At 42.5% G+C, this 68,820-nt stretch overlaps 12 protein-coding genes across 12 annotated transcripts in view; all 12 read right to left on the reverse strand.

Annotated features, from left to right (window-relative positions):
- LOC143329663 (delayed-rectifier potassium channel regulatory subunit KCNS2) overlaps positions 1–4,934 on the reverse strand; it is a 36,870-nt gene extending 31,936 nt beyond the window's left edge. Inside the window, exons 1-3 of the mRNA XM_076745669.1 lie at positions 4,710–4,934; positions 427–603; positions 83–216 (exon numbers count right to left, since the gene is read on the reverse strand). Of these exons, the coding sequence (XP_076601784.1) occupies positions 83–216; positions 427–597 (305 nt within the window). The 5' untranslated portion in view covers positions 598–603; positions 4,710–4,934. The remainder of the gene's footprint in view (positions 1–82; positions 217–426; positions 604–4,709) is intronic.
- Positions 4,935–6,725: 1,791 nt separating this feature from the next.
- On the reverse strand, positions 6,726–11,634 carry LOC143329511 (odorant receptor 131-2-like). The gene is made up of 5 exons (XM_076745435.1): positions 11,565–11,634; positions 10,191–10,464; positions 9,611–9,751; positions 7,289–7,553; positions 6,726–7,127 (listed from the first exon to the last, which is right to left on the reverse strand). The coding sequence occupies exons 2-5, from the start codon at positions 10,334–10,336 to the stop codon at positions 6,726–6,728; spliced, it is 954 nt and encodes a 317-aa protein (XP_076601550.1). The 5' UTR covers positions 10,337–10,464; positions 11,565–11,634.
- Positions 11,635–18,146: 6,512 nt separating this feature from the next.
- LOC143329521 (odorant receptor 131-2-like) lies at positions 18,147–20,497 on the reverse strand. Its single transcript, XM_076745446.1, has 4 exons — positions 20,397–20,497; positions 19,821–19,959; positions 18,710–19,135; positions 18,147–18,395 (listed from the first exon to the last, which is right to left on the reverse strand). Exons 1-4 carry the CDS (start codon positions 20,459–20,461, stop codon positions 18,147–18,149), a joined length of 879 nt encoding a protein of 292 aa, XP_076601561.1. The 5' UTR covers positions 20,462–20,497.
- Positions 20,498–23,203: 2,706 nt separating this feature from the next.
- Positions 23,204–24,934, reverse strand: LOC143329532 (odorant receptor 131-2-like). The gene is made up of 2 exons (XM_076745496.1): positions 24,812–24,934; positions 23,204–24,019 (listed from the first exon to the last, which is right to left on the reverse strand). The coding sequence occupies exon 2, from the start codon at positions 23,978–23,980 to the stop codon at positions 23,204–23,206; it is 777 nt and encodes a 258-aa protein (XP_076601611.1). The 5' UTR covers positions 23,981–24,019; positions 24,812–24,934.
- A 2,314-nt stretch (positions 24,935–27,248) lies between these two features.
- Positions 27,249–28,873, reverse strand: LOC143329575 (odorant receptor 131-2-like). The gene is made up of 2 exons (XM_076745555.1): positions 28,718–28,873; positions 27,249–28,046 (listed from the first exon to the last, which is right to left on the reverse strand). Exons 1-2 carry the CDS (start codon positions 28,871–28,873, stop codon positions 27,249–27,251), a joined length of 954 nt encoding a protein of 317 aa, XP_076601670.1.
- Positions 28,874–34,975: 6,102 nt separating this feature from the next.
- LOC143329646 (odorant receptor 131-2-like) lies at positions 34,976–36,600 on the reverse strand. Its single transcript, XM_076745645.1, has 2 exons — positions 36,445–36,600; positions 34,976–35,773 (listed from the first exon to the last, which is right to left on the reverse strand). Exons 1-2 carry the CDS (start codon positions 36,598–36,600, stop codon positions 34,976–34,978), a joined length of 954 nt encoding a protein of 317 aa, XP_076601760.1.
- Positions 36,601–42,493: 5,893 nt separating this feature from the next.
- LOC143329691 (odorant receptor 131-2-like) lies at positions 42,494–44,118 on the reverse strand. Its single transcript, XM_076745705.1, has 2 exons — positions 43,963–44,118; positions 42,494–43,291 (listed from the first exon to the last, which is right to left on the reverse strand). The coding sequence occupies exons 1-2, from the start codon at positions 44,116–44,118 to the stop codon at positions 42,494–42,496; spliced, it is 954 nt and encodes a 317-aa protein (XP_076601820.1).
- A 3,847-nt stretch (positions 44,119–47,965) lies between these two features.
- Positions 47,966–49,023, reverse strand: LOC143329729 (odorant receptor 131-2-like). Its single transcript, XM_076745757.1, has 2 exons — positions 48,898–49,023; positions 47,966–48,766 (listed from the first exon to the last, which is right to left on the reverse strand). The coding sequence occupies exons 1-2, from the start codon at positions 48,970–48,972 to the stop codon at positions 47,966–47,968; spliced, it is 876 nt and encodes a 291-aa protein (XP_076601872.1). The 5' UTR covers positions 48,973–49,023.
- Positions 49,024–53,093: 4,070 nt separating this feature from the next.
- LOC143332372 (odorant receptor 131-2-like) lies at positions 53,094–54,674 on the reverse strand. Its single transcript, XM_076749742.1, has 2 exons — positions 54,519–54,674; positions 53,094–53,858 (listed from the first exon to the last, which is right to left on the reverse strand). The coding sequence occupies exons 1-2, from the start codon at positions 54,672–54,674 to the stop codon at positions 53,094–53,096; spliced, it is 921 nt and encodes a 306-aa protein (XP_076605857.1).
- Positions 54,675–60,571: 5,897 nt separating this feature from the next.
- Positions 60,572–61,774, reverse strand: LOC143329749 (odorant receptor 131-2-like). The gene is made up of 2 exons (XM_076745780.1): positions 61,619–61,774; positions 60,572–61,387 (listed from the first exon to the last, which is right to left on the reverse strand). The coding sequence occupies exons 1-2, from the start codon at positions 61,772–61,774 to the stop codon at positions 60,572–60,574; spliced, it is 972 nt and encodes a 323-aa protein (XP_076601895.1).
- A 2,435-nt stretch (positions 61,775–64,209) lies between these two features.
- Positions 64,210–66,043, reverse strand: LOC143329804 (odorant receptor 131-2-like). Its single transcript, XM_076745888.1, has 2 exons — positions 65,894–66,043; positions 64,210–64,998 (listed from the first exon to the last, which is right to left on the reverse strand). The coding sequence occupies exons 1-2, from the start codon at positions 66,041–66,043 to the stop codon at positions 64,210–64,212; spliced, it is 939 nt and encodes a 312-aa protein (XP_076602003.1).
- A 2,646-nt stretch (positions 66,044–68,689) lies between these two features.
- The window catches only part of LOC143329811 (odorant receptor 131-2-like), a 1,339-nt gene continuing 1,208 nt past the window's right edge, over positions 68,690–68,820 (reverse strand). Inside the window, exon 2 of the mRNA XM_076745903.1 lies at positions 68,690–68,820. This exon is cut by the window's right edge and continues 631 nt beyond it. Coding sequence (XP_076602018.1) covers positions 68,690–68,820 — 131 coding nt within the window.

Here is a 68,820-nt window from a genome sequence, read left to right on the forward strand (position 1 = left end):
TGAGGGTCTTTTTTTAAAAATTAGAAATGACAAACAGATAAAAGTGAGCGAGCGTTTACAAACATCAGAGAGACAGACACACCTGAAGGAGAAGACACACAGCTCCTCCATGATGTGGAGTTTGCCGGTCTGGTAAAAGTGGAGGACATAAGGGAACAAGCCGGGATTCCTATCAAAATAAAACTCCTTCTGCTGCACGTCATAGTCATCACACACCTGCAGGAGGGAGGAAGAGGAGAGGGGAGGAAGGGCGAAGGTGGAGACTTCAAAAAGAAGTTCCCGCGTTTACATTTTTCATTTCTTAATATCGCAGAAGGTCCCGCCTCTAACCAGGCAGAGAGCCAACCATACTTTAGGACAATGGCATGGCACTTGCGGGGGCCAATCAGATTTCAGGCACCCCTCTGGACACGCCCCTGGACCCACCTGCAGTATGTCCTCCTCTGAATCACATGCCAGCAGTTTTCCCAGTCTGGTGTCCGGGAATTTCTTCAGGGTGCTGGAACAGAGGCTCCTCTTCAGACCGCCGACGTTCACGTGGACGAAACCCTCGTCAGAGTCCTGGTGGACCCAGCTGGGCAGACTCTCCTTCACCATGGTTACCTGGCAGAGACACAAGAGAGATGAGGACAGAGGTAACACACACAAAACAAAGAGTCTCACATCTTAAAGAGGGAGCGTTTTTTTTGGATGTCGAATGAAAACAGTTTTCTGAAGTGTTCCTGAGTCCATGTGGTCATCTCCTTCATCCAATCATGATCCTCTCACCTGTTACCACTGAGCCTGTTTACCTGTGGAACATTCCAAACAGGTGTTTTTGGAGCATTCCACATCTTTCCCAGTCTGTGAAACGTGTTGCTGCATCAGATTCACAATAAACATAGAAAACGGATCAGCAAGTTCTCACATTCTGGTTTATTTTTGTTTTACACTCATTAGTCTGCGTTTGACAAATCAAGTGTCTCTCTTTTAGCAGGAAACTACTGCAGCTACTGAAATGACAAATACTCCTTTCCCTTTGTCAAAGAGCTCATTCAAACTTTGTGTGGGATCATGCATTTATTTGATCATTTTGACAAAAACAATGTCAAAATATAAATATTTTTCATCTTTACAGATGGAGCTGGTGATTCTAAATTTGTTCTTATTGTCTGTTATTGTCCCATGAAAAGACTAAAACTAACAATGACTTCCTCCTGATCCTCCTCTTCCTCTGTGCCACAGAGCTGCATTTTATCCAAAAATGAACCACACCAGTCCCCTGCATTAACTACAGCAGTACATAGTGACTCAATCCCACATCAGCCGTCCAAACCGCCCCAAACACACTACAGCACCAAATATGGATTAATCCGCCACTGAAAATAGTCCCACACAAATGCACAATTTCCTCCTGATTGAGTAACGTTTCTTAAACTACAGCGAACGTCCTCTTTAGGAAATGAGCGAGACTTCAAAGAAATGAAGTATCTGTCAGCTGTTTTTAAAGATTTATGTCTCCAGTAGCAACATAAGGGCTTGGAGCTCAGAGCCTCAGACGGGGACAAGTACAGGAAAGTCTTCAGAGACAGACTAACACTGGTTTGGTTTTGGTCTTTCCAGTAACAAAAATACAGAATGGCAGCAGGCTCATCCTTTGACTGCAGACTTGGAGCACAGCCCGACTGATAAGTCATTAGGGATCATTGCAAAATAATGCGTGTGTGTGTGTGTGTGTGTGTGTGTACACACGTGTGTGCGCGTGTCCTTCATCTCAAGGTGAGTCAACAATCACCAGAACCCCCATGGAGACGTGTTTTCTGAAGACAGTTTAATATTCTGAGCGTCGTCTTTGTGACGTCGTCCTTCTCGTTTCATCTTCTCTGCTAAATGCACTTCTACGAGGAGTCGGCCAGAAACTAATTTGATGTTCCAGACATTTTCATTTTTTTGGTTGAGAGCCAAAAAGCTTTTACTGACCAGATCTTTGTAGATTAATTCCACATTTGAATGTTTTCTGTGTGTAACAAGCCAGGAGACAAATTCCTCTGAAAAACACTTAAATCATCATTTAACTCCCATCAACGTTAATAATGGATGCAAGCGACTTGTTTTCATGTGATCAAGTTAAAAAAAAAAAAGACACACGTGCAGCCAAACCAGAAACCGACTCCCACGCATGCTCATCTACTGTACTCTGTGTACAAACACCCACAGAGTGTACACACTGTACACACTGTACACACTGTCACAATAAAAGTACAGATGAATAAATAACAAAGTTCACATGGAACTCTGAAGCCGTGGAAAGACGAACGCACACTGAGAGCATCATGTGGAGTTCTCTCTGTCCAAAGGCCTCAAATGTTGCTCAAATATTTTACAGTAAAATCTTAATTTTACTGCCAGGAAACAGAACTGAGTCCAGTTCAGTTGGCAAATGTTGGTTTAATATCGCTTAGCAACAAGTGAAGTTTCAGCGAATGACGTCTGCATCAGAATTCTCAAGTTTGGTTTTTGTTTTTTATTTCTGATCAGAGTGATGCCTCCTGGCACAAAACATCACCAGCACTCGCTCCGTCGCTCCGTCGCTCCGTCCGTCGCTCCGTCCGTCCGTCCGTCCGTCCGTCCAGCAGTAAGTGGCTTTCTCCAGGTTAAGTGGAGCAGTAATGTAATGTAATAACGTCACATGGTGTGTAGTTGCAGAGAGTAGGAAATGGCCCGAGGAATCACAGACAGGTGTTAAGATAATGTGGACTTAATGGTGTTTTAAGCAGAGCAGTCTGACTCTCTTCCTGCTGCTGTTTAATCAGATTCTTCTCCCCTCAGCTGGCTGATTTACGGACACACGAGGCGTTTACAGAAAACGGAGGCGCTGAACTCTGTCTTCATGGAGGTGGGCGGCGGGTGTGCACATGGCGGATAGTAACTAAGTAATTTTACTCAAGTACACACGAGCGTCTTCGTTCACATTGACACACTGTTTTTACTTTGTCGTTGATCCGTTTCTATTATAGAAATATTCATTAGAGCCGCTTTAAGTAAAATCTTAATATCCTTCCACGAGTCTGAAGATGGCTTCATCACAAACGTGCAGCGTTTCACTGGCGTCCTGTTTGTGGAATTCAATATTTCCCCATTTGAAACGGGATATTCAGAATGGACACGTCCTGAGGACAGACTGCAGTGAGCAGGTTGGCAGATGACAGCTGGTCTCGACAACATCCCTGTTTTTAAGAAGTGATCTGACTGAATGTGATGTCAGCGTCACGCTTCGTGCTCGTTCTGTGTCTGTCATCGTTTTGTGCCTCTTTGATGTGATTTTGCGTCTCATCCTGCTGGTTTCCTGGTCCTCTGTCATTGCTTTACATTTCTTTGTCGTCATTTTGCGTTCTTTCTGGTTGTTTTGTAGCCCTTTGTGGTTTTGAGTTTCTTTGTAGTCATTTCATGTCTCTTTGTGGTTGTTTTGCATCTCTTCCTGATCGTTGTGCGTCTGTCGTCGTTTTGTGTCTCTTGTTGTCATTTTGTGTCTCTTTGTGGTCCTTTTGTGTCTCTTAGAACTTTTTTGCATCTCTTTTCCTACAAGCAGTTTTACTTTCACCCCTTCGTACGGAGGCTCTGATCCGGGGGTCCTGGGCCTGCAGCCCGTGGGTCCATTCATTAATCCATCACTCTGTTCGTAACACGACTCCTTGAGTCTGACAACGTGTCTCTGTTTAAATTCTCATTTGTCTCACATCTTTAGATGTCCACTGATTACTTATTTAGATGATGCAGGTGTTTGGTCTTTATTGGCACCATGAATGCACCAATAAATGAGGAGGAGAAGAGTTCAAGCTGATGAAAACATTAAACTTAAAAAAAACTTTCATAAAAAAGACCTTTTCAACTATTTAATGAGCCATATTCCTAATGTTTGTTGGCAATAAAGGTCCTCTGGTGAGGTCATGAAAACAAAATCAACTCAAAGGTGTAATTCCTGCCTTTCCGAGCTTCCAGCCACATCCCACAGTTTTCATTCAGTCTAAAAGCTTCTTTTTGCACTTTAAATGATGTCGTTCCAAAGCTAACTTCAGCTGAAAATCATTTGTCTCGACTGAAAACTCGACAGTCAACTTTTCATGAACTTTTTCTTTGTTATTTTAATATTTGGAAACACATTCAGACTGTTTGCAGGTTATTTTTGTCCTGGGTCTTTTCTGGACTGATTTCTTACATACAGTCTGAAAACGTCTTCTAAGCGCGTCCCTTTCATTCCCAGAGAAATGATTTCAAATGTCTAGAATAAAACACTTCTTTTCTTCCCACAGTGTGATCTGTGGTGGCTGTTATTCTTGTTCGAGAACAAACAAAAGGAAAAGGGAGTGAGTAACCGCGGGACGCTGTGACTCTGTCTATAATTACATGTAGGGGCCCATGCTGGGCTCTCAGGGGAGCTGCCATGCTGCACATACAGAAATAAAGTTGATCTATAATTCAGCACGAGGAAGCGCTGCAGCCTGAAATCACAGCGGTGGAAAAAAAAAAGCACCTTCAATAACAAACTGGAACACGTTAAACACTGAAGTGAACCAGAGACAAACTTCATATGATGTAAATCCACAGTGAGCTGCGTTCAGACGAGGAGCTGAACAATGAATCAAGTCATCGCAGTTTGAGTCTCCTCAGAAACACTTTCTGGTGAGACCGTAAGAGTGAGAATGACATCTCCATCTTTTCTTGACACTGACCTGTCAGTTTGGTCACGACACTCTTCATTCACACTCTTCATCGCCGGATCAGCATCCTCTTCGTGTCAGATTCACCCCATGACGCGCCGAGAAGTTTCACACTTTCACAGCTGAAAAGGACAAAACTGTCAAACACGAACCGTCGAGTGATGAGAAGAGACCGCGAGCTTCTCCTGCTGAAAACCTCCAGGAAAACCCCCCGTCAGCCCCAAACCACCATCTGCAGAGAGGAGACAGGGCAGAGTCAGCTGTGGGCGCGCAGCTTTCCTCCATCTGAGCCGCCGTGCGTCCGTCTCCTCTCAGGGGCAGTCTTCGGCTTTTTCCGTCACTTCCCGGAAGAGGATCGCGTCTCCGAACGGGAAATACCTTTAATATGCTCCGCCCTCCCACTCAGCAGTTAATTTAGAGTAAATTTTATTTTTATTTTAACGTCTTTTTTATGTCTCCATCGAGGTTTATCTGCTGTGGTCAATAAAACGTCTTGAGTGGCCTTTGTTTCATTTTTCCTGTGGCATCACTGTAATATTCCTGCTATCACACAGCTGGGAATGAGTGTGTGTGTGTGTGTGTGTGTGTGTGTGTGTGTGTGTGTGTGTCTGTGTGTGTCTGTGTGTGTCTGTGTGTCTGTGTGTGTGTGTCTGTGTGTGTGTCTGTGTCTGTGTGTCTGTGTCTGTGTGTGTCTGTGTGTGTCTGTGTGTCTGTGTGTCTGTGAACCCGTTTCCCACTAACGAGTGCTGCTGACTTTTCACTTTTTCTCATTAAGATAAACTCAGCAGAGCATTAACACTAAACTAAACTTCTCCAATGGAGATTTTAAAAAAGCAAAACAAGCTGATAAACATTATTTTCAGTTGTACCACAAAGCGCCGAATGGTTTTATGTGAAGAGGATTTAAAAGGAAACTTTTCTGACCAGCTCAGATCTAAAATTCTCACAACTCCACATTCACTAAATACTTAATATTTCCTCGAGAAGCAGCTTTTCAGGCCCCTGCATGTTTGTGTTGATGGCGCCATCTAGCGGTCAAAATCTGGTGTTGCATCTGAATACGGGCTCCTGCCCTGGAGGCCTCTCCACTCTTTACTTTCCAAATTCACTTCACTCGGCAGAGCCTCAAGTGAAAATCTGTTATGTTTTGGAGGATGGAGAGATGCCGACTGTTGTCACTGTGGACGTTTCTGATTGTTGTGACCTCTTCAGAGGCAGGAAGCTGAAACAAAGGAGGTCATTTGCAAATATTTAATTCGTGAAAACTTCAGAAGTCATCATGAGGTCTGCAGTGCCTCCTGACTGCCACAGCAGAAAATCAACAAACCATAACTAACATCAGTCAACTGATTATTTTTTTAAATGTAAGCGTCAGGCTTCCTCAGACATGTCCTTTTATGATCAAAAACCATAATGTTTGTCACAAATTTGGCCATTGGGTCCTTTTATAAGATGAATCAACCTTTAGGAAGAAACAGCTCAGTTGCTGTAATCATGTTCATGAACATACAGGATTAATTATTTAATGAAGTAACATCCCCACTCGCTCACTTCTCACAGGAGTTGTAGTTTTGTTGGGGTCATCGGATTATGGACTGTACATATGTGCAGTAAATTAGTGTGAGAAAGTCATGTTTTATCAGTGAAATCCTCTCAGCATCAGTTTGACCAGCGCAGACACACAGACAGGTGAGCTGCAGACTCTCAGGTGAACTCTGATGTCACAGCGAAATGTCCAGCTGGAGGTGTCTCAGCAGACTGAGAGAGGACACAGTTACAGAATCTCAGGCGAGACGAGCACATTACCTGAGGAACATGCTGCATTACCTTCATGTCATGATCCAATAAATTTCCTGTAACATCTATTGTATGTAAGTTCTTAATTATCAATCATGAATATTTTACATAATTACTGATCATTCCCTCAAAAACAATCCTTTTAGCTCACATCAAAATCAGCGTGTCTCGTCCATATTTGGAGATAGTGGACAAAAATGTACAAATATAGTCTCTGAAGGTCATTCAGTGTCACCCCTGTTTGGCCCTCCTCTGGGGTCCGATCAGGTTCACCCTCTTTTTTTCAGAGCTGCAGCATTTACAGCGGATGTGCCGCCTCATGTGGCTGCTGAACTTCTTGTCTCTGACGCCGTAGATGAGCGGACTGAGCAGACGTGGAAGCACATTGATAAACAGGAAGGTGGTGAAGAGGATCTTGGTTCTGTCACGTGGCCAAGTGGTGATTAAACTGAGGTTGATGAAGGGAGAGATGAAGGTCAGCATGTAGATGAGGAGCTGGACTCCGTGCAGCAGGATGGTGTTGCGGGCGTTTCTGGCTGAGGCCTGGTTTGAACCGGACACTGCCTGGGCGGCGCAGAGGACCTTCAGGTAGGTGATGATCAAAGTCAGGAAGACGAAGGAAAACAGAAGCACCTGAGGGGAAGTGACCACACAAGAGCCACTTCAGTCTAAGAATGAGAGGATAACAAAACTAAGCCATGAAATGAAAACCTAAACTGCTCCATGGAAAACACAGTAAACAGAGACGACTGATATCAGCAAGAAAATCAATGACACGACCATCAATACTTCACCTGGACGACCATGTTTTGGGTCTTGTGGTACTGTGTGTTGTACACATAGCCAGGGTGACAGATGATGCTCCTGGAGAAGGCTGAGAGGGGCTGGGTGGCGAGGATGATGATGACATCTGTGAGGGAGGGGATGAAGGAGATGCCCCAGATCAGCGCGATGAGAGCGTAGGCTCGCTGTGCAGTACAGATCTGGACGTGATGAAGAGGTCGACAAACAGCGATGTAACGCTCGACTGCCATGCCAGCCAGGTTCAGAGGGCTGTTCCTCAACGCAGACAATAAGAACACAGACTTACTGTACAAATACGTTAAGGACCTTTTACCCAACTGCTCACCACAACATGAAGGTGCTGGCAGAGTGAACCTTTCTGCCAGGACGGCGCTCAGATCAGGTTAGATCAGTTGAGTTAAACAGTGCATTTACAGTTACACAGCACACCTCCACCTGCATTCACACCGCTCAGCCACAGCCTCCAAATGATCAATGTTAGCAGTACTTTGTTCAAAGTTTTTGAGTTTTTAATGCACATTATTATAACAACAAACGTATTACAGCTGAGCCTGAGAGGGTGGCTGTTCCAGAGCCTGAGGGGTCCTAAAAGCACAGGGGACATTTTACTGCACTGAGTATTTTTACTTTGAATACGTTAAGTACATTTTCCTGCTTATACTTACATATTTTCTCTTGAGTAACTTTTGCTTATGGTGGCGTATTTTCTGCGTGTATTAATACTTTCACATAGCTCTTCCTCCACCTCTGAAACGCCACTCACTGGTGATTAAATCTAACGCACCTCCTGCAGTAAAGGCGGGCTTTTTAAACGGTGAGCGCCCCGCCCACCGCTGCGGGCCAAACGGCTGAAGCTCAACAGGAAACACCTGACGCTAACGCCAATGCTACTCAGGTGTTATTTCATTAACGAGTCAGCCCGTCGAAACTGTCGTCATGTCGCCTCAGTCAGGAAGCTGTTTTGGGGGAAATAATCGTGTTCCTCGCCGGCCGCTAATCGTTGTATCGTGAGGACTGTGTTCGCCAACCGTTCGTCATGCTAACGACTCTGTTAGCAGCGGTAGGTACGTCGGCCATGTTGATCGCCGTCTGTCAATAATTTCTGTTTTTTTATTTAGTTGAACTTGACTTTTCTTGTCCTGTTGTAGATGATTTAAAGCCTTGAAGTCCCGGAGATTTACCTGAGGATCTGTTTCACCTGACCAGGCTACGGTAAGTTTCCTGCGTGTGCTAACGTTAGCTAACAGCTGTAGCTGTGCTCAGTCTGTGTTTCTGAGGCTACAACAGTGACTCAGGTGAGCTCTTGTTCCAGCAGACTGCTGTCAGACCAGCATAACATCAGTTCAAAGGTCACTTTAACTCAGCCCGGTTCACAGAGGAAAAACTAGGTCACAGAAACAGACTTCACCTGCTTGTGGTTTGGGAGTTTCAGGTGAACTGATGGAAGCTAATGCTACATGGTAGGTGTGTATGTTCAGAGTGGACCTGGAGTCCAGAGAGCAGTGACTGTTTCTCATTAGTGTTTCCTTGTTAAGATGACAGAAAGGTGATGGTGAAAACCAGTGATGCTGAAAAGAAACTTGACAGCACAAAATAACGCTCACTGAAAATCAAAACATATTAAAGTTAAATATTTTGTTGATGGCAACATTTCCAGTCACTGTTCTGGTTCTGTACTGAGGCTGATGATCAGGGTGAGGACTCTGAGTCTGCTGGCTGTTTTACTCTTTACGCTCTGCTGGTTTCTGCTCATACGCTCCTGTCCTGTCTTTACCTCAAGTGCTCTGTTTGTTTGCATCAATGTCACATGATTGGACAGACTGAGTACATTTCTCTGTTGGTTGTTTGGTCGGCATATTAATGATGTTTTCATGCTGCTGATTGAAGTTGTGGTGAGACACTAAATTAGATCAGAGTTAGAGTTTAGAGAATTATTGAACCTGAAAGAAGTGGATTGATGCGACAGCTTCATCTTTCATTCTTCATATCAAATTTACATCTCATGTTCTGTGGTTTGCTCTGTTTCTCATATACTGATGGTCTTGACAGAGTTTGTGCCTCATGTACCATGATGTTCGAATCACAGAGCATCAATATTTCTAAACACAAAAATAACCCAGAAGGTTGTCTAACAGCACTTACTGTTGGTCTGAAGGTATATTCAGAACGGATGAAACGACAACAACATTTTAAACCTGTTTCTCATGTTGGGACACTCTAGGTAGCCAATGGCAGCCAAAAATGACATTTTTTACAGCACTTTGTGTTGAACACACACACACACACACACACACATACACACACCTATCTACCTGTTGGTGGTAACTAAGATGATCAGTATGATGCAGCAGGAAGCCAAGTTGACAGGAAGGGTGTAGGTGACGATCTGCAGTGTCACAGAAACTGTCAGCATAATCATGTCGTTGATCACCAAATGGATGTACAGCACATACCTGCAGGAGAGACGAGTCCAGTGATCAGGGAGGAGAGTCGAGGAGACGAGAGAGGAGGAGAAAAATAAGAAGGATGAGAACACGTTTATACAACCCTGATTCCAAAAACAAGATTTACAAAAATCTACCAAGTCAACGAGGTAAAACATTAAATATATTTGTGCCCTTTTCAGATGAGTTTATGTCAAAAAGGATGAACAAATGATCACTTTTTAATTTATGTTTAACACAGCCTCTGAACTTTTTTAGTGTCGAGAGAAAGTGAAGAGATGAAATCATGTTGAACTTGTCCTCAGCTCAGTTAGGTTAAAATCACCAAATCAGTCTCAATCACAGCTTGTTTCAGAATAGACAGCATCAAGTTCTCAGAGCAGAAATCCCCTCAGTTTGACATCTTCTCACATTGTCTGAATGAAAACACACATGTACCGTGTCTCACCTGGGGTCCTGCTGGAAGACCTGGTTCTTGAAGTAGGTGTAGACAAACGCTCCGTTGATGCAGTTGATGATGAAGCCGACAGCAAAGCTGATGAAGTTCTTTGAGAGGGCATCAGTCAAGCTGTCCAGATGTCTGGTTGAGTTCATGTCACACCTCGTCCTGCTTGATGCTGCCAAACCAAAGCTCGCTTCAGTCGGTCAGTCGGAGACACAGTCCTCCAGGTGTCTTACTGTTTGGTCAAACCCAGTCTCAGTCCACACTGAGTCAAGGACAACTGAATCAAGAAGTAGAGTTAAGATTAAAAAAATTCTATTTCGTCATTTAAAATGTTTTACAAACACCAGATTTCTCATTTAACAATCAAACATTTCCAATTAAGAGGAAATATATGAACTAAGAGAATATTCAGAACACATCAAAGACATCATCAAAGAGTGAATGAAGTCAGAGCTCAATTAGAAAAGAGCCCACCATTTAATTAAAGCTAAAGTTGTTAAAAAAAAAGAGAAAAACCTCAACCCTATCTGTGATCGGTGAGATTCATTACAGTTTTTCTCAGTGGCTTTGGTCCATTTCTCAGATCAGAATTGAAATTCTCAAAACTACTTGTTCAGTCTTCACACTCATTGTGTCACTTGTACACATCAAAAAAGCAGTTTCTCATTTCTCTGAACAAGTTCTAAATACTTTGGTTCATCCATGCAAATGATTCTGGACAATTCTCTGCTGTTTGCTACATTATCAATTGCTTCTGTCATGTTGATCAAAATGTATTATAATAGGTCTCTGTTGAATAGTCTCACATGACGTTTTCATTGACACAGATATTTACTTTTGAGAGATGAACTAAGGATTTTGAGAAAGTAACTGCCTTTTGCAGGTAATCCATGGTGTTTTGCTATTTGTACAAATTGTTGTGAGAAATGCACTTACTGTTTTGCAAATGTTGAGGATGATTCCAGAAATGTACCAAAGCGACTTAGAAACACTGTAATATATTCCCCTGATTGTCTCTGATTTGTCAAAAACCAAAATAAAATGTCTTCAAGTGTGAAAGTTACACTTGTAATTCAGAGTTTTTTTGAGTTATGTTTTGCAGTTACTGACTCCATTAAGGTGAAATAAAGAAAAAAAGGACTATTTTTGAAGAAGCAGCTCTGAGATAAATTTCGATGAACTGACTAATCTTTAAATGCATGTTTGCAAACTACGTTAGTGTCTGTCAGGAAGAGCAGCTTCACTCTGAAAAACATCCTTTAAAAGACAGCAAACAGTAAATCTTCACAGTGAATATTTCAGTTGAAAATGTGAGATTTTAACGAGGATGATAAAACATTATTCTGGTACTTTAATGCAGTCTTACTTCAAACCTACTTGAATGCCTCGCTGGTCTGGCCTGTGCTGAGATGCTGCTCTGCTCCTCCGTCCTCAGATCATTCTGTTAGTGGTCAGAGGAGCAGGAAGACATGCAGGTTTATAGATTTCCATGCGAATAACACAGTGAGGGAGATTGTCTTGGAGGGGTGGGGCAGATGATCGTTTCAGTGTTTGAAACTTAAATGTATTAATGTTGGTACGTTTTGATTTAGTGTTTGTAAAATAAACTTCTAAACCGTCACGATAAAACACAAGCAGCTGCGCTCATTGTCGTGAATCATGAACATGAAAGGTAACGTGTTCATTGTTAGAGGTGTGCTGTAACACATCCGTCATGTTTAATTTGTAATATGATTGAAAATCATGTCGGAATAACGGCAGTATTCAGACTTCTTGCCGTAATGACGTCATACTGTCACACACAGCAACATGTGGCTGAAAGTCAAAGTAATTTTGACACAGACTTCCAGAAAAGGAGAGAAGAAGAAAAAATTGAAGTTAAACCAAACAAATCAAGTGAGCTTTGAAAATGATCCAGAAGTTTCTCTAACTGTGTCGTCCTGCTCAGTGTTCCTGGTTTAGCTGGACTGAGATGTCTTTGATCCAGTCCGGCCTGCTGAATCTGTCTCAGTGTGTCTCCACACAGACACATTCAGCACCATGGACAGAGACGGACAGGACGCTCGCTGGCGCTGACAGAGTCTGTGGTTTGGACACCTTCTGCGTCCAGTGTGAAGCTTTTCATCCTTCCTTTGCTTCTCAGGTCGACTGTTCCACGAGGAACTGTGAATATCGTACAGCTGGAACGATTGGCTGATTAGTTCACAGAAAAAAGTCATTTTTCAATCAAAAATGTTTCTCCAGTGTGAGGATTTGCTGTTTTTTATCTGTTTTATGCCATTCTAAATATGATGTTCTTGGGCTTTGGACTGTTGGTCAAACAGAACAAGACGTCTGAGGACACTGTGAGCTCTGTGCTGTGATGGCATTTTTCATTTTGTTTCTGACAGTAGGGCTGGGCGATATGGCTGAAAACTGTATCATGATATAAGTGTTTTATATCGGTCGATATCGATAATTATTGATATTTTTATGACCTATTTAAAATAAGGACCAGGAGATAAATACATCAGATTTAAACATTTTTATTTTAAATTTAACCTTCCTCTGATTATAATCCCCTCAGCTATCAAGGTAGAAAGGAAAGGAAATGTCAACACAACCATGGAAAACACTCCAATAATAAATGTAAATAAAAGTCTAAAATCACAATGAACACTTAATTATATCTTAATATTAAGGTGCAAAAATAAAGAATACGTAACAAATGCTTAATAAAGTGTAACAAAATAGTTCAAAGTATAAAAATGTAAACATAAAGAAACCTGAGAACTTTTTTCTGCAGGTTTAGTGCCAGGACGTTCACCAGCTGATTTAATCTTCTGGTGAATAAAGTGTTTTTAAATATGTGCAGTGTTTTATAAACATAGCAGAAATTAAAATAAACTGAGGTCGACTTTACATCTGTAACATAGAAAACAAATGGCAGTCTTAGAAAAGTACTTTCGGCCAGGTATAACATTGAGGTCAAGCACGTGTTAGAGATTTTTATAAGCTGTCTTCTCTACAGTGCTCAGCGGGAGCATGTCTTTATCTATATGATATGCCACTGCCTTTCTACCTTTTCGATGATTTGTCATAAGGCACTGAAGCAGAGCACCTCTGCATGGTGGTCTGCTGCTTGTGCGGTGGTGCTGCGGTAGCAGATGTTGTTGGACGTTGGCGAATATGGCTGCGCTCCGAAGGGTGAGCGCGGCTCAGGTGGTTAAACAAGTTTGTGGTATTAACCGGTCTTGGTGGGGACGACGGTCTTGCCTTATTTCCAGATCACATTTGTCTGACTATGGTCCGACTTATAAAATCCAAAAAACTGCCGTACTGGCGAGCTGACTTTCCCTGTTTTATCGACAATTTCTTCGCTCGCTGCAGCGCTCACTTTTTATTTCTCATCTCACTCCTTGTGAAGAATCAAACACGAGACAATGAGATGGCGCAGCCAAACTTGACACTGTTACATGATTGGCTGTTAGCATGTCACTCCAGCTGATTACTCCCTACGTTGCTAGGTAACCTGAGAACACCACACTGGTCAAAGTCCAGAAAAGAGTCTGCAGACAGGCAGAGCGCAGGTGGCGAAAAACTAAACTCCAGGTTCATTATGAGATTTACAAAAACAGTCTCCACACCTATAACCATGAACTAAAGAAGGCAAGGCAAGCATTCTTCTCAGAGATTATCAACAGAAACTGTAATAATGCCCGCACTTTGTTTTCTGTTGTGGATAGACTGACAAACCCCACAGCATCAGTCCCTCCTGAGCTGCTATCCAACAAGTCATGCAATGAATTTGCAGCCTTTTTTACAGATAAAATTTCAAGGATAAGACAAACAGTGTGCAGCTCCAGCTCAGGCAAGATGATAGGTCCATCTGTGCCTTCTTGTTCTACAGTTAATCTAGCACATTTTAACCTTCTAGATCATACAAGGCTGGCAGAAACTGTATCACAGTTAAAATCTACAACATGCTGCCTTGATACTCTGCCAACAAACATTTTTAAAAATGTCTTTAATTGCATAGCTCCAGATGTGTTGCAGATAATAAATAATTCTCTTCAGTCTGGTCACTTTCCCCAGGCCTTGAAAACTGCAGTAATAAAACCTCTCCTAAAAAAGACTAATCTGGATGCTTCAGCGATAAGTAACTACAGGCCAATATCAAATCTTCCCTTTCTAGGAAAAATTATTGAAAGGGTTGTTTTTCAACAAATGCATGCTTTCATGATGCAGAACAATCTTTTTAATGCATTTCAGTCTGGATTTCGTCCACACCACAGTACTGAGACTGTACTTATCAAAGTTTTAAATGACATACATCTGAATAATGATGCTTCCAAAACCTCAGTCTTAGTATTATTAGATCTCAGTGCTGCCTTTGATACAGTTGATCATGACATACTTCTTGACAGACTGGAAAAGTGGGTGGGACTTACTGGCACTGTACTACACTGGTTCAAGTCTTACTTACAAGATAGAGACTACTTTGTGTCAATTGGTGAGCATGTGTCTGAACGACAAAAGATGATGTGTGGGGTGCCACAAGGGTCCATTCTCGGACCACTTCTTTTCAATATCTACATGTTGCCCCTAGCTCAGATCATGGAGCAACATAATATTTCTTATCATACTTACGCAGATGATACACAACTTTATATTTCTGTGTCATCACATGATTACAGTCCCTTATTTTCACTGAGTGACTGTATTCATCAAATCAATGAGTGGATGTGCCAGAATTTTCTTCAGCTTAATGCAGATAAGACAGAAGTGATTGTATTTGGCCCCAAAAATGAAAGGTCAAAGATCAGTGCTCACCTTAATTCCATGTCACTGACAACAACAGATAAAGCCAGAAATCTTGGTGTAATTATTGATTCTGACCTGAATTTTAACAGCCAGTTAAAGCTCATTACCAAATCAGCCTACTATCACCTGAAAAATATAACCAGAATTAAGGGATGTCTGTCCAAAGAAGACATGGAAAAACTGGTTCATGCATTTATTTTCAGTAGGTTGGACTATTGCAATGGAGTCTTTACTGGCCTAAACAAAAAATCAATTAGGCAACTACAGCTGATTCAAAATGCTGCTGCATGAGTCCTTACAAACACCAGAAAAATGGACCATATCACACCAGTCCTCAGATCACTACATTGGCTTCCTGTGAATCAAAGAATAGACTTCAAAATCTTACTGTTGGTCTACAAAGCATTAAATGGTCTAGGACCGAAATATATTGTAGATTTATTAACTCCATATGAAGTATCCAGACCTCTCAGGTCATCAGGGACAGGTCTATTGTGTGTTCCCAGAATGAGAACCAAACAAAGTGAAGCAGCTTTCAGTTATTATGCTCCTCACCTGTGGAACACTCTCCCTGCACACCTGAGGTCTGCACCAACTGTCAGCTCATTTAAATCAGAGTTGAAAACATTATTATTCGCTACAGCTTTTACTTAAAGTAATCATTTTAAATGCTAGATTATTGTCTTAAACACTAAATTATTGTCTTTTACTGGCTTCCTTTAATTGTATTTTATTTTTATTTTTCTATTCTCTTCTAATCTCTTTCTTTCTTTCTTTCTTTCTTTGAAATGTATGATTTTAATGTATTTTTATGCTTCTGTAAAGCACTTTGAATTGCCTGGTGTATGAATTGTGCTATACAAATAAATTTGCCTTGCCTTGCCTTGCCTTGCCTTGCCTAACCTGAGAGCGAGTGCCTTTGTTCATGCAACCAACCTTGCTTCGCAACTTCTGGTTTCTTCTGATGAAGAAAAAAATTATCGAATGTTTTATCGAACACATTTTTTTATTGATATTGATTACGTGTCTATCGCGAGACATATTGTTATCGTTTTATCGCCCAGCCCTATCTGACAGTGATCAGTTCATTGAGAAAATAAGGGACAGATTCTTCTACAAAAAAAAAAAAAATGCTTCATGAGTGATTCTCACTTTGCATCTAATGAGGTCATGGAGGTCAGTCAGAGACGTGTGGTGGATCTGTTTGAGGTGTGGATTATTTCTGCTTGGTACAAACTTTGACCAGTTGTCTAAGTGCTTCTTTTCTCTGACTCTGCTGCTAACATGAGCGCTGTTAGTTTCAAGGTTTGTGGAACTGAATCTCTAAAAGAACGACTGGTCTTGTTGTTAAAACACAACAACCACTTAGGGATGCACATTTTGGATTTTTTTTATGACCGTTACCCGACGCCCTTTAACGATTAATAACCGTTAACCGATAAGATTTAAATGCCCTTCCATGCTGCCATTCCGACATTCCGTCATTCCGACATGCTGCCATTCCGACATACCACCATTTAGGCATATCACCATCCCGAAATACCGCTATTCCGACACACAAACGTCCCACCATTCCAACAAGGCTTTCCATGTAAGGAAAGGTTGGAATCAGAGAGTCACTGACTCGGCGCTGTCCGTTGCTGAACTGCAGATTTACAATGACGGCAAATAGTTAGATTACTCATCTAAAACGTAAAAAAAAAAAAAAAAAAAAAAAGCTACAAGCTTTCGATATAATTAACAGTACTGTAGGCTTTAATCGTCTGCTATTGCTTTTTAAATTATGTCGAGAGCGAGCGCGCTGGTGATTTCTTTAATTGTGTGTTCTGCTTCATTTCCAAAATAAAGTTTGAGCTTCTGAAATCTGATTTTTAAACAGTTCTGATGGAGCTCAATGTTTATCTGGATGATGCGGCTTCATTCCGAACAATTTTACTGTAAACCTGGACGACCCGCGACGTGTCTGGACATAAAAAAATAATATTCAATGTAATGTGTGTTTTGTGCGTAATTGCATACAAGGATACACACCCTCCCCTACTGTACAACACGAAGGAGACTGGAATTAGTCAGTGACTTCAGGTGTCATCTGCAGAGCCGTCATTGATATCTGTAATATTAATGTTGCACATGATGCCAGCGTGCATGGAGACACACGGGCTCAGTGGAGAGCTGCGCTCCAGCTGGCTGCTGTGACAGATCACTGACACTGTGTTTCTGCTTACAGTCAGTGATCCCTGAGATTCAGACATGAATCTAACATGTTTCACACTAGCCCGAGTTATCTAGCTAGCCCGTTATCTTCTCAGACCGCCACGCGTCACACTTTCTCCCGGCCATCATGGAGGGCAAAGTTCGCTGCGATTATTCGCTGGAGTATTTCAGTGCTGTACCGCATAATTTGCAAATGACCTCCTCCCCTTTCCGGTCGAAATTGTCCCACACAGAACTCCTTTTTGCTCTCTTCATCTTCGCTGTAAAGTGGGCTGTGATGGAAAGCACGTGATGGCATGTGTTGCACCTGTCGACACGCCCCCATGAGTTGATTGAATTACGTAGCTTAAAAACAAAATTGACCGTTAGTATTAATCGGTTAGAGTTACTGTTATCGGTTAACGGTTAAATGGTTAACCATGTGCATCCCTACAACCACTGTCTGGTATTCTGGCAAATACTCCTTCTTTACATGTAGTAGCTGCTGCTGTACGATCTGCACATTCGATCTCATGTTCAGGAGGGGATTGTATCTCAAACAGAGCTGCTGCCTTTGAATACTTTGCATCCTTGATTAAACTGGCTTCTCTGTGGATTAGTGGTCCAAACCATGGACCTGGACCTGAACCACTTGTGGAGTGTGTGATGGCCCTGATGTGAAGGCTGAGCTGCGAGATTACAACACCACAGTTCCCATCATGCTTTGTTTAAGGTGCTTTATAAACAAATTTGACAATATTTGACCCACATCCATTCATCCATCTGTTTCTTGCTCTTCTGATCTTGCTGAGATTTTTTCATCAGAAGTTGGTCAAAGTTGACTTTGTGTAAACAGTGATAGAAGTTTTATTCTGAAAGGGCTGTGAGCACCTTGGATTCATCAGTCAGAAGGCAAAGACTGTGAAGCACACTGACAGTCACTCCGTTGGACGTTTGGATCACCTACAGGTTCACTTTGAGGAACGCCGGTCTGATCCTGACGATACTTTGGCTTCGACAAGCGAGGTACCGGGTCCAGTACTTCCTGAAAAGCTCGTCCCGGAAACCGTAGATCACAGGGCTCATGAAACGAGGGATGATGTAGACGACCAGGAAGAAGATGTAACGAATCTCCAGACTGAAGCGGGGGAAGAGGGAGATGAGAGCGGCCTGAAGGGAAGGAACCACAAAGGCAAGCATGCACAGCAGCAGCTGAAACACAAGGACAGAAAGATCCAGAACATCACCTCCCTCACTGGTCAAAATGAAGCTGAATGTGAAACGTTCTCGACCCAAATGTGAGGATTTGCTATTTGAAGACGCCACCTTGGACTTTGTCAAGACATGGTGGACATTTTGACTTTCTGTCCACAAACAGACCTAATAACATAAATAAAGGCTCATTCCCTTCAGGTGTGGTGTTTGTATCGTAGATGCTGCTTCAGTGTCGCTGCTTCGTAGCTCACAGAGAGGAGTCATCATTCGTGTCATTAGTTTGCACAGACAGACTTGTTGAAAATACCCACCTGCACCCCGTGAAGCAGCACAGTGTTCCTCGCTCTCTTGACGGAGACCAGGCCTGCTGAGGCGGCTCGTGCCGTCAGCATGATCTTACAGTAGGTGTAGAGCAGCGTCAGAGCCACGAAGGACAGGTACACCCCATCAAACACGCAGTTCTTGTAGTAGATGGACCGGTGGCGAAAGAGAAGCGGGTGGTCGCAAAAAATGGTGGAGTGGAAGAAACTCAGAGGCTCGTTGATGACGGTGATGAGGAGGTCGGAGACGGGCGGGGTGGCGGTGAGGATGAGGATGACGCAGATGAGGAGGAGGGTGCGAGGGACGGTGCACATCTGGCTGTAGTGCAACGGGAAGCAGATGGCGATGTAGCGCTCCACTGCCATGCCGGCCAGGATGAGAGGGGTGGAGCGGGTGGTGAGGACCGCCGTCATGATCTGAGGGAAACACAGTGGTGGTGGTGTGGAAGTCAGATGATAAGGGAAGAGGAGGAGGAATGATGAAGATCCTGGCTGCCTCTCATGGAATGACACTGGCTTTGTTAGTGAGAGCTGTTGATTCATTACAGATTCTCCTTTGTGAACACATGGTTGGATGAAGGATGGTCCTGCATGGACTCAGGAACACCGTGAGACACAGTTCATCTGAAAGTGATCGAATTCTGTTCTTAGTTACGTTTTCCACAACGTCCCGACTTCTTTGGAATCGGGGTCGTACAGTTCCACTTTTTATTACTGGGGGTCAAATTTGTGACTCCCTCATTGTTTTGGTGTCTGAGCTGGATTCAAAGCAGCCCTGAACGAGTCTTTCCCCTCACATTCGGATCTTTACACGACCTGTGAAAGAGCAGCACCAGTTATTTTCTCTGTTCGTTCTGTCAGATGCTGTGAAGTCACATGACCGTCCAGGATAGTTGGAAACAGGAAGTGATTATTCCACTTCTTCCTCTCTTGTCTTGATGTCCTATAATTTAAGCCTTTTAGTCTCAGGACTCTGGTCCACGAAGTTTCATGGCTTCATAATGTTCATAAATTTAAGAGAATCAGCTTTTCCCAAATCTAGAAATGTGGCTCCTGCTCGTACCTGACATGAGAGCGTAAAGTTGATGTAGTGACGACTAACCAGAAAGCAGCAGACAGAGGCGTGGATCTTCCTGAAGATGTAGCTGACCACGTAGAGAGCAGTGACGAGGCTGAGCTGCAGAGCATCGTTGACCACCATGGAGATGAACATGATGTATCGGGGGTTCTCATAGAAGAGACTGTGGTCAAGGACAAACAGCTGAGAGGGACTGTGAGCGAGTGAGCGCTCTATGATTAAAGTGGGGCTGCAGCGAACGATTGTTCTAATTATCAATTGATCATGTTACTTTCTGGATTAATCGATCTGTTGTTTGGTGTGTAAACCAAATGTTGTCAGTTTGTTACCACGTAAGATAAAGAGCTCATCACACCACAAACCCTCAGAAGGTGGAACTCGAGGGTCTGTGTGTCACAGATATGAAAACAAATAATCTGTAAATATATTTCTAGGCATTTGGCTGAGGTGATGCTATTAACTGTGTCCATGGTTGGAATTATGTTAAACATCACATGACATCACACACTTTGACAGCGAGTTCTGCAGCAGTCATAACGTTCGCACGGTGAGAGCAGTAGAAACACGTTTCTACAGGTGTTTGACGGTGGCTGTGTCTACCTGTGCTGAAGGAAGGTGTGCACCATGCTGCCGTTGATGATGCTGAGGGCCAGCCACACCAGCATGGCCACAATGTTCTTGGTGAGAGCATTAGAGAAGCTGTCTTTATGCACGGCCACAGCGCCCCCTGTCAGTGTGGAGCTGGTGTTACTTGTCAGCAGGTCCAGAGGGCTGGAGGACGTGGAGTTGAGCATCTCCAACATTTTCTCACCACAATCTGAAGGAACACACACAAAGTCTTTTATTCACATGTTACTGTAGGGATGTATTCTCCACCTGCTTTGGTTTCAATGTAATGTTAAATACAAATAACAGTGGAAGATGCTCTGCGAACGTTTCCACACATCAGAGTGCATGAGTTGATTTTCCTGTCATTTTCTTACAAAAACACACATGAACACTGCACATGTATGACAACTCGTACAAATACAGACATGCAGTATGAGGAGCATACATGAGTCCACAGAATGCATCAAGCCTGAAACTGACTTTAGTTAAACACACACAGTGGAGCTATACAGACACATTTTAGAGTAAGAACCAAGACGTGCTCACCTGTACACACCTGCAGCCTCAGATATCCCGCTCACACTTTGTCAGGAGTTCATGGCTCGCTGTGTTTTAAAATGAACAGTTGAAATCTGCAGAAGAAGAAAACACTTTTGGTGTGAAGTATAAAGATCTCGTGGTACCAAGAACCTTTTTAGATGTTAGGTTTTTCTCTGACGAACACTCGCACCAAACACAGAATCTGGATGCTGATTTCCCACATTTACAGCTTTTATTTGGACAAATTACACAGTCTGAGTAAAATAATGTGTTTAATTCATTATTCTAAAAATATCTAACAAAATCTAATCATTAAGCATACTGTTAGAAATACTGTAATACAATTCCTTTTACATAACCGTTTTACAGTATAAATGTATTTTAATACTTAATCTTGTACAAGCTTTCAGACTTACTTCATTCAGTGGCTCATAAATATTGACTCTGCAGTCTGTAAAGAAAATGAAAAAAGTGTTAGACCAGAAAAAAACTCTTATTTTATGACTTTATATTGAAATAATGAAATCTGAATAACATCAACAGTCAGAAAACGTTCTAAAAGTGTCCAACATGGAAACATTTCAAAACACATTTTCTAAACACAAAGAGGAAACACACTGACTTTTAATCGTAACATCAATCTCAGCTGTTTCCTAAAACCACGAAACAGACGGCAGAAATAACACTGACAGGATGTTCAGACAGAAACCTGCTCACCTGCTCACTCACTGACTGTCAGCGACCTCCTCCAGCTGCCCGTCGTCTCATATAAAAGGGTGTGTGTGTGTGTGTGTGTGTGTGTGTGTGTGTGTGTGTGTGTGTGTGTTGATCAGGGTGAGGGTCATGCAGTCAGGCAGTAATATGACTCGTTAGCTAAAGGATTTATTTTGGATTTGAGGTTGACAGACGGCCAACGTGCCACGATCGTCAGATTCACTCAACATTTGATTTTGATTTTGATGAAAAATGTCGTCATGATATTAATCTGACAGCTCTGATTTGTGGAGAAATCGAGTTTCAGTCATGAACGTTTCAACATCTGAAGGTCGTTCAACTGTCCAACAGACACGTGGATGAAATCTAGCACATGAAAGTAGACTTGAAATTTAATGGAACTAATCCACCGTCACAAATACGACAACAAAATGACATATTTGTTTCATGACCTATTTACATCACCTTTCCTTCTGATGTGCTCCCTTCACCAGTAAATGACACAGATCGGGACGTTCTGGATCAACTGATGATAGTTTTCATTTAATCATTTTGTTGAACAAGTGAGACACTGAGACTGTGAAGCTGTTAGAAAATGGTTTGTGCCACCAGGTGGCGTTATTGTGTCTTTCTGATGGAGATCAGTGTGTGCTGCCTCCAGAGCCAGACTGTGATGTCTGTCCTCTACACACTGAGCGTGGACTGAGACTCTCAGCATTGACGATGAGGACAAAGTATGACAACTGGAGCTGACTGATAAAGCAGTCGAGTCGACATGTCGGCCGATATGAACTATGAACAAGCACCAATGCACGTTTTTTCAGATCTGATCTGATGTGTGAGTTTGGAAGTCAGCTGATACAGAGAACCAATCAGGTAGTGTTTAATCAACAAGCTGTGTGCCTCAGTGTGTGGAAGAGACTTCAGGCTTGACTGAAACAGATAGAAATGAAGTGAATTGTTATTTATTATTAAAATTATAATGGTGCACCAGTAACCTGGTAAAAAATCTTCAACATTAACAGGAATTCAATTCAAGGGTAAACCTTTAAAAAGCAGCAACCAGTTGGTCAGGAATTACATTTCCAGTTTAAAACAATACAGCAGCATCAAAGGAGAACAAAATACAAAAATGTAGAATCACAGTCACAAACTTAATGAATTAAATCAGAATTCACACAAGATGTGAAAACAAGTAACCTGCTAGAAACCAAACATGATGCAGCTGTTTGAGACGGTCCTGGACTGATCTCCATGATCAGTGTTGGATCAGTGCTTCCCGAATAACACATATGGATATTAATCATGTCGGCCGATGAGCAAAAACTGAAAGAAGTCCTGCTCGTTGTGTGTCTTGGTCACTTTGACCGAACTGCAGCTCAAATCTTGCAAAAGGTTTCTTCTCCAGAGAGTGAAGAGCTTCACTCAAACCCTCGTTTTTGACCTTCTCTTTTCTAAACATCCTGATCACATTTATCTTGTCGGTCGAGGACTGAAACTCTTCTCTAACCTTTAGCTCACTGCTGCCTCTTGCATATAATCTCTTACATGTCATTGTTGTCCAGGGGGGCCACCGTCGGCTGTTTGGCCCTGCACCTGTTGCTCAGAAGGTGCATCTTGAGGTACTTCCTGAACTTTTTGTCTCTGACGCCGTAGATTATCGGGCTCAGGAACCGAGGCAGGATGTAGACGATCAGGTAGTTTGCGAATCTGATTTCTAGAATTCGTCCCGGGAAGATCAGACGCAGAACGATCTCCACGCTCGGGGAGATGTAGGAGAGCATGCACATGGCCAGCTGGGCCCCGTGGAGCAGGATGGTGTTTCTGGCCCTCTGGGCTGACATCTTCTCTGTGGAGAGGGCCCTCGCTGCAAACAGGATCCTCAGATAGGTGAAGACCAGAGTCAGAAACACACAGGAGAAGTAGATTATATCGAAGATTTGTCTTTTGTACGCCAGGATCGGGTCTTTAAACACATTCTGGCGCAAGCAGAACACCGAGTCGTGAAAGAAGCTCAGGGACTCCGTTGCCAGAGTCACAAATAGATCTGTGATATCTGGAGCCACACAAATAAACCAAATCAACCCGATGACAACGTAAGTCCTTCTCACTGTGCAGATTTGGGGGTGACGTAAAGGCTTACAAATGGCAATGTAGCGCTCTATGGCCATGCTAGCTAAATTAACCGGGGTGTTTCTGGTGGTGAAGACCGCCACCAGGATGAAGAAGCAGCAGAAGGAGACGTTAATCTTATAGACGATGTAGCTGAGGACAAAAAGTGTGATGGTGACGGTCAGCTGGATGGCATCATTGATCACCATGTGGATGAAGAGGATGTAACGAGGGTCTTCGTAAAAAGTCTGGAAGAGAGAGGAGGAGTGAAAAATGTGAGCAGTTGGTGACGACAGCAGTTTGTGGTTTAAGGTGGTTTAAGAAAGAAGAAACATGTAGAAAATGCTGAAAAATGCTCATTTCTATTTCCAGTCCAACGGGTCCAGGTGATATCTTCAAAGTATTTGTTTTGTCTGAGTAACGTCCAAACGCCAAAGATATTCACTTTGCTATAATGTAAGACGAGCAGAGGCGAGCGCGTCACATCTGAGAGGAGTTTCAGCTTGAAAAATGCCACATGATCAATGATGGTCAAATTATAGGCCGGTTCATTTCATCTTTCAGGGCTGAATGTGTTGGTGCTGCTGCCTTTTCTTAAAAGCGATACTGCTGTTATCACTGTGTTTTCATAAAGTCTTCTGGTTCAGCACAGTGTGAGTAAGATGAGTGGCTGCAGGTGTATCTGCTGGGACACCTGGCTGCACGTGTCGAAGGCCTGCGGCTAATTGAAGTTATATATTGGTTATTGTTCAGCTTCTGAAGTGTCAAATCATGAAACATCTCTGCCCCATTTTCCCAGAGTGTGTAACGACTCCTTGAAATAAACCAACAATCCAATATACAAAATGAAAATATGTTAGATTTTACTTGGATGTAAAAAGAGGAAAGTGGGAAATCCTCACATTTGAGAAGCTGGAACAAGCGAATGTGTGAGATTTATAAATGAAAGAAATCATCTGATTTACTGAGTGAGTGATCGTTTCAGCATGAAGATGTCACACACATTCTGTGTGTGTGTGTGTGTGTGTGTGTGTGTGTACCTGGTGTCTAAAAAAGGTGGCAACCAAGGTGCCATTGATGTAACTGAGGATGAGCCAGACCAGAACCACAATCAGGTTCTTCACAAATGCTGTGGTGAAGGTATCTCTGACGAGCTGATCCAGCAACAGAGGGAGCCAAAGAGAAAGAAACAGAAAAGACTCTCAAATACAGCCAATCACCATCATCCATCTGATGTCCATCATGTGTCTGTCAGCCGTGACCCCATTTGAAATGCACACTTGAAGAGGTAGAAAGCAAACAACCTTTTATTTAATATCACGTTTGTGAGTCAGGAGATAAAACAAACAGGTGACAATAATCTGGAACAGGACACAAAGTGAGTCCTCTTCAAGGCTTAATATTTGCTAAAAGGTGGCAGAGCAGCTTTAATTGAGTCATGCTGTGAGCTCAGTGACTCGCGTGAAGAAGCTTTGATTAGACATGGATTCAGTGTTGTATCTGTAAAGTTTGGGAACAGCAAGGATTGATTATTGTTTTCATAGTTTCTGATAAAAAAATCTTATTTAATTTTAGATGTGAGATGTTTTTGTTTCAGTTTGAATAAGAATTTAAGGCTTGTGTGCTGCGTTCACTCGGCAGAAAGCTGGCAGCAGCAGATCGTTCATACCAAATATAACAGAATAACATGAAGAACACAAGCCAATCAAAAAGAGTTCCACTTTTTCTTTGATGGAAACATTCATTTCCAAACACGTGGCAGCAAAAAGACAATTTCTTCACCAGACCTGATGAGGAAAAGTCATGTTGGCTGCAGGACCCACTGATGAGCTCATGCTTCACAAAGACCTGAGAGAGAGAAAGTACACAGTCCAGACAATATGAAGTGACACAGTATAAAGGAATCACCCTCAAACTTCTGACTGTCATCAGTTTAAAATCAGTTCAGTCAGTCAAAATGTTGTATGAACACAGCACTTTATCATGAATTCACACCTCTTTGACCTCACAGGTGAAGACTTAGAAACATAGAATAAATAACTCCTGTTAAAATCAGAGTAAATGAATCAGATTTTATGCCGACATGCTGCTGATTATATTTCGCTCTTTGCACATCAGACCTGAATCTGCACTCAAAGGCAGTTTGGAAATCTGAGTCTGAAGTTCATCTTGTGAGTTAAAAACGGATGAAAACATGCCTTAAATCCTTTGCTCGGGTAAGATTTTATTTCACGTTACATTCATGAAATGCAGCATTCTGCCATTAATCCCTTTTACCTTCAGCCGAATTGACCCATACATAAAGTTTAAACATGTATTAATGTCGGTTATTTCTTTTATATTAACACATTTGGACATCATAACATTCTTTATCTCTGGCAGTGTATAAAACCCATCGAACTTTGTTACTGTTCTGCTGTATTTTTCAGTACAAAACAAACAAAATGAATCACAGATGATCACAGTGTTACACAATGTGTCAAACTGGCAGCAGAAAAGTGGTTTTAGACACTGAGATTTACCGCAGAGTGTGTAAACACAAATACAGCTGTCTCACCAGCGAAATGTAGGAGCATCTACTTATACAAACATAAATGTAAGAGAGCTTCAGTCACATTTCACAAATATATTTTGTTTTAGATTTGAATTGTAATGATTGAAACCTTCACTTTAAAAGTCGATATTTGGTTGGAATTGCCAATAAGAAAACAGAATCAGTTTGTAATAATTTCTGACAAAGAATTAAATATCAAAGCTTTCAGTCAGGAGCTGCCTCACCACCACCTCCGTCCTGTTCCACCTACCTGAGTCCAGGTGAGACACACAGGAGGCAGGCGGCTCCACAGAGGAGCCTTATAAACACTTTGAAACAGGACTTAATTGATTTTCTTGTCGTCCTCCTCCTCTGTGTTTATCAGAGAGACGAAGGACGTGAAGGTTTTGATGGCAGTTAATGGAGATCATGTGGATGACAGTGAGGTCAAAGCATGTTTTTGTGACATCGTTGTGTGTGTCCACACGCACACACAAACATTATGAGCTATGCTTGTGTAGTAAGCCTTGTTTAGTGTTTCCTTTAATAACTGATGTGAAGATTTGAAGTATTTGTATACCTTGTCATACAATTGCAATGAACCAGCCTCTGTTCACAGGAGTTATTGTCATGATGTATTTTACACAAAATCTCATATCTTTGAATTCTTTGTGACTGTATGAGGCGACAAAAGAGAAAATATTCCTTTATAATTTGAGCTGTAGTGTTGATTGGGATTAATTTGTAGTTCCACCCTCACATTTTAAATACTATCAAGACTGCAACATGAACAAAAGCACAGTTATTTTAAGGACAACAATACTTTCTGTACTGTTGTAGAGATGAATGATCTTTCTGGTCTGCAGATGTTACATTACGTACATGCAGTGTTTGCTAGAATGTGGTTGGAAGCTGAGAAACTCTGTGTAGTTTCATAGCAGGTTTCATGTTTGGCATGGTGACGTTTCTGGATGGTTTCTCAGGCTTGCTTTACAAAGCAGGTACCTTCTCACATATCTCCTGAAGGCCTGGTCTCGCAGGCCATACACAATTGGACTAATGAACCGTGGCAGGATCTGGACAATGACGTAGGATGCAAAGCGTACTGCCAGGAACTGCTTGGAGAATAAGTGGAGGAGAGCTTGTTCAAACGTGTGTCTAACATAAGTCAGCATACATAAGAGTAACTGGAAACCATGGAGGAGAATAGTGTTTCTGGCTTTCTTAATGTCCACAGTTGCTTCCTTGGCAGTGAACAGAATCCTGAAGTAAGTGTAGAAGAGTGTGAGCCAGACCAGGGCGAGACAAACGAAGTGTGAGACGTCCCTCTTCTTCAGGCTGTAAGTGCTTCTGAAGACATAATCTCTTGCACAAATCAACTTGGAGTGAAAAATCTGCAGCGGCTCTGTGGCCAAGAGGATGAAGAGATCTGGGAGGATGGAGAACGCGCTGGCAACCCAGATCAAGCCAATCAGGATGTAGGTTTTCCTGACGGTGCAGATCTGTCCATGACGGAGGGGGATGCAGATGGCGATGTAGCACTCGACTGCCATGCCGGCCAGATTTAGTGGGGTGTTGAGGGTGGTGAGGATGGTGATGATGAGCAGGATGAGGCAGAAGGATACGTTGATTCTGTAAAGGGTGTACCTGATGATGTGGAGAAAAGTTGACAGGAGCAGCTGCATCATGTCGTTTATCACCAGGTGGATGAACAGAATGTAACGAGGGCTTGAACTGAAGATCTGAAGGAGGAGAAAAGTCGTATTGGAGATGATTTAGTTAATTAGAACTTTATAGTTGCTTTCTCCATTTCTTTAACTTTGTTTTCAAGCTGTTCATTTGTTCCAGTAAAAGAGCAAAAAAATAACATGACAATCAAAGCAGAGCGAGCAGTCGACTAGAACCGACTCACAACCTCATAACTTGAAAATAGTTGAATGACTTGCTCATGATCATAGCAAAATTACCTCATATCAGTGACCTGTAAATAAAAGCACCTGTGAAATCTGGTACAGTCTCTCCTCTGTGATGGGTAAGAAAGTGACAGATTTAAAGACATTTATACACTGAATATGACTGGATTATGCAGGAAAATAGAGAACGTATAAACATCATCATCAACATTAATATTTATGGAACGGGGTGAACGTACACAAGTATTATATTTAAGTTCATATATTTAAACAGGGCACAATGCATATTTGACTCCCGTCTGTCTAATTTCTAATATTTTAACTGATTCGTTAAAGCTGTGAAAACAGCAAACATGAATCTCCAAAATTAACACCTGTTTGTTTAAATCTGAGGGGGAAAGAAAAGGATTTGAAAAGAAAGAAAGACATTTGGCATGTTTACATTCTGCTCCTCTGCAGTCCTAATTCTCTGCTTGCACATATAAACTGTAAAAACACACCTGGTGCTTTCTGAATGTGTGGACCAGAGTGCCATTGATGTAGTTAATGGAGATGCAGAGGGCTGTGACGATGATGTTCTTGGTCACAGCTGTGGTGAAGGTGTCCCGCTGACTCCCAGCTGCATTTGAAGTTCCATTCACAGATGACAAATTCATGTCGAAATGGCGAAATCCTGCTTGAAATAAGCATAGATTGTTTTCTGTATTATGGTGTGCCCTCCAAAGTCAAGAATTTGACTGTGAAAGATTCAAAAACAAGAAAAGATAAGGGGATAAATAGTTAATGATAATATTTGTAATATTTCTTTAAACAACAATTTCCTGCGTCGTTGTCGACTGTTCTGGTTCCATCCCAAACTGTTCTACTTTTTCTGAGACTTTATAAGCTTGTTCAGAGCAGACGATGCAGCTGGGCCCACTGTTGGCTTTGTCTGAGGTAACAATGGAGCATAACCACGACCGCTTTAGGAAGCCACCTGGCCAACTGTCCTGCATATTACAACTACAACTACAATTTGTCATTTGGCAGACGCTTTTATCCAAAGCGACGTGCCCATGAGATTTTCATACATCGCAAGCAAGGTTCTAGATGGGAGGGAACAACAAGAGTACGTGCCCTAACACAACTTTGTGTCCAACTGGACATAGGTGCTACGAGATAGTGCTGTGAAAAAATGCATAGCAATAACAACAAAGTCTGCTAACAGCCTAGCTCCTAGTGTGAGCCAGAAATAAGGACAGAAAACACTTACTGATCAATTGCCGACTCGTATCATCCACAACCAAGCTTGCTTTTCCAGAATACTATAGAAAATACTTTTCATTACACTCACTCCATTTGTTTCTACAGTGACAGAAGCAGCAGTTCAGGAACACCTATTGATAATGAATCTAAATCATAATGATATGCACAAGAACACAGTACTTTGCAGCCCATACAGTATCAACAGTGCAATGCAGTAGAAGCTGCAGTAAGCATGAATAGACGGTACCTGCCCGGCAGAACGTCACATTACAGCAGTCTGCTGTGGGTGCTGATGCAGGGAGTTTATGTATTTTCTGATTGACAACAGTTGGGATTATGTTGAGTCATGTTGTGTGTGTGTGTGTGTGTGTGTGTGTGTGTGTGTGTGTGTGTGTGTGAGAGAGAGAGAGAGAGAGAGAGAGAGAGAGCTCATGTTGGCACATGTGTGTGTTTTAAAGGAGTAGTTTCACATTTTAGATTTAGGTTTAGGTTTCAGGATAAGGACCAGGCCCTATGCCCTGTGCCCTGACAGGGCATAAGGTAGAGGCCTAATGTCCAGTTCCGTCATCCTCCTGAGTGGGAGGTTTGAGTTTGGTTCAAGTTGGCGTTGGAGAGTACTTTTGGAAGGAAGGCAGGGTTAGGCCGCAGGGTAACTCCAGCATTTCCTGGAAGTAGCTTATAGCACTCCTAATGTACAGATAAGCCGTCCAGCTCCCCAACTCTCCTTGCTGAACAGACTGCTAGAAGTGGAGGAGTCTTTAGCAATAGCCACTTCAACTCAACTGTCTTGATTGGTTTGAATGGAGCATGCTGCAAATGCAAATAAAACAGTAAAATAACACTTGGGGCTGCTCAGCAGAGTCCTCTGTGAGTGCTCTGCTCATTCATGAGACGGAGCGGTGAAACTAACTGCGTGGTTATGCCGGTCAATAGCTCAGCGACCCACCCAAATTCACCATAGAAACACCAATGATGATCCAGAAGGAAGTAACCCAGAGGTTATCGCATGAAGAGCGCTCCCTCCACTCTTGAAACCCCCTCCTCTTTATGTAAACAACCAGGACCTTCGTGATTGGTGTCAAACTAACATAGAGTCATAGGAGGAGACATTAGCAGTGTTTTTTTGAGCTGGAATATAACTTTTGACCACGAAACAGCAAAGGTAAGACAGACTGTATGATTTAGCAAAGTTTTTTCTGCTACTCTTTGGCTGCTAGCGCGCCGACTTTTCGTCGCACAGTGAGGAGGCAGACATCTTCATAATCAGCAGACTCTCTGCTTTCACATAGTACTGGGCTTGTGTGGTTTGCGTGAAGTGGTGAAATCAGCAGAGGCAGTACCTTTGACGTGCGATATTTTCGTGTTTTCGTTACATGCGCATATAATTTCTTGGGGTATGAATTATGTTTCGTTTGGGTGGCAATGCTTAGTAGAGGCTTTTAGCTGAGTTTCTCCCCGTCATTCTTGTATGCTACAAGTTGGGATTGGTGTGAGCATTGACTGTCTGAACTGCGCCAATGTCATGCTGCCCTGCAAATTGGTTTCTGAGTAGTCACAGTTATACCGTATACCCCGGGGAAATGTGGGGAAGATTTGACGGTATCAAAATTTGGATTCTGCCCATGTCTAGCACAAGCCAACAGGTTGGTAATGCCACCTGAGGCTTACGTCATAATTTTTAATTAGTCAGGGTAATACAGTATACCACGGTAAAATGTGGAGGAAGTTTGACGTATCAAAATTTGGATACCGCCCAAGCCTAACAACTACCATGCCTCTGAGGGTGGTGGCGCTCCAGCTGCTCTAGCAGGAACTGCAGGATATGTCATGATGTGGAAACGAGGGGGTCACTTGATGGACTTCACACCAAGAGGTGAACTTGGTGCCACACGGGTCGAAGTTGCTCTTGTCGGCTCTAGTGTTTGGATGACTGGATCTGGCAGGCTGGGGCTCGGCACACCGTCAGCAGCGGGGTGGAGGCTGTTGCCCCCGACGCCGGCTGGCCCTTCTCCTGCTGCTCTGTTGCTGGAATGCATGTTCACGTCAGCAAACCAGCTGCTGCCTACGGTCTCCTGGACCCCAACCAGGCTGTCGTGGCCAAGCTTGATGTGAGGGGGCCCGAGGGCGACAGCTTCTTTGCAGGTAGGCTAATGGGCCTGAGAGCTCACTGGGACAGCACCTGGCTTCCTGGGCCTGTTGAAGCATTGTTAGCGCCCCCAGTCCAAACATGGCGGTGGGTTCGATTGGCAGTCCTGTGAGAGAGCCCAGTTCAGCTGGCTGGAAGCAGGACTGCACTAGCCACAGGTGCCTTCTTGCCATCCAAAGTGAAGCAATTACCTTTCCTGCTGCTACAGCCTGCTCCTTTACGGCTAGTGAAAGGAGAGAGGAGACGAGCTGCATTTCCTCCATTGTGGTCCCTGCCGCATGAGAGAGATGGCGCAGGTAGAGTGAAGGGATAGCTGTAGTGTTGGCTCGTTTTGTCTGAACTGCCATTGCACTGTGTTTTCTAAGCAAAAAAAACAATCCATTATCCTACAGTTCCTGCTAGGACAGCTTGTTGGTCCTAAAGCTGCCACTGTTGGTGACACAAGGGTAGCCAGGGACTGGTCAATTGAATGGAGGCATTCGCAACCAATATGCCCAGACTCGCTAACATTTGCTAGCTGCCTGCTAAAACTGGACCAGTGGCAGGCTTGTGTAGACGTGCGGAACTGCACTAGAACCACAGCCTCAAAGTCTGGCAGGAGAGGCACCCTTGCCCCTGCTGGCTACGGTGCATCCCTCCCCTCAACGCGAGAGGTAGGGAGGTGTGGGTCCTCCGGCAACATGATATCTAGGGCTGCTCCTGCTCGATGCAACACCTCTTGTAGCTGGGAGACCGCTGGTAGCGCTTGCATCCCTGGGCTGGTCTCGGTTCCTCGGCTGGTCTCCTGTCGTTGGCTTTCTTGTCCTGCCGTCAGCATGCTCTCGTCCTCGGATGGAAACAAGGAGAGTGTATCTTCCTCTGTTTCCACTCCTGAGTACCCCCGAGATAGAGAGGAGAGGAAACCATCCCTGTTGGGGGATTGCAATCGCTGACGTTTTGCAGCTCCATCATTGTTGGAATGGGAGTGGGGTCGTTTACCAACAAAGAAATGTGCACGAGACTCCCTTGTGCACAGGGGCATTATAAAGCAATTCATGCATGCTGCCGGCTTTTCTCTGGCTACCAGGCATGCTATGCACTTGTCGTGCACATCTTCATTGGCAGTGTGATGGAACAGGCCACACACACATGAGTGGTTGCACTGGCCATGTCTGCAGACAAGATCAGTCAATGGCTTTTTAAAAAATAAATAAATAAATAAAATTCATACATACTTGTGTTTTTAATTTATTACAACACGCTTACCTGCAAACCATACATACCTGCCTATTTATTTATGTACTTTCAAAGGTGAAACTTCCCCTTTAATGCCGTTACAAATCTGCCCCCCTTTCTTCCGTCTCACCTGCACCTGTCATTTTTTTTTAGAGTTGCCTCTGTTACTCTCCTTTAATCTATTTTCCTTGGCTTCGGAGTCTGGCAGAAAAACTTCTTTATATTAAGTTGTTTGTCGCCCGCGATATTTTTTCTTTTCTTCCGCGGCGCCATAGTTGGCTAGCTACAAACCTTAAACATCCCATAAAATATGCCTGCGCTCTCAGCAGCAGTACTCGCATTGTTACTATGCAATGAAGCAGGTTGACTCACGTTGCGCTGCACAGAGGCGCTCCTAAATGTAAATGATTATTGATTTATGAATGAATCGATAGGTGGCTTATTTTTGGCATACTGATTTTTTTCTTTGGCCTGGCGGGGGGTCACCTTGGTCTGGCAGCCCGCGAGGCCTGTACAATGATAGGGGAAACACTGCTGTTTTAAAACATCTGCCTTCCAGATGAAAGGAAAAAAACAAATACTGTCATATACCGTAAAACTGTTATAATTTTTGAAAATACCGTGATATACATTTTTGGTCATTTCGCCCAGCACTAATACCACAAATGTTGAAATGATTTTACACTTATGTATACATGCAAAATGGATTCCAGAATGAGATTCATGAGATTGTGACATTGCTGCCAGTGTTTGAAGAACTCATGAGTCCACTGACGGCATCCTTCACACCTGTTTGACCGGAGACAACTGCTGCTTACATTACTAGGTTAGAGAATGCAATAGAATATGATTGATCAGCAGGTAAGGAAAAAAATCAACTTGACAGAAGCATGTCTCATAGATATAAAAAGAAAAGTATGAAAATCACAGGTGTAAATAATAAAATGAATGATGGCTGAATTCCATTTAGCTGCTTCAGTTTCAGGGTCCTGATATTGTCTATGCCGGCTCACTGTCATGACTTAGTGGGACACTTGAATAGAACAAAGCCATCATGAATGTTATTCATAACACCTGTACATTACCTACGAGCTCAAGGAAAAGTGAAAAGGTCTGCTGTGAAGAAGGCACATGCCATCAGACCTTTGACAGATGAACAAATGGGTTTATCAAGTTATGGGTTTTGGCTTGTTTTAGCAGGAAAGCACACATAGCACACATCTCTTGCATTGAGTGTCACAGTAAGTCATCTCAGTGAACCAGTTATCAATCACACCTGCCCTTTTCCTGTTTTTACAAAATCCAAGCTGTGAAAAAGCACGGTTCTCTGGAGATTTGCTGTTCTTGACCATGTCAAAGTTATTAAAAAAAGTATTATTTATTACTATATATTCTGAGCGCAACTGGAATTCACATTTTGATAGCAAGCTTGTGCCTCACCACCACCTCCGTCCTGTTCCACCTACCTGAGTCCAGGTGAGACACAGAGGAGGCAGGCGGCTCCACAGAGGAGCCTTATAAACACTTTGAAACAGGACTTAATTGATTTTCTTGTCGTCCTCCTCCTCTGTGTTTATCAGAGAGACGAAGGATGTGAAGGATTTGATGGCAGTTAATGGAGATCATGTGGATGACAGTGAGGTCAAAGCATGTTTTTGTGTCATCGTTGTGTGTGTCCACACACGCACACACAAGCATTATGAGCTATGCTTGTGTAGTAAGTCTTGTTTAGTGTTTCCTTTAATAACTGATGTGAAGATTTGAAGTATTTGTATACCTTGTCATACAATTGCAATGAACCAGCCTCTGTTCACAGGAGTTATTGTCATGATGTATTTTACACAAAATCTCATATCTTTGACTTCTTTGTGACTAATCTGTGACCATTTGAGACGAAAAAAGAGAAAATATTCCTTTATAATTTGAGCTGTAGTATTGATTGGGATTAATTTGTAGTTCCACCCTCATATTTTAAATACTATCAAGACTGCAACATGAACAAAAGCACAGTTATTTTAAGGACAACAATACTTTCTGTACTGTTGTAGAGATGAATGATCTTTCTGGTCTGCAGATGTTACATTACGTACATGCAGTGTTTGCTAGAATGTGGTTGGAAGCTGAGAAACTCTGTGTAGTTTCATAGCAGGTTTCATTTTTGGCATGGTGACGTTTCTGGGTGGTTTCCCACGCTCGCTTTACAAAGCAGGTACCTTCTCACATATCTCCTGAAGGCCTGGTCTCGCAGGCCATACACAATTGGACTAATGAACCGTGGCAGGATCTGGACAATGACGTAGGATGCAAAGCGTACTGCCAGGAACTGCTTGGAGAATAAGTGGAGGAGAGCTTGTTCAAACGTGTGTCTAACGTAAGTCAGCATACATAAGAGTAACTGGAAACCATGGAGGAGAATAGTGTTTCTGGCTTTCTTAATGTCCACAGTTGCTTCCTTGGCAGTGAACAGAATCCTGAAGTAAGTGTAGAAGAGTGTGAGCCAGACCAGGGCGAGACAAACGAAGTGTGAGACGTCCCTCTTCTTCAGGCTGTAAGTGCTTCTGAAGACATAATCTCTTGCACAAATCAACTTGGAGTGAAAAAACTGCAGCGGCTCTGTGGCCAAGAGGATGAAGAGGTCTGGGAGGATGGAGAACGCGCTGGCAACCCAGATCAAGCCAATCAGGATGCAGGTTTTCCTGACGGTGCAGATCTGTCCATGACGGAGGGGGATGCAGATGGCGATGTAGCACTCGACTGCCATGCCGGCCAGATTTAGTGGGGTGTTGAGGGTGGTGAGGATGGTGATGATGAGCAGGATGAGGCAGAAGGATACGTTGATTCTGTACAGGGTGTAGCTGATGATGTGGAGAAAAGTTGTCAGGAGCAGCTGCATCATGTCGTTTATCACCAGGTGGATGAACAGAATGTAACGAGGGCTTGAACTGAAGATCTAAAGGAGGAGAAAAGCCGTATTGGAGATGATTTAGTTAATTAGAACTTTATAGTTGCTTTCTCCATTTCTTTAACTTTGTTTTCAAGCTGTTCATTTGTTCCAGTAAAAGAGCAAAAAAATAACATGACAATCAAAGCAGAGCGAGCAGTCGACTATAACCGACTCACAACCTCATAACTTGAAAATAGTTGAATGACTTGCTCATGATCATAGCAAAATTACCTCATATCAGTGACCTGTAAATAAAAGCACCTGTGAAATCTGGTACAGTCTCTCCTCTGTGATGGGTAAGAAAGTGACAGATTTAAAGACATTTATACACTGAATATGACTGGATTATGCAGGAAAATAGAGACTGCATAAACATCATCGTCAACATTAATATTTATGGAACGGGGTGAACGTACACAAGTATTATATTTAAGTTCATATATTTAAACAGGGCACAATGCATATTTGACTCCCGTCTGTCTAATTTCTAATATTTTAACTGATTTGTTAAAGCTGTGGAAACAGCAAACATGAATCTCCAAAATTAACACCTGTTTGTTTAAATCTGAGGGGGAAAGAAAAGGATTTGAAAAGAAAGAAAGACATTTGGCATGTTTACATTCTGCTCCTCTGCAGTCCTAATTCTCTGCTTGCACATATAAACTGTAAAAACACACCTGGTGCTTTCTGAATGTGTGGACCAGAGTGCCATTGATGTAGTTAATGGAGATGCAGAGGGCTGTGACGATGACGTTCTTGGTCACAGCTGTGGTGAAGGTGTCCCGCTGACTCCCAGCTGCATTTGAAGTTCCATTCACAGATGACAAATTCATGTCGAAATGGCGAAATCCTGCTTGAAATAAGCATAGATTGTTTTCTATATTATGGTGTGCCCTCCAAAGTCAAGAATTTGACTGTGAAAGATTCAAAAACAAGAAAAGATAAGGGGATAAATAGTTAATGATAATATTTGTAATATTTCTTTAAACAACAATTTCCTGCATCTTTGTCGACTGTTCTGGCTCCATCCCAAACTGTTCTACTTTTTCTGAGACTTTGTAAGCTTGTTCAGAGCAGACGATGCAGCTGGGCCCACTGTTGGCTTTGTCTGAGGTAACAATGGAGCATAACCACGACCGCTTTAGGAAGCCACCTGGCCAACTGTCCTGCATATTACAACTACAACTACAATTTGTCATTTGGCAGACGCTTTTATCCAAAGCGACGTGCCCATGAGATTTTCATACATCGCAAGCAAGGTTCTAGATGGGAGGGAACAACAAGAGTACGTGCCCTAACACAACTTTGTGTCCAACTGGACATAGGTGCTACGAGATAGTGCTGTGAAAAAATGCATAGCAATAACAACAAAGTCTGCTAACAGCCTAGCTCCTAGTGTGAGCCAGAAATAAGGACAGAAAACACTTACTGATCAATTGCCAACTCGTATCATCCACAACCAAGCTTGCTTTTCCAGAATACTATAGAAAATACTTTTCATTACACTCACTCCATTTGTTTCTACAGTGACAGAAGCAGCAGTTCAGGAACACCTATTGATAATGAATCTAAATCATAATGATATGCACAAGAACACAGTACTTTGCAGCCCATACAGTATCAACAGTGCAATGCAGTAGAAGCAGCAGTAAGCATGAATAGACGGTACCTGCCCAGCAGAACGTCACATTACAACAGTCTGCTGTGGGTGCTGATGCAGGGAGTTTATGTATTTTCTGATTGACAACAGTTGGGATTATGTTGAGTCATGTTGTGTGTGTGTGTGTGTGTGTGTGTGTGTGTGTGTGTGTGTGAGAGAGAGAGAGAGAGAGAGAGAGAGAGAGAGAGAGAGAGAGCTCATGTTGGCACATGTGTGTGTTTTAAAGGAGTAGTTTCACATTTTAGGTTTAGGTTTCAGGATAAGGACCAGGCCCTATGCCCTGTGCCCTGACAGGGCATAAGGTAGAGGCCTAATGTCCAGTTCCGTCATCCTCCTGAGTGGGAGGTTTGAGTTTGGTTCAAGTTGGCGTTGGAGAGTACTTTTGGAAGGAAGGCAGGGTTAGGCCGCAGGGTAACTCCAGCATTTCCTGGAAGTAGCTTATAGCACTCCTAATGTACAGATAAGCCATCCAGCTCCCCAACTCTCCTTGCTGAACAGACTGCTAGAAGTGGAGGAGTCTTTAGCAATAGCCACTTCAACTCAACTGTCTTGATTGGTTCGAATGGAGCATGCTGCAAATGCAAATAAAACAATAAAATAACACTTGGGGCTGCTCAGCAGAGTCCTCTTTGAGCGCTCTGCTCATTCATGAGACGGAGCGTCACCATGAAACCATGAAACAGCAAAGGTAAGACAGACTGTATGATTTAGCAAAGTTTTTTCTGCTACTCTTTGGCTGCTAGCACGCCGACTTTTCGTCGCACAGTGAGGAGGCAGACATCTTCATAATCAGCAGACTCTCTGCTTTCACATAGTACTGGGCTTGTGTGGTTTGCGTGAAGTGGTGAAATCAGCAGAGGCAGTACCTTTGACGTGCGATATTTTCGTGTTTTCGTTACATGCGCATATAATTTCTTGGGGTATGAATTATGTTTCGTTTGGGTGGCAATGCTTAGTAGAGGCTTTTAGCTGAGTTTCTCCCCGTCATTCTTGTATGCTACAAGTTGGGATTGGTGTGAGCATTGACTGTCTGAACTGCGCCAATGTCATGCTGCCCTGCAAATTGGTTTCTGAGTAGTCACAGTTATACCGTATACCCCGGGGAAATGTGGGGAAGATTTGACGGTATCAAAATGTGGATTCTGCCCATGTCTAGCACAAGCCAACAGGTTGGTAATGCCACCTGAGGCTTACGTCATAATTTTTAATTAGTCAGGGTAATACAGTATACCACGGTAAAATGTGGAGGAAGTTTGACGTATCAAAATTTGGATACCGCCCAAGCCTAACAACTACCATGCCTCTGAGGGTGGTGGCGCTCCAGCTGCTCTAGCAGGAACTGCAGGATATGTCATGATGTGGAAACGAGGGGGTCACTTGATGGACTTCACACCAAGAGGTGAACTTGGTGCCACACGGGTCGAAGTTGCTCTTGTCGACTCTAGTGTTTGGATGACTGGATCTGGCAGGCTGGGGCTCGGCACACCGTCAGCAGCGGGGTGGAGGCCGTTGCCCCCAATGCCGGCTGGCCCTTCTCCTGCTGCTCTGTTGCTGGAATGCATGTTCACGTCAGCAAACCAGCTGCTGCCTACGGTCTCCTGGACCCCAACCAGGCTGTCGTGGCCAAGCTTGATGTGAGGGGGCCCGAGGGCGACAGCTTCTTTGCAGGTAGGCTAATGGGCCTGAGAGCTCACTGGGACAGCGCCTGGCTTCCTGGGCCTGTTGAAGCATTGTTAGCGCCCCCAGTCCAAACATGGCGGTGGGTTCGATTGGCAGTCCTGTGAGAGAGCCCAGTTCAGCTGGCTGGAAGCAGGACTGCACTAGCCACAGGTGCCTTCTTGCCATCCAAAGTGAAGCAATCACCTTTCCTGCTGCTACAGCCTGCTCTTTTACGGCTAGTGAAAGGAGAGAGGAGACAAGCTGCATTTCCTCCATTGTGGTCCCTGCCGCATGAGAGAGATGGCGCAGGTAGAGTGAAGGGATAGCTGTAGTGTTGGCTCGTTTTGTCTGAACTGCCATTGCACTGTGTGTTCTAAGCAAAAAGAACAGTCCATTATCCTACAGTTCCTGCTAGGACAGCTTGTTGGTCCTAAAGCTGCCACTGTTGGTGACACAAGGGTAGCCAGGGACTGGTCAATTGAATGGAGGCATTCGCAACCAATATGCCCAGACTTGCTAACATTTGCTAGCTGCCTGCTAAAACTGGACCAGTGGCAGGCTCGTGTAGACGTGCGGAACTGCACTAGAACCACAGCCTCAAAGTCTGGCAGGAGAGGCACCCTTGCCCCTACTGGCTACGGTGCATCCCTCCCCTCAACGCGAGAGGTAGGGAGGTGTGGTCCTCCGGCAACATGATATCTAGGGCTGCTCCTGCTCGATGCAACACCTCTTGTAGCTGGGAGACCGCTGGTAGCGCTTGCATCCCTGGGCTGGTCTCGGTTCCTCGGCTGGTCTCCTGTCGTTGGCTTTCTTGTCCTGCCGTCAGCATGCTCTTGTCCTCGGATGGAAACAAGGAGAGTGTATCTTCCTCTGTTTCCACTCCTGAGTACCCCCGAGATAGAGAGGAGAGGAAACCATCCCTGTTGGGGGATTGCAATCGCTGACGTTTTGCAGCTCCATCATTGTTGGAATGGGAGTGGGGTCGTTTACCAACAAAGAAATGTGCACGAGACTCCCTTGTGCACAGGGGCATTATAAAGCAATTCATGCATGCTGCCGGCTTTTCTCTGGCTACCAGGCATGCTATGCACTTGTCGTGCACATCTTCATTGGCAGTGTGATGGAACAGGCCACACACACATGAGTGGTTGCACTGGCCATGTCTGCAGACAAGATCAGTCAATGGCTTTTTAAAAAATAAATAAATAAATAAAATTCATACATACTTGTGTTTTTAATTTATTACAACACGCTTACCTGCAAACCATACATACCTGCCTATTTATTTATGTACTTTCAAAGGTGAAACTTCCCCTTTAATGCCGTTACAAATCTGCCCCCCTTTCTTCCGTCTCACCTGCACCTGTCATTTTTTTTTAGAGTTGCCTCTGTTACTCTCCCTTAATCTATTTTCCTTGGCTTCGGAGTCTGGCAGAAAAACTTCTTTATATTAAGTTGTCTGTCGCCCGCGATATTTTTTCTTTTCTTCCGCGGCGCCATAGTTGGCTAGCTACAAACCTTAAACATCCCATAAAATATGCCTGCGCTCTCAGCAGCAGTACTCGCATTGTTACTAGGCAACGAAGCAGGTTGACTCATGTTGCGCTGCACAGAGGCGCTCCTAAATGTAAATGATTATTGATTTATGAATGAATCGATAGGTGGCTTATTTTTGGCATATTGATTTTTTTCTTTGGCCTGGCGGGGGGTCACCTTGGTCTGGCAGCCCGCGAGACCTGTACAATGATAGGGGAAACACTGCTGTTTTAAAACATCTGCCTTCCAGATGAAAGGAAAAAAACAATTACTGTCATATATTGTAAAACTGTTAAATTATAAATTATAAATAATATAAATCATAATTTTTGAAAATACCGTGATATACATTTTTGGTCATTTCGCCCAGCACTAATACCACAAATGTTGAAATGATTTTACACTTATGTATACATGCAAAATGGATTCCAGAATGAGATTCATGAGATTGTGACATTGCTGCCAGTGTTTGAAGAACTCATGAGTCCACTGACGGCATCCTTCACACCTGTTTGACCGGAGACAACTGCTGCTTACATTACTAGGTTAGAGAATGCAATAGAATATGATTGATCAGCAGGTAAGGAAAAAAATCAACTTGACAGAAGCATGTCTCATAGATATAAAAAGAAAAGTATGAAAATCACAGGTGTAAATAATAAAATGAATGATGGCTGAATTCCATTTAGCTGCTTCAGTGTCAGGGTCCTGATATTGTCCATGCCGGCTCACTGTCATGACTTAGTGGGACACTTGAATAGAACAAAGCCATCATGAATGTTATTCATAACACCTGTACATTACCTACGAGCTCAAGGAAAAGTGAAAAGGTCTGCTGTGAAGAAGGCACATGCCATCAGACCTTTGACAGATGAACAAATGGGTTTATCAAGTTATGGGTTTTGGCTTGTTTTAGCAGGAAAGCACACATAGCACACATCTCTTGCATTGAGTGTCACAGTAAGTCATCTCAGTGAACCAGTTATCAATCACACCTGCCCTTTTCCTGTTTTTACAAAATCCAAGCTGTGAAAAAGCACGGTTCTCTGGAGATTTGCTGTTTTTGACCATGTCAAAGTTATTAAAAAAAGTATTATTTATTACTATATATTCTGAGCGCAACTGGAATTCACATTTTGATAGCAAGCTTGTGCCTCACCACCACCTCCGTCCTGTTCCACCTACCTGAGTCCAGGTGAGACACAGAGGAGGCAGGCGGCTCCACAGAGGAGCCTTATAAACACTTTGAAACAGGACTTAATTGATTTTCTTGTCGTCCTCCTCCTCTGTGTTTATCAGAGAGACGAAGGATGTGAAGGATTTGATGGCAGTTAATGGAGATCATGTGGATGACAGTGAGGTCAAAGCATGTTTTTGTGTCATCGTTGTGTGTGTCCACACACGCACACACAAGCATTATGAGCTATGCTTGTGTAGTAAGTCTTGTGTAGTGTTTCCTTTAATAACTGATGTGAAGATTTGAAGTATTTGTATACCTTGCCATACAATTGCAATGAACCAGCCTCTGTTCACAGGAGTTATTGTCATGATGTATTTTACACAAAATCTCATATCTTTGACTTCTTTGTGACTAATCTGTGACCATTTGAGACGATAAAAGAGAAAATATTCCTTTATAATTTGAGCTGTAGTGTTGATTGGGATTAATTTGTAGTTCCACCCTCATATTTTAAATACTATCAAGACTGCAACATGAACAAAAGCACAGTTATTTTAAGGACAACAATACTTTCTGTACTGTTGTAGAGATGAATGATCTTTCTGGTCTGCAGATGTTACATTACGTACATGCAGTGTTTGCTAGAATGTGGTTGGAAGCTGAGAAACTCTGTGTAGTTTCATAGCAGGTTTCATTTTTGGCATGGTGACGTTTCTGGGTGGTTTCCCACGCTCGCTTTACAAAGCAGGTACCTTGTCACATATCTCCTGAAGGCCTGGTCTCGCAGGCCATACACAATTGGACTAATGAACCGTGGCAGGATCTGGACAATGACGTAGGATGCAAAGCGTACTGCCAGGAACTGCTTGGGGAACAGGTGGAGGAGAGCTTGTTGAAATGTGTGTCTAACATAAGTCAGCATACATAAGAGTAACTGGAAACCATGGAGGAGAATAGTGTTTCTGGCTTTCTTAATGTCCACATTTGCTCCCTTGGCAGTGAACAGAATCCTGAAGTAAGTGTAGAAGAGTGTGAGCCAGACCAGGGCGAGACAAACGAAGTGTGAGACGTCCCTCTTCTTCAGGCTGTAAGTGCTTCTGAAGACATAATCTCTTGCACAAATCAACTTGGAGTGAAAAAACTGCAGCGGCTCTGTGGCCAAGAGGATGAAGAGATCTGGGAGGATGGAGAACGCGCTGGCAACCCAGATCAAGCCAATCAGGATGTAGGTTTTCCTGACAGTGCAGATCTGTCCATGACGGAGGGGGATGCAGATGGCGATGTAGCACTCGACTGCCATGCCGGCCAGATTTAGTGGGGTGTTGAGGGTGGTGAGGATGGTGATGATGAGCAGGATGAGGCAGAAGGATACGTTGATTCTGTACAGGGTGTAGCTGATGATGTGGAGAAAAGTTGACAGGAGCAGCTGCATCATGTCGTTTATCACCAGGTGGATGAACAGAATGTAACGAGGGCTTGAACTGAAGATCTGAAGGAGGAGAAAAGTCGTATTGGAGATGATTTAGTTAATTAGAACTTTATAGTTGCTTTCTTCATTTCTTTAACTTTGTTTTCAAGCTGTTCATTTGTTCCAGTAAAAGAGCAAAAAAATAACATGACAATCAAAGCAGAGCGAGCAGTCGACTAGAACCGACTCACAACCTCATAACTTGAAAATAGTTGAATGACTTGCTCATGATCATAGCAAAATTACCTCATATCAGTGACCTGTAAATAAAAGCACCTGTGAAATCTGGTACAGTCTCTCCTCTGTGATGGGTAAGAAAGTGACAGATTTAAAGACATTTATACACTGAATATGACTGGATTATGCAGGAAAATAGAGACCGTATAAACATCATCATCAACATTAATATTTATGGAACGGGGTGAACGTACACAAGTATTATATTTAAATTCATATATTTAAACAGGGCACAATGCATATTTGACTCCCGTCTGTCTAATTTCTAATATTTTAACTGATTTGTTAAAGCTGTGGAAACAGCAAACATGAATCTCCAAAATTAACACCTGTTTGTTTAAATCTGAGGGGGAAAGAAAAGGATTTGAAAAGAAAGAAAGACATTTGGCATGTTTACATTCTGCTCCTCTGCAGTCCTAATTCTCTGCTTGCACATATAAACTGTAAAAACACACCTGGTGCTTTCTGAATGTGTGGACCAGAGTGCCATTGATGTAGTTAATGGAGATGCAGAGGGCTGTGACGATGACGTTCTTGGTCACAGCTGTGGTGAAGGTGTCCCGCTGACTCCCAGCTGCATTTGAAGTTCCATTCACAGATGACAAATTCATGCCAAAATGGCGAAATCCTGCTTGAAATAAGCATAGATTGTTTTCTATATTATGGTGTGCCCTCCAAAGTCAAGAATTTGACTGTGAAAGATTCAAAAACAAGAAGAGATAAGGGGATAAATAGTTAATGATAACATTTGTAATATTTCTTTAAACAACAATTTCCTGCATCTTTGTCGACTGTTCTGGCTCCATCCCAAACTGTTCTACTTTTTCTGAGACTTTGTAAGCTTGTTCAGAGCAGACGATGCAGCTGGGCCCACTGTTGGCTTTGTCTGAGGTAACAATGGAGCATAACCACGACCGCTTTAGGAAGCCACCTGGCCAACTGTCCTGCATATTACAACTACAACTACAATTTGTCATTTGGCAGACGCTTTTATCCAAAGCGACGTGCCCATGAGATTTTCATACATCGCAAGCAAGGTTCTAGATGGGAGGGAACAACAAGAGTACGTGCCCTAACACAACTTTGTGTCCAACTGGACATAGGTGCTACGAGATAGTGCTGTGAAAAAATGCATAGCAATAACAACAAAGTCTGCTAACAGCCTAGCTCCTAGTGTGAGCCAGAAATAAGGACAGAAAACACTTACTGATCAATTGCCAACTCCTATCATCCACAACCAAGCTTGCCTTTCCAGAATACTACAGATAGTACGCTTCATTACACTCACTCCATTTGTTTCTACAGTGACAGAAGCAGCAGTTCAGGAACACCTGTTGATAATGAATCTGAATCACAGAAACAATACGTGATACATAATACAAATTACATATATTAAGAGGATGTACCAGATCATGATATGCACAAGAACACAGTACTTTGCAGCCCATACAGTATCAACAGTGCAATGCAGTAGAAGCAGCAGTAAGCATGAATAGACGGTACCTGCCCAGCAGAACGTCACATTACAGCAGTCTGCTGTGGGTGCTGATGCAGGGAGTTTATGTATTTTCTGATTGACGACAGTTGGGATTATGTTGAGTCGTGCGTGTGTGCGTGTGCGTGTGTGTGACAGCTTATGTTGGCGTGTGCGTGTGCGTGTGTGTGTGTGTGTGTGTGTGTGTGTGTGTGTGTGTGTGTGTGTGTGTGTGTGTGTGTTTTAAAGGAGTAGTTTCACATTTTAGGTCGTACACTCATTTGCTTTCTTTCCAAGAATGAGATGAACATGAATATCAGTCAGATTGTTGTGTGGATGTGTCTGGCCTGGTTTCAGGATAAAGACCAGAAACAATACAAAACATCTTCCCTGACTGTCTTAAAGGGGAAAATATGCCAATCAGCACCTCTGAACTTGAATAATGAAGGTGTTGGCTCTTGGCTGTTGTTTTATCTGTGCACAAACAGGAAGTGTTCATGTTCCTGTAGACACGGCGGCTGTGTGCAGCTGCCTGGACTTGTGGCATCACAGTGGACACAGAGTCACAGAGACTTGTGCTCAAACCTGCACCAGTAGTTGTTTTCACTTTGCACAGAGCTACGCTAGCTGTTTCCCTCTATTATAAGTCTTTATGCTAAGCTGGGTGAACTTCAACCAGACTACAAAGTGAACAGATTTTCCAAAATGTTGAGCCGTTCCTTGAAATCTGTGCTCTAACTGGGGATGGACACTGAGAGCCAGTCTTAAATCTCCATGAATCTTTCTTTTGCAGGCATGTGGTGGCAGCAGCGTCCATTTGAAGTCGTGTAACCTGGCAAATGTAAGTCCATTCTTCACTCTTCTTCTGTTATCTGTGTGTGCTGTTTGGTGCTGAGCAGGTGGGTTTATCAGGGATACACACAGTCATCAGACAGATTGTCCACGTTTGATGACTGCAGCTTTTCATTGTTGCTCGTTTGTGATTGATCCTGCAGATTAAACAGCAGAAAATGTTGTGTAAGTGCTGCTTTGTTAAGGTGAGGTGACCTTTATGGTTACAACCATAGTCACCTGGTTACGGTTAAGGAATGATTGTGGTTGTGGTTGATGGACACTGCTGTTGACAGTCTTTAGGAAACAGGAAACGGTGGTTTAAGTCCAACATTTTGTTGAGCCATGTCTTCACCTCGACCCCCTCCCATTGTAGAGTCTGTGGCTCCATCAGAACGTCACCTGACTTCCTCTTTTGCTCCTTTGGGTAATAGTTACAGAGGCTGTGATGTCGTGGTCACTTGAACGGGACAACTGGTTCTCTTGTTTTTCGTGGTAAGGTCATTCTTGCTGTTTGGTTTTGATTCACTCTGATTTGTTGTAACACTATACGTCTGCATTTTCAACTTGCCTACCATAAAGTGCCATTGGCTGAGTGTCTCTCTGTCTGCTAGTTAAGCATGAATGAGTAGCATAAAATACAACACATGCTTCGAGCCACCAAACAAACTGACTCTTATCTGGTGAATGTAAGAATCAGCTGGACCTCCATCTGCCTCAGTTCCTCAGCACAAAGCATGCAAGGGTTAATGTTTCAAACCAGTTAGGTCAGGACAGATTGAAGGAGGGATCATTTGCACGTGAGTGAACATGAATGTTAGATTTCCCAGTAGGGATGTCCCGATACAACTTTTTTGCTTCCAATACAATACCAATATTACAGCCTTGAGTATTGGCCGATACCGATATCGATCCGATACGATATCAGCACGAATCATACGCACTTTTATTACTTGTTTTGTAGTGTGGAATGTTAGAAAAGGCTTGATCAAGTGATTTACTCAAACAGAGAACAATAGTCAGCAACAGTAGGTATGAGAAAAACTGACCGTGAGGTTGGTCGTATTAAACTGTCCCGGTTCTGTGCCACCACGGGAAACTGGTGCATGACAAGTGTTGCACTCAGCTGCAACGTCTTTGTCCGAGTTTACGGTACAATATTGCCACACGGCCGTCATCACTTCTCCTACAGTAGCGCACACACGTTGTCGTTGTGATACGTGGGCTCTGCATGCTGGATCAGAGACGTTCTATTGGCTGGATCCGGCTCTTCTTCTTTAGCATTTGTGGTGGGCTGCACCAACGTTAATTTGCGTTACTGCCACCTACTGTGTTGCAGTGTGAACCAGAGTCACCTATGGATAGAAGTGCTGGAGCGGAAAATGGACTGCTTATCAGAGCGCTTATAGTGGAGATTTTAGATGCAGTCCGATAAAATCCGATACTCGTTTTTTGGCTGATATCGGACCGATATCTGATATCAATATCGGATCGGGACACCCCTATTTCCCAGTTCCACAAAACCTCTTTTGTTTTAACATTTTTTTTTTTTTTTGTAAGATTTGCAAATTGCATCTTATTTCACATCATGCTTCAAAATGTGTTTGTCTATATTCTGTGTATATATCATAAGAGATCACAGTGATTAATGATGACTGAATTGAAGTCAAAGAAGGCTGAATGCTGTGTGGAAGAAGTCTGTGTGTCAGTGTGGGCAATAAACAAACGTATCAGGAGACGATATGTTTTTAAACCAGATGGAGAATGAACTGCAGGAAAAATTATGTGTATTTCTGCTTTTTTACAGCTGCTGCTGCTGCTTGTAGATTGGTACCTCTCCCATTGTTGGTGTTCTGTTCAAGTTGAGCACAGTTTGAATGGAGTCTTATTTTGTTTTATGGAGGTCAGTTTTGGGTGGGTTTTCCATGGCACTGTTTTCAGATTCTTCTGTTGCAGTTTGAATAACCAGTAACAGCTGATTCATGCTTTATTTGATTAAAGAAAATAAACATGGAGGTTATACAAGCGAACTACACATACAGACAAAATCACTGCAGCAGTCACTGTCTCCACCTCTTTGCTAGTGTTTAACATTTTTTCCTCCTTTACTATGAAACTGTGTGAGCACAACATGAGCAGCTCAAAACCAGGCCTTATAATGGCCTCTTCAGAGTTTTATGTGGATGAGTTTTAACTTGTACAGAACAGATCCTGTATCTTTTCAGGTACTGCCTGAACATCTTGTCTCGTAGCCCATAAATAACTGGACTGATGAGTCGAGGCAGAACTTGAAGAAGTATTGCGACAGTATAACGAATATCCAGTACCCCTTTTGGGAACAAGTATGTCAGACCTTCTATCATAGCATTATAACCGTAGGTGAGCATACACAACAGTAGCTGGAAGCCATGGAGGAGGATAGTGTTCCTTGCTTTCCTGGCGTCTGCAGCAGCCGCCTTTGCAGTGAAAAGGATTTGTAAGTATGTGTAGAAAAGAGTGAGCCAAACAATAACCAGAAACACTATGTTGGATGCGTCTCTCTTTGTTTTGAAGTAGGGCTGTCTGAAAACATTTTCCCTCAGACAAAAAACTCTGGAATGAAAGAATTCCAGGGATTCTGTTGCCATTACGACAAATAATTCAGGAAGGAATGAAAATGTATTTATTGCCCATAATAAGCCAATCACAATGTATGTTTTCTTGATTGAACAGATCTGGGCGTGGCGCAGAGGGAAGCATATGGCGATGTAACACTCCACTGCCATCACAGCTAGTGTTAGAGGATTGTTTTGACTTGCAAATATAACAATCATTAGCCCAACTATACAAAAAGAGACATAAAGAGTGAACATGATGTAACTCAGGACCTGAAGAAGTGTGAACATGGTCAACAGGATAATATCATTGATAACCAGATGGATGTACAGGATGTATCGAGGGTTCATACTGAAAACCTGGAGGGAAGGACAGAACTGATTAGGAAATGAGAGAAAAAGAAGAGATTATATGAGAATATACCACATATGTTGAAATGATTTTACACTTATGTATACATGCAAAATGGATTCTCGTATGAGATTCAGACCTGATGTCTGCTGAATGTGTATACCAGAATACTGTTGACATAGTTGATGGCGATGCAGAGAACCACAGTCGTCATATTCTTGATTATAGCTCTGTTTAAGTTGTCCCGAACGACATCTGTTGTGACATTGCTGCCAGTGTTTGAAGAACTCATGAGTCCACTGACGGCGTCCTTCACACCTGTTTGACCGGAGACAACTGCTGCTTACATTACTAGATTAGAGAATGCAATAGAATATGATTGATCAGCAGGTAAGGAAAAAAATCAACTTGACAGAAGCATGTCTCATAGATATAAAAAGAAAAGTATGAAAATCACAGGTATAAATAATAAAATGAATGATGGCTGAATTCCATTTAGCTGCTTCAGTTTCAGGGTCCTGATATTGTCCATGCCGGCTCACTGTCATGACTTAGTGGGACACTTGAATAGAACAAAGCCATCATGAATGTTATTCATAACACCTGTACATTACCTACGAGCTCAAGGAAGAGTGAAAAGGTCTGCTGTGAAGAAGGCACATGCCATCAGACCTTTGACAGATGAACAAATGGGTTTATCAAGTTATGGGTTTTGGCTTGTTTTAGCAAGCATAATAAGAAAATAAAATAAAAATGACCACAAGTCAATAAATTGTGTCTTTATACTCAGAGAATAATACAGAAAGAATATGTACTCACCTCGACAACAGTCAGTGTATTGCAGTGATACATACAATAAGCCAGATGTCTTTGAAATACTTAATATATACTAGTTAACTTTCAATGTCATGGGATCAAGAGGAGTCGTCTGTGTGTGTGTGTGTGTGTGTGTGTGTGTGTGTGTGTGTGTGTGTGTGTGTGTGTGTGTGTGTGTGTGTGTGTATTTGTGTGTGTGTGTGTGCTACACAGTCACATTGTGGAGACTTGCCATACTTGTCAAGACCTAATACAGGTCCCTGTCATGTAAATCCTTACATTTTAGGGTGAAGACTGGCTTTAAGGTCAGGCTCAGGGTTAGGGTCAGTTTAAGGTTAGGGTTAGGATAAGGGTTAGGCAAGTAGTGGTTATGGTCATGGTAAGTCTCCAGGAGCTGAATGTAAGTCTATATGATGTCCCCAAAAGTGATGAAAACCTAACGTGTGTTTGTTCCCAGAATGCATGGTCTGGTCTAGTGTCCTTACAGTGCAACAAAGACAAGGATGTGTGTGTGTATTTCTTTCCAGCCCACTCTGCTCTGCCTCAGTTGTAAAATGTGGACAAATATATTTATTCAGAGTCTTTCATTCACGTGCATATTGTGGAAAAATAGACTTGAAGCGTAAATGGATGCTTGAGGTTGTTCTACTTAGGGCTGGGCGGAATACCGGTTCACACTGAATACAGATGTATATTTTTGTTATGATATGAATTTTTAATATACCGCCGTATGTGATTACACAACGTTCGGAACGCTGCGCTGCACGACACTGTTTCAGACGGGACCGTTTTCAATGTTGCTCTTCTAAACACACATGGCGCGGGGCATGGTGAGGGTAAACTGTAGTGCTCTGGTCTTATGGTGAAGATGGATGGGATAGACATTGAAAGTTCCAAAATTGAAGCTGCAGAACGAGTAGAACATGATGACATAGAAGAACTTGAGCCAAAAAGAGGAGCCGTGTCTGTTGTTTTTCTTTTGGTTTAAAAATAAACGAGCAAGTGTTGTCGGACTAAAGTTGTCACCAGAGGCGGCAACATGAGCAAATTGCTCCACCACCTTAGCCACAAGCATGTCTTGGAATACCAAGAATGTATGATGTTAAGATCAGCACCCTCCATATCAGCAGGTAACACAGGAAAAGCAAAAGAAAATCGAGCCAAATGTCACTTCAAGACGCGTTTGCTAGAGGGACTCCCAACAACAAAAAAAGCAAACAATGGATCGAGATTACAAACTCTGTCACCATCCACCTAGCCAAAGACATCGCCCTGCTTAACACTGCAGAAAAAGAAGGCTTTGGGCAGATAATCAAGACAGTGGATCCCAACTATGAAATACTTCAGCCAAGTTTCAATCCCCAACTTGTACCAGTTAACCTGTTCAATATGAGTGCTGCCTTTACAGGGAGCAGCATGAAATGCGCGCAGTTCAGATGGTCAATGCTCATGCTAGGAAGCACCAATCCTAACTTGTAGCACATCAGAATGACGGGGAGAGACTCAGCAGAGAGTCTGCTGATCACGACGATACCGCGAATTGTTAGCGACACTGTCAATAATAATTCGCAACAACATCACAATTTGCGGGACGTGTGGAAAGTGATGGAAATGCGTGGCTGTCCTGCACAAAGCGGGACATCTTGTCACCCTAACTATGATGGATAAACCGTCTTCGTAGGCTGTGTAGACTAACACGTTAGGGGTGGATTTCATGCGCTGTTCGTTTTTCACTCATAGGAGATAACAACAAACAGCGTGCCTAATTTAAATAACGTTTTTAACATACTAAACAGGTGAAATATAATGAGATATTTTCAGGAATGATAGACAAGATGTTGTAAAATAATAATTTAGTGAAAACCCAATTTAACCAATATTTTGACTTTTGACCTATTTTCACGTTTTCCTAGAAAAGTGCCAGCGCGACATCCGACGGGTTTTCCCAGATCGCATCACAAATACATTAAGTAGTAGAATTTCCAGCAAATCAATATAATCGGCATGTGAATAAGGTACGTTCAAACATTTTGAAGCTGTGTCAAAATTAATTTAATTTTGCTGAGTTTCATCATCATGACATAAAATTATTGTCACTATTACACATTTCTTAATTCCAAGTTATATGATTGGTTGATTTTGCTGTCCATTCATTACCAGGAGCGTGGAGCGTATTATTTATTTAGTCATTTATTTACTTTTGGTCTTTTTCCATTTTGTAACAACCAACCACAGCTTTTAGAAGACTCCGTCATACCTAACAACGGGGTCAACCACACCTCCTCACTAAGATAAAAGTTTCTGTACCCTCCTTGCTCAGAGTTGCTCTCAGACACTTCCTGAATCACGCTTAAGCTAAGATTCCTTGCTAGGAATTTTAAGGCTTAGTTAGGAGCTCTCTTAGAGGGCTCTAAGAAGCTTTGTGAATATGGGCCCTGTCTTCCAGATGACAGAAAAAAAGTACCATTATATACTATGGAACTGTTATAATTTTGAAAAATACCGTGATTTACATTTTTGGTCATATGGCCCAGTACTCGTTCTACCTATGAGACACAGGAAATTCGAGGCTGTACAGAGCGGTGCAAAGACATTAAAGAGATTAATATGAGATCTGTTGCCTGGGACGTGTGAGTATGAAAACACATGATGCAGCTTGTCAGTTGAGTCCCTGTCAATAGCTGTCATAAAATAAGCTAATGTGTCCATAGAGACCAGGTTATGAGGCCGAGGCTCGTGATAGCGTTATTGTTACAAACCATGATGTAACTGTCATGTACAGCACTAGTTTTGCAAAAACTTAATGCAAAAGTAGTTTAATCAGTAAAGTATAACTCCACACAGACACTAATATTGTAAAGTAACGTCTACTTTCAAGTGACAGTAACTAGTCATATATTGCATTTTGAAACTAACTAACGCTGTATATCAAAGTCATCAATCTAACTGAGGTTATTGGGTCGTTCACAGTTGAGAATACTACTACAACTATTATGACTATTACTACTCTGAATTAAACAATATCACATCTCTTTAATTCAAATATACATTTAATCAATCCACATTAAGTAAAACTGATTTATGCCTTAAAGATTATGGCAATATAATATTTTCTTCAGCATTTTAATTTTAATTTGGACATGAGGGTAATATTAAAACTTTTTCTCTCATTCCTCTTTACATCTTATTGGGAGACCGACTGATATTAAATAAATAAATAAAACTGATTTTCCTCAATCTACGTTTAGGTAGATTACAATGAATTTAGCCATAAACTGGACCACAAGTGAGTTGAACAGACCATGATGATGGTAAAGGTCAGGCAGGAAGCATTCAAGACTCAAGTAACTGGTTTTGAAATTCTTTATTATACTGCGGCTCTGATTGCTATATTAATATTGTTCCTGATATCAGATTGGGGCCTTAACAGCTTATAACAGTCACCCAGTGATTAAACATGGACATAAGTCTGACTTCAACATCATTGTGTTGTAGTAACATTGCTCTATGAGAGTGTCATCAGTGGATGTTTACTGCACACAGATACCTTTTGAAGTACTTCCTGAAAGTCTTGTCTCGTAACCCGTAGATGATAGGACTAATAAAGCGAGGGAGGATTTGGCTTACAATAAAGGCAACAAAATTTATGGATGCTATACTCCCTGGGAACGCGAATGACAGCTCTTGAATTAACATCAGTCGCACATAAGTTATCATACACAACAGCAGCTGAAAGCCATGAAGGAGGATTGTGTTTCTTGCCTTTTTAGCGTTTGCGTCAGCAGCTTTGGCCACAAACAGAATTCTGAAGTAAGTGTAGAACAGAGTGAGCCAAACCCCCACAAGAAACAATATGTGAGACGCATCCCTCTTCTTCACACTGTAAGTACTCCGAAACACTGTATCCCTGGAGCAGAACACTCTTGAATTCATGAACTCCAGAGGTTCAGTGGCCAAAAGGATGATGACATCTGGAAGGACAGACAATGAACTCAATGTCCAGATCATGCCAATCACAATATACGTTCTTTTGACTGTACATATGTAGTTGTAGCGGAGGGGAATACAGACAGCAATGTAGCACTCTGCTGCCATGAAAGCTAAGTTCAGAGGGGTGTTTTGTGTGGTGAAGATGGCTGGCAAGATGAGGAGACAGCAGAGGGAGACGTATATGGTGTGGAGGGTGTAAGTGAAGACAAAGAGGGAAATGCTTGTTGTCAGCTGGATCATGTCACTGAACACCAGGTGGATGAAAAGGATAAAGCGAGGGTTCGCCTTGAAGATCTGAAATGACAATAGAATTAAGGATTAAACGACTATACATTGCACATAGTGTTCATATATTGTTAACGTGGAATGAAAGTTTATGTGTTTGTGTTAATAATTCTGTATGAATGAGTAAAAATTAATTGCACTGATTTGGGCAACAAATTTATTCTTACAGTCTTTTTTTAAGCAAGCAACTAGATATGAACTTTGGTGATCATGATCATACTGATTTCGATCTATACAGTCATTGAAAGAGGATGCCAGATGATAAAAAGACGACTCTACTTTAGTAATGCCCCTTTCTATGCAGTGAGGAGAGGTAGTGAAGGTTCAGGTTTTTTGTTCTCACATAGTCACTGATATACTCAAGTATTAAATAATTTAACAAAATGTTTTTTCATATCCAAGTAGACATGCAATTTAAACACATAAACCAGGAGGTAAAAATACAAAAAGCAGGTTACAGGAGCTACAAAATGAAGTGCTGACTCAAAAATAGTTTGAAATATATGAACTAGAACAAAAACACACTTAAATATCTCTTAAAAACAACTTTTTGGGAGAAGAGCAGATAGAAGTTTAAACATTTCCAACTTCATACATCATGTTCACTAATATTCCTCACTTTGCGTAACTAATTAACTTTCTCATTTGTAGAAACAGTGTCATACACACATGATGCTTGTTGAATGTATGGACCATTGTGCCGTTGATGTAGTTGATGGTGATGCCAAGGACAATAATGGTCACATTCTTGCCAACAGCCAAAACAAACGCATCCCGGTAATTCACAGCTACTGTTACATTGCTGTCCCCCGGTGTGAAATTCATTTGAGCACCTGATGAACTTGTTTCAGAAGCAAAAGAAATGCAAAATATGTTTCATTTACAATCAAACATTGTCACAACTTTGCATAGTTATGTATTGAGATTGTTGTCATGAAATGAAGAAAGCAGTTCAGCACTGACCTCAGAGAGTCTTCGGATCTTGACAGTGATCTGCCTTAACATGATCGTGCTGTCGCAACAGAAGATTTTTTTTATACAGCAGGTTCATTGAGTGTGTGTGCATACTTTTGACCTGAGACACACCCACACAGCAGCCTGTGTGATGTAGTGCATGTGTATTTTCAGTGTAGTTTCTATGGTGGCTGCCGGGGCTCAGTGCACTGCAACTAAAGAAAACAAACACAGAAATATGCTACAAATACACTAAGTGTTTTCAGAGGACATGCAAACAGCCTGAACAGTTTGGACGTGCTTGTTGTTGCCAGCAAACACAAGACAGGTCCATGCATCAGCCGTTCATTGTTTTTCTGTTTTCCACTGTTTCTCCACCTTGTACATGCACAGTCTGATCTGCAGCGTGCACTGACCATTCTGCAGCTTCTAAAGGATTTTTGAAATTGAAAATGGAGGAAAATGTCAGGGAATTTGAAAAAAATATGTTGGAAAGCTGCAGTTAGAGATAATAACCATGTTCATCAGTGATGACAGATGGACTGTAGCCTGTTGTGAAAGTTGGACCCAGTCCACGTAAAGGGCAACGTAAGGACAACATAAGTAAAAAAAACCTCTTTCTCCAGTACCCTATGGAATGTCTGCCACATTGGTACAGGTAAGGGAGGTCTGTGTGCAGTTAAAATCATCATAACTGATTCAAGATGGTGGACGCACATGTTAGGCTCAGTGTCTCATGAGGAGGACTCACTATATACATCAACACAAGGTGGTGTAATCTTGGGCATGTAAGCACCAAAATCTCCATCTGCTGCAGGGACATTGAACTTATGGCTGTAAGTTTGCGTCCTTATTATTTGCCCAGAGAGTTTAGACACGCCATTGTCGTTATTGTTTACATCCCTCCACGGGCTGACGCGGAGGTAGCGTGTGATGTCATCCACTCCGCTGTTGCCAAACTATAAACACAGCATCCTGAGGCCATTGTGTTGATCTCAGGTGACTTTAATCACTTGACTCTGGACACAACACTACCTGCTTTCTTCCAGTATGTAGACTGTAACACCAGGGGAAATAGGACTATTGACCTACTGTATGCAAATGTAAAGGACACATACAGCACCACCCCGCTGCCTGCACTGGGGAATGCAGACCACAACCTGATTCTGCTTCAGCCTCACTACAAACCAAGAGTGAGGAGGCTACCCACAACCACATGCTCATTCAGGAAGTGGTCTTCTGAGGCAGAGCAGGCTCTGAGAGACTGCTTTGCATTGTCTACTTGCTACACCGATCAGTCTCCCACCTGGACAGGGGTAGCGGGGTGGTGAGGATTACATTTGTGGACTTCTCCAGTGCCTTCAGCACCATCCAGCCTCTGCTCCTCAGAGATAAACTGACAGAGATGGGAGTAGACTCACACCTCTGACAGGCAGGCCTCAGCATGTGAGACTGAGGGACTGCAGGTCTGACACCGTGGTTTGCAGCACAGGAGCACCACAGGGGACCGTGCTCTCTCCAGTCCTGTTCACCCTGTACACATTGGACTTCCAATACAACTCAGAGTCCTGCCACATGCAAAATTTGACACTGCTATCGTGGACTGTATCAGGAACCGATAGGAGGAGGAGTACAGGACACTGATTCAGGACTTTGTCACATAGTGTGACCACCGGCACCTCAACACCACCAAGACCAGGGAGATGGTGGTGGACTTCAGGAGGCCCAGGCCTCATCCAGAGCCTGTGACCATCAAGGGGGACTGTGTGGAGTTTGTATGGACCTACAAATACCTGGGAGTGCAGCTGGATGATAAAATGGACTGGACTGCCAACACAGATGCTCTGTGCAGGAGAGGACAGAGCCGACTGTACTTCGTCAGAAGGCTGGCTCTTTAACTCCACTCGGGGGGAAATGTTAAACATTAATGTCAACATTCCTCAATGGCCTGAATGGAATCTGTATAACACTCTGTTCAACATGCACCTTAACTTGCATTCTGTTTACACTGGACATCTTTACTTTTAATCTTATTGGCACTGGACGTGGACATTTTTACATTTTTTTACTTTTAACTTTTAATTCTTTGCTTGCTGTGCTTTTAGATTATTTATTGCATGCCTTTTACTTAAAATTTGTGGAATATGCTGGAACTTGTGAATTTCCCTTAGGGATGAATAAAGTATCTATCTATCTATCTATCTATCTATCTGTCTATCTATCGATTTTCTTACTGGTTTTGAGTGTGTTCGCTCATTACAGCTTTGTGAACACTTCCTACACCAGACAGCAACTTTTGGATGTAAAATTTTGATGCACAAGCAGTGTATTCGATAAACTTCAGGTCCCCCAAGAGATCGCCTGGGCAGCGACATCGACCGACTCAGCTATGCTGACCGGAAGCGACCGTCGGCGGCGTTGAGATCGAAAACAAATCTCCTCTCATTGCTCTTACTCCCCAAGTACACACCACTCATCAAATGTGTGAAGCCGTCAGTGAGGACTGCTAAAGTATGGCCAGGGAGAGCGGACGCCACACTTACAGCACACAGACTGGAGTTTGTTTGCCACCTGGGCCACACTGGACTCAGGATCCATTGACTTGGACTCATATGCCTCCTCTTTTCTGAACTACATTAACACATGTGTTGACAACGTCACCACCCACAAACAGATACGAACTTTCCCCAACCAGAAGCCTTGGATGAACAGTAAGGTCCGTCTCCTACTAAAGGAACATAACGCTGCCTACAGATCTGGTGATGCAGCTGCCTACAGCTCATCCAGAGCTAACCTGCAGAGGGGCATCAGGGAAGCTAATCATGCTCACAAGCTACGGATTGAGGAGCACTTCCAAAACAACGCCGACCCCCAACGCATGTGGCAGGGCATCCCAGCCATCACAGACTATCAGCCAACCAGTCCCACCAACCAGCAATGCCTCCCTCCCTGATGAGCTCAACAACTTCTATGCTTGCTTCGACAGGGACAACAAACAACCAGCCATCAAAATTGCTCCCCACCCAGATGAACAGTTCCTCACGCTCTCCACCTATGACGTGCATTCTGCACTCAGCAGGATGAACGTCTGTAAGGCTGCTGGCCCTGATGGCATACTCAGCCACGTGCTCAAGGCCTTCGAGAGACTGTTCCTGGCCCACCTCAAATGCTGTCTTACCCCCACACTGGACCCCCATCAGTTTGCCTACCATCCAAACAGGTCGACGGAGGATGCTATCTCCACGGCACTGCACTCCATGCTGACGCACCTGGACAACAACAACAACAACACCTACGCGAGGATGCTGTTCATCGACTTCAGCTCAGCATTCACCACAGTCATCCCCTCCAAGCTGGTCAACAAACTTAGTGACCTTGGCATCAGCACCTCCCTCTGCAACTGGACCCTGAACTTCCTGACCAACAGACCCCAGTCTGTCAGATTAAACAACCACACCCCTGCCACCCTGACCCTGAACACTGGCGTCCCACAGGGCTGTGTGCTGAGCCCTCTCCTCTACTCCCTCTTCACCCACGACTGCGTGCCTGTGCAAGGCTCCAACTTCATCATCAAGTTCGCAGACGACACCACGGTGATGAGCCTTATCACCAACAATGAAGATTCAGCCTACAGGGATGAGATTCAGCAGCTGGTGACGTGGTGCGCCGACAACAACTTGACCCTCAACACCAAGGATACCAAGGAGCTCATTGTGGACTACAGGAAAACCAAAGGCTGCAGTCACACCCCCATTCACATCGACGTAGCCGAGGTTGAATGTGTCTCCAGCTCCAAGTTCCTGAGCATCCACATCTCTGAGGACCTCTCGTGGACCCTCAACTCCTCCACCTTGATAAAGAAAGCTCAACAGTGCCTCCACTTCCTGAGGAGACTGAGGAAAGTTAACCTGGCTCATCAGATCCTGGTCAACTTCTACCACTGCACTGTTGAGAGCATCCTGACCAACTGCATCTCAGTATGGTATGGCAGCTGCACAGTCTCCGAGCGGAACTGCCATTAACTGCCATCGAGGACCTCCAGTGCAAGCGGTTTGTAAGAAGGGCACACAGCATCAGCAGTGACAGTTCCCACCCCAACCATGGACTGTTTGCCCCCTTACCATCTGGTAGGAGGTTCAGGAGTCTCCGTTCCCGCACCAGCAGGCACAGGAACAGCTTCTTCCCAGAACTGTCAGCCTGCTGAATTCTGTCCACCAGCAGCCCCCCCTCCAACCCCCACCACCCTCCAATTGACACTGACACTGCCTCTACCGCCTCATGGCCCCCCCTTCAACCCCCCCACCACCATCCCATAGGCATTATCACCCCCCTCTTCCACCCCCAGGAGACTACAACAAGATGAACATTTGAACTCAGCCCATGCCATACTGCACATATCACTTTGTATTTTATATATACCTTATCTGTTCACTTATCCTTTTTACTTTTACTGCACTGCCACTTATTACCTGTTGCACATGTCACCTGTTTACATACCGTGCTGCACATGTTTTTATGGTTTAATAGAAATCACTTGCACTACCTGCTCCTACCTCATACTGTTTATACTTCATGCCACTTGTACTTTTTACATGTATTTATAAGTTTTTTGGGTTATTTGACTATTTGCACTTCTGGTTAGATGCTAAACTGCATTTTGTTGTCTCTGTGTTGCACTCTGACAATGACAATAAAGTTGAAACTAATCTAATCTCATTTAATCTAAACTTCCTGAATTTTCAACCAATTTTTAAGCAGTTTATTTTGTTACAAAGCCAGACATGTATTTATGACACTGAGCACTTGGTTAAATACGAAATGCATGTTTTCATGCTGAAATATTTTATCTTATGTAGATGGTAACAGTAATAATTGTATAATACATTTTTAGTTTCTATGTACATTATTTTATCTTACAGTGTCTAAGCTGGCTGCCATGTTCTCATTTGGTTATGATTTTGGTAATAACTGTAGACTTAAATATGTAAAAAGACATCATTAGAACACAACAGTTTAAAGATTAAGTAGTTGTTGAGACTGAAGCCTCAGTTTGATAGACAACTAAACGAAAATACATCACCTCAAAGAAAAAGTGGACTCGGTGGTTTATTGCTTTTGTATTTCATGTTTTATTCATCATATATGAATCTATGTGCATAGATGAAAAACATCACAGCCAGAAAATTACATTATTTGTAGCTTATTAACAGCTAATAATTTATCAGCTTTGCAGGGACGTTCATGGTCCTCAAAGGATGAATCCTCCTGACTTTGCCCCTTGACTTTTTCTGTACAACCAGGAGATTCACTTCAGTGTTTGCTTTGAGATGTTTCAGTAAGTGCTATATAGAGTCCGTCGAATTTGGTACATCTATCTATTGTGCCCACAGGATAAAATCCTGACTTTTCCTTTGGTGCCACAGAAGGTCGACACTTGTGGCTCAGAATGAAATGTCTCAACAACTGTTGGATGGAGCTCAGGTGCTTTCAGACATCTGACAGTTGTTAATGCAGTGACTTTGCAAACTGTAGTGCTTGTGCAGCTGAAGAGAGTAGGAGGACATAATCTAAATTAGTCAAACTTTGGTGAAGTACAGTGTTGTGTACTCAGTGTATACAAGTGTACTTACATGCTTTCATGCTTGTAAGTTATTTTCCTGCTTGTAAGTTATTTGTAAATTTTAAGTAAGTCATAACCTCTTTTCCTCAGTGTCACACAACTGGAAATGCTCGGTTTAAGATTTGTCTCTACTTTGTCATCATGTACATCAACTAAATTTCGCTGCAGTCCATGGTTTGATGCTCGTTCTCACTGTACACAGCAGATGCTTTTTCAAATGCTGTCTAAATGTCTTGTCTCGTAGCCCGTACACAACAGGACTGACTAACCTGGGAAGCACCTGGATGAAGATGTAGGAAACAAAGACTCCATGTAGATAATGTTTAGGAGACCAGTAATACAGAGACTTTTTTAACACAGGGGCTACATAGGTTAGCATACACAACAGTAGCTGAAAGCCATGGAGCAGGATTGTATTCCTGACCTTCTTTGCGTCTCCGTCAGCTGATTTTGCACCCTTAGCTTTTTTAGCAGCTAAGACAACCTTGAAGTAAGTGTAGAGGAGAGTGAGACAAACACCAATTAGGCAAATAGTGTAGGAAATATCCCTCTTTTTTAAGTTTATAGGGTGTCGGAACATTGTATCCTTCTCACAAAAAATTGTGGAATGAAAGAACTGTACAGGCTCTGTTGCTAGAATAATAAACACATCTGGCAGGGTTGAGACAGCACTCATGGCCCAAATCGAGCCAATCAGAATATATGTTCTTTTGATTGTACACAACTCAGCATGTCGCAGTGGTAAACAAACAGCAATGTAGCACTCCACTGCCATGACAGCTAAATTTAATGGAGTGTTGAGGGTGGTGAAGACAGAAAAGGTAAGAATGAGGCAGCAAAGGGCAACATTAATTTTGTAGAATATATAACTGAAGAGGAAGAGACTTATTGTTGTAGTCAGCTGTATCATATCGTTCACCACCAGGTGGATGAATAGGATGTACCGAGGATTCATATGAAATATCTGAAGGAGAGGAAAAGAAAAGAGAGACATGATTGATTGATTTCTTTGAGTGTCCTGCACCATAAGGTGTCCAGCCCATATGGTCACAGCAGTGACCAACAGGATGGCCACATGACGAATCATTAAACAGTTCCACAAATTCAAAAAGGACATTTGAAAACATTACATTTCCTTGACAGAAATGTCTTACTTCGCCTTCATTGCATTCATGCAATAATAAAGCATTCTGACCTGGTGTTTTCTGAAGGTCTGAATCAGGGTACCATTGATATAGCTGATGATAAGGCCAAGAGCCAGAACAACCACATTTTTGGCCACAGATGTGGTGTAAGAGTCTCGATAACTCAGAGCACTCGACACATTATGGCCATAAGATGATGAATTCATTGAGCTGATTGGAGGATCCTGCAGGCGTCTGTTATTAGAGGAACATTGAAAAATATTTCAGTGTTAGTTTAGATTTGTACTGCAAATTGAAACTGTTTTGCAGGAAGTGCATTCAACCCTCAATGTATCCATCCAAAAACACAACTGTTATATTTTCATGCTTTAATACCAGGAGTCACATAAAGTTTAAGGTTTAGTGTGTACAGCATATTTCAAAAGGAGACTGCCACACTTTCCCCAACAAACAACGGATCGTTTGCATGAAAGTGAAAATCTTATTTACTTTTCCAAACTCATCATGTTATTTACAACATTCATAGTAAGCTTGATAAATGCTGGGCACATAAATATGAATGTAATGTTATTTTGAATCATGGTTTTTTTAAAAAAAATATATATATATAGAAATGGCAGCATGTTTGGGTTTTTTTCTTTTCAGTCTTCCACTTCATAAAACACATGGTTTTCCATCTTGTTGTTGAATTGGATTAGAGATCAACTAGAGTTTAAAAGGACTGCAATACTGTGAACACCATCTTAATAAAATACTGCAGTAACACAGTGTGATAGCATCAAAGAGTTAAAGAGTCTCCTACTTCAGGTAGTACACTTCCATCACCACTTCACATTCACACAATGAGTCTGAAATGAGTTTCATGGATTATATGTCCCCCCCCCCACCACCACCCCCACACCCCACACCCCCCACCCCCCACCCCCAGTCAGCTACAGTATGTACAGTACAGTATCTCACAAAAGTGAGTACACCCCTCACATTTTTGTATTTGCATTTTAGTTAATATTTTATTATATCTTTTCATGGGACAACACTGAAGATATGACACTTTGATACAATGTAAAGTAGTCAGTGTACAGCTTGTATAACAGTGTCAATTTGCTGTGCCCTCAAAATAACTCAACACACAGCCATTCATGTCTAGACCACTGGCAACAAAAATGAGTACACCCCTAAGTGAAAATGGCCAAATTGTGCCCAATTAGCCTTTTTCCCTTCCTGGTGTAATGTGACTCGTTTGTGTTACAAGTTCTCAGGTGTGAATGGGGAGCAGGTGTGATAAATTTAGTGTTATCGCTCTCACACTCTCTCATAATGGTCACTGGAAGTTCAACATGGCATCTCATGGCAAAGATCTCTCTGAGGATCTGAAAAAAAGAGTTGTTGCTCTACTTAAAGATGGGCTAGGCTATAAGAAGATTGAAACTGAGCTGCAGCACAGTGGCCAAGGCCATACAGCTGTTTAACAGGGCAGGTTCCACTCCGAACAGGCCTCGCCATGGTCAAGCAAAGAAGTTGAGTGCACGTGCTCAGTGTTATATCCAGAGTTTGTCTCTTGAAAATAGACCTATGTCTGCTGCCAGCATTGCTGCAGAGGTTAAAGGGGTGGGGGGACAGTCTGTCAGTACTCAGACCATACGCTGCACACTGTATCAGATTGGTCTGCATGGCTGTCATCCCAGAAAGAAGCCTCTTCTAAAGATGATGCACAAGAAAGCCCACAAACAGTTTGCTGAAGACAAGCAGACTAAGGACATGGATTACTGGGACTATGTCCTGTGGTCTGATGAGACCAAGATAAACTTATTTGGTTCAGATGGTGTCAAGCGTGTGTGGTGTCAACCAGGTGAGGAGTACAAAGACAAGTGTGTGTTGCCTACAGTCAAGCATGGTGGTGGGAGTGTCATGGTTTGGGGCTGCATGAGTGCTGCCGGCTGTGGGGAGCTACAGTTCATTGAGGGAACCATGAATGCCAATATGTACTGTGACATACTGAAGCAGAGCATGATCCCCTCCCTTCGGAAACTGGGCCGCAGGGCAGTATTCCAACATGATAACGACCCCAAACACACCTCCAAGATGAACACTGCCTTGCTAATGAAACTAAGGGTAAAGGTGGTGGATTGACCAAGCATGTCTCCAGACCTAAACCCTGTTGAGCATCTGTGGGGCATCCTCAAACGGAAGGTGGAGGAGCGCAAGGTCTCTAACATCCACCAGCTTTGTGATGTCATCAGGGAGTGGAAGAGGATTCCAGTGGCAACCTGTGACGCTCTAGTGAACTCTATGCCCAAGAGAGTTAAGGCAGTTCTGGAAAGTAATGGTGGCCACACAAAATATTGACACTTTGGGCACAATTTGGCCATTTTCACTTAGGGGTGTACTCACTTTTGTTGCCAACGGTTTATACATTAATGGCTGTGTGTTGAGTTATTTTGAGGGCACAGCAAATTGACACTGTTATACAAGCTGTACACTGACTACTTTACATTGTATCAAAGTGTCATATCTTCAGTGTTATCGTGTGTGTTGTAGGTGTGTTTTACATATTGATTGTTACATATTGTTTTACTTTCCACAAGTGATAATAAGAGTTGTGCAAGGATTTCCTTTTTGTTTCCTTTTAGTGGAATGGCTTTTAGGTCAAGTTTTTGAATGGTTGCTTACAGTATGGTGTACACAACAGATACCTTTTCAAGTACTTCCTGAAAGTATTGTCTCGTAAGCCATAGATGATTGGACTAATGGATCGTGGCAGGATCTGTACAATAATATAGGAAGCAAAGAGTGAGTCTGTATAGTTCTCAGGGAACCATTGCTTCAGAACATTTAATAACTGGGGGGCTGCATATGTTGCCATGCACAACAGCAGCTGAAACCCATGGAGGAGGATTGTGTTTCTGGCTTTCTTAGCATCTTTGCTAGCTGTTTTTGCAGTGAGGAGGATCTTAAAGTAAATGTAAAAGATAGTGATCCAAACTATAACCAGCAACACTGAATACGTGATATCTCTCTTCTTGATGATGAGGGGATTTGGGAAGACAGTTTCCCTGAGGCAGAACACACGAGAATGAAATAAGTCCAGAGGCTGTGTGGCCAAAGTGATAAAGAGATCAGACAGAACAGAAAACATGCTTGTTGTCCAGATTAAACCAATCAGCATTAAAGTTCTCTTGATGGTACAGATCTGCACATGGCGAAGGGGAAAGCAGATGGCGATGTAGCACTCCACCGCCATGCAAGCCAGGTTCAGAGGAGTGTTTTCAGTGGTGAAAAGTGCGAGCAGGATGAAGGCGCAGCAGATGGAGGCATTTATTTTGTAGATGGTGTAGCTGAGGACAAACAGGATGACGGTCAGCATCACTTGGATCATGTCGTTGACCACCAAGTGAAAAAACAGGACGTACCGAGGATTCATGTAGAAGATCTGGAGGGTGGAGGTAATGCACATGCAAGGGGAGGAAAGGTTTAACAAAAGAGGAGAAATTCTTTCTGTTTTGACATTAACAAATATTAGACTGATGTTTGTGGTAACTTTGTCTCCATTTACAGTTGTTACTAGCATGTCATCTAAATGTGGATGATGACATTTGATCCACAGGCCTTTGCATTTGCACCTGGTCTGAAGCCTTTCGTTATTTTGATTCTGCTGGATCTCAATATGCAAATTAGCACGACTGGCAAACTTTTCAGTGACATGGTGCTTCCAGATCAACAAAAGAATTGCCACTGATGGGTGTCATTCATTTTCAAATCACTTTTTTTGTGGAATGATCTGCCAGCTCCTGCTACTGTGTGTAGCTGTTGGCACGCTCGTTTGAGCTACCAGGAAGAAATGAAGTAAGGTGACCTTTCAGTGTCTGCTGTTGATGCCGTCTGGCTGATCTAATCAGGTTCTGATCCCAGTACATTGTGCATGCATTTCCACCTGCATCAGGACCCCATCCTGATCCAGATGGGATATAAAGACGCAGATCAATTGTGAAGGCCATTGCCTGTACAATTGTAGATTTGATTGTAGACAGTGTGTTGTTACCACTACAAAGAACAATGCCTCTGTTGTACTCTGATGTTTTAAAGACTGCAGCCCCACCTCTCACTGATCTTGTCTGTGTTTTGGAAAGTAATAATAATAATGGTAATAATAATAATTTGTCTTTCATCCATGCACTTCCTGGTATTACAAGCATACCATGACATCAGCATTTTTGTATGTTCGTGGTTCCTGTAGAGCTGGTGATGATGTAAATTTGAATTTCTACCAAGTATCAAAAATGATTTTTTTTTTTTACTGGTAACATGACACTAAAGGAGTATCAGACCTGGTGTTTGCTAAAGGTGTGAATGAGGCCTGCATTGATGTAGTTGATGGAGATCCCGAGAACCACGACAACAACATTCTTGGTCACAGCTTTCAAGAAGGAATCTTGATACCGACCAACCACTGTCACATTGGCAGATGACACATTCATCTTTTGAAAGCCAAAGTTTCACCTAACAGAACAGAAGACACAATGTTACGCAGATAATAGTGTACTATTATTCAATGTCTACAATAATTATAGAATGCAACAAGTTTACCATACTAGATTGAATATAAGATGACACTGATTATAGGACAATTTAACAGGATCTGTTTTAAAATAAGTACTGTTGAAGATGAGAGGTTGAACAGAACACAGTAGTCTAATATCACTAATCAGACATATTTAAATGTCTGATTTAATTAAAACATTAATGAGATTAAATAAAGATGAATGAGAATAAAGATTAATTTTGCATCGAGATATTCAGTGATAACCGCAGGAGAGAATGAACTCGCCTCAGACAGAAGACCAGAGGATCAATCTGAAAATATAAAGAAAATCAATATTTTACTTACTGTAATTGACATGAATGCATTGAGATTTATGGAAAAAGACGCTAATCATTCAGTTAGATGATAAGTTTGTTAAAGGAGTTTTTGCAAATACTCTTACACAGCATCCTCAGTAGCTTTAAAAATTCACACTTCGGTTGTAAAATAAACCTAAAAATCTTTTTGTCATCCATCAGAGTTAGAACAGTGTTTAAGAAATATGAATGAGGGAATTGAAAATATAAAATGTTCTGCAACATGAAAAATTAATCACATTAACAATCACTGAAAAGGAAAAGATCAGAAACACACCTGTGTGCACGTAATCCAAACACTTGATGTCTTTGCATTTTGTGCACAACCAACAAACCTGTTGCCTACTGAGTGATACACAGTATCTGTTAAGTTGACAGACATGATAAAGTGCCATGAGTTAACAGATGAAAACATTACATTCTCAAAGTTTGTAATACTGCATGTGACATTTTTAGAGGTGTGACTGCAGGGTACAGGAGGTAGTGCTTACCTGAGTTGATGCATTTACACGACGACAGCAGCATCATGGCTCCACTTGATCTCTGACTTTATCTGTTTCACATACGTCCCAGGATGCGGGGGTGTGTGTTTGCATTATGTTGGCTGTGGCACACCAACTGACTGCGTCATGATTGACTGTTGAATATCTGCATCCTCAGCCACTTGATTTATTTGATATTGTAGAATTAAGTGTGTAATCATGAAAATTAATGAAAGATTATTTTAAAGGTGTAGATTGTACAAGCTCAAATTTGTTCCTGCATGTGCAAATCAACAAACCCAAACCTTAAACTACACACCTGAATGTACAAACACACAAATAGTTCATTTCTTATTTGAATAAGTCATTTTAATCAACAAAGTTAAGTTCCAGCATAGAACAGGTCCAACGTCAGTTGAACTGAAGTTATGAAGAAGCAATCGCAGACGGTTGTTATTTAGAACACTAGATATTTAATTGAAGCTGAAGCTGCAAAAACACTACAATCTTATGGCCTGTTTCAATGGTGACAAGCATGCCTGGTTTCCCAGTTACACCACTGAAAATGCCCGAATAATGCACTTTGTTGCAGTTATATACAAACTATAAGGAGATAATAGTTTATTTAGCTAGCGATGGCTAACGTTATGTCTTTGAGTGACACTGTGCAACTAGAACTTAGTGCAGCTCCCAAATTGCTACGTAACGTCACTCGCTCATATGACTTGGTGTTTTTTCACATGCTAACATGCTACCAGGTTGCTGATGATCATATTCATGATAACTAATGTTGAGGCACAAAGTTAACTTGAGTGCCAGAAGGAATGCATACACTCATTTGTTGATCCATGATTGAGCCAACTGACGAGCAAATAAAATGATGACTGTAACGTTATTTCTTGCATGTCACTTACCAGAGCCGGTCACAGTCTCACCCTACGACTAACTGTTACCAGTGATGTTAGTAAGTGTCTCCAGAAGCTGCCTGAAGCTGACGGTTTCTTGGAGAGCAGTGCAGGATTTTGTTGTCACAGACTTGAAATGTGATGGAACATCTAAGGCCTGTGTCCATACCTGCACACATAGTGTACAGTTGTCAGAGTTTTAGCTGTTGTACACATTCATCTATGGTAATAATTGGTTATGAAGTAGCCTAGTTTTGAATCACTGGTTCCCTGCTGTCACTTGTTGTTAATATATAGCAAGAAATAATTTAAAGCAAGTAAAGGCTTTCCGAAGCTGGTTGACTGTACTAGATGAAGCATAATTGTGTGGTGAGCCAATGGTTGTGTTCAAGTTTGTGGTATTCTGAATGTAGAGACCAAGATTTTTCTGTTTACTGCAAATGTGTAACATCCCAAATATCTGTTATCAGTCTGCTTGATAACCAGTAATAAGCATTGGTATCAACCCTGAGAAAACATTTGGACTCCAAATTTTGACTAAATCTGTAGTTACTATTTTCAGTTAATCGCACACCAGTATCTCAGAAACACTGAATGACTTGACTTACTGTACAGCTGTAATGTGGCATCCACATAATCATTTATACATTCAGATTCACACAAATATATAACAGCTGGTTGTCCGACTGAACTTTACTTTGTCTTCATGCTGCTCAGAATGAATGAACTCAGTAGAATGAAGAGAAGGAAATCACAGGGTAGGCTGCAGGGACTGAGAGGTTTGCTTGTGAAGTCATGCAGCTAACAAAGGGTTTACCTTGGTACCCTGGTTGGCTCTTTAAGGTACCTTACACAACAGATACCTTTTCAAGTACTTCCTGAAAGTATTGTCTCGTAAGCCATAGATGAAGGGACTAATGCATCGTGGCAGGATCTGTACAATAATATAGGAAGCAAATAGGAAATCTA

The sequence above is a fragment of the Chaetodon auriga genome, chromosome 2, assembly GCF_051107435.1.
Source record: "Chaetodon auriga isolate fChaAug3 chromosome 2, fChaAug3.hap1, whole genome shotgun sequence".
Taxonomy (NCBI): Eukaryota; Metazoa; Chordata; class Actinopteri; order Chaetodontiformes; family Chaetodontidae; genus Chaetodon; species Chaetodon auriga.

Excerpts from the sequence above, each read along its gene's own strand:
- LOC143329575 (XM_076745555.1), bottom strand. The coding sequence starts at position 28,873 with ATGAATTTGTCATCTGTGAATGGAACTTCAAATGCAGCTGGGAGTCAG. Across the intron at positions 28,047-28,717 it reads ACACATTCAGAAAGCACCAG|ATCTTCAGTTCAAGCCCTCG; the intron begins GTGTGTTTTTAC and ends CTCCTCCTTCAG.
- LOC143329691 (XM_076745705.1), bottom strand. The coding sequence starts at position 44,118 with ATGAATTTGTCATCTGTGAATGGAACTTCAAATGCAGCTGGGAGTCAG. Across the intron at positions 43,292-43,962 it reads ACACATTCAGAAAGCACCAG|ATCTTCAGTTCAAGCCCTCG; the intron begins GTGTGTTTTTAC and ends CTCCTCCTTCAG.
- LOC143329532 (XM_076745496.1), bottom strand. The coding sequence starts at position 23,980 with ATGGTGATCAATGATGCCATCCAGCTGACCGTCACCATCACACTTTTT.
- LOC143329646 (XM_076745645.1), bottom strand. The coding sequence starts at position 36,600 with ATGAATTTGTCATCTGTGAATGGAACTTCAAATGCAGCTGGGAGTCAG. Across the intron at positions 35,774-36,444 it reads ACACATTCAGAAAGCACCAG|ATCTTCAGTTCAAGCCCTCG; the intron begins GTGTGTTTTTAC and ends CTCCTCCTTTAG.
- LOC143329804 (XM_076745888.1), bottom strand. The coding sequence starts at position 66,043 with ATGAATGTGTCATCTGCCAATGTGACAGTGGTTGGTCGGTATCAAGAT. Across the intron at positions 64,999-65,893 it reads ACACCTTTAGCAAACACCAG|ATCTTCTACATGAATCCTCG; the intron begins GTCTGATACTCC and ends TCCACCCTCCAG.
- LOC143332372 (XM_076749742.1), bottom strand. The coding sequence starts at position 54,674 with ATGAATTTCACACCGGGGGACAGCAATGTAACAGTAGCTGTGAATTAC. Across the intron at positions 53,859-54,518 it reads ATACATTCAACAAGCATCAT|ATCTTCAAGGCGAACCCTCG; the intron begins GTGTGTATGACA and ends TTGTCATTTCAG.
- LOC143329521 (XM_076745446.1), bottom strand. The coding sequence starts at position 20,461 with ATGCTGGTGTGGCTGGCCCTCAGCATCATCAACGGCAGCATGGTGCAC. Across the intron at positions 19,960-20,396 it reads CACACCTTCCTTCAGCACAG|TCTCTTCTATGAGAACCCCC; the intron begins GTAGACACAGCC and ends CCTTGACCACAG. Across the intron at positions 18,396-18,709 it reads TGCTGCTTCACGGGGTGCAG|CTGCTGCTGTGCATGCTTGC; the intron begins GTGGGTATTTTC and ends CTTGTGTTTCAG.
- LOC143329511 (XM_076745435.1), bottom strand. The coding sequence starts at position 10,336 with ATGAACTCAACCAGACATCTGGACAGCTTGACTGATGCCCTCTCAAAG. Across the intron at positions 9,752-10,190 it reads GTCTTCCAGCAGGACCCCAG|GTATGTGCTGTACATCCATT; the intron begins GTGAGACACGGT and ends TCTCTCCTGCAG. Across the intron at positions 7,554-9,610 it reads ATCTTAGTTACCACCAACAG|GAACAGCCCTCTGAACCTGG; the intron begins GTAGATAGGTGT and ends GTCTGCGTTGAG.
- LOC143329749 (XM_076745780.1), bottom strand. The coding sequence starts at position 61,774 with ATGAATTCATCATCTTATGGCCATAATGTGTCGAGTGCTCTGAGTTAT. Across the intron at positions 61,388-61,618 it reads AGACCTTCAGAAAACACCAG|ATATTTCATATGAATCCTCG; the intron begins GTCAGAATGCTT and ends CCTCTCCTTCAG.
- LOC143329729 (XM_076745757.1), bottom strand. The coding sequence starts at position 48,972 with ATGACGACTGTGGTTCTCTGCATCGCCATCAACTATGTCAACAGTATT. Across the intron at positions 48,767-48,897 it reads ACACATTCAGCAGACATCAG|GTTTTCAGTATGAACCCTCG; the intron begins GTCTGAATCTCA and ends CCTTCCCTCCAG.